This window comes from Taurulus bubalis, assembly GCF_910589615.1.
Source record: "Taurulus bubalis genome assembly, chromosome: 15".
In the NCBI taxonomy this organism is placed as follows: Eukaryota; Metazoa; Chordata; class Actinopteri; order Perciformes; family Cottidae; genus Taurulus; species Taurulus bubalis.
Window position 1 is genome coordinate 16,451,340 of NC_136603.1, and position 71,061 is coordinate 16,522,400.

General features: G+C 41.7%; 4 protein-coding genes across 4 annotated transcripts; 2 read left to right on the forward strand and 2 right to left on the reverse strand.

The window, feature by feature from the left end:
* The first annotated feature begins 10,458 nt into the window (after nt 1–10,458).
* On the forward strand, nt 10,459–25,134 carry dcbld2 (discoidin, CUB and LCCL domain containing 2). The gene is made up of 15 exons (XM_079230697.1): nt 10,459–10,587; nt 13,072–13,296; nt 14,160–14,297; nt 17,459–17,510; nt 17,596–17,668; nt 20,057–20,190; nt 20,394–20,434; nt 20,629–20,844; nt 21,189–21,313; nt 22,120–22,270; nt 22,368–22,514; nt 22,609–22,702; nt 22,788–22,837; nt 22,932–23,066; nt 23,565–25,134. The coding sequence occupies exons 1-15, from the start codon at nt 10,485–10,487 to the stop codon at nt 23,981–23,983; spliced, it is 2,103 nt and encodes a 700-aa protein (XP_079086823.1). The 5' UTR covers nt 10,459–10,484; the 3' UTR covers nt 23,984–25,134.
* Nucleotides 25,135–25,555: 421 nt separating this feature from the next.
* On the reverse strand, nt 25,556–28,669 carry tmem30c (transmembrane protein 30C; the record flags this gene model as incomplete). The annotated part of the gene is made up of 7 exons (XM_079230694.1): nt 25,556–26,434; nt 26,640–26,852; nt 26,930–27,076; nt 27,199–27,289; nt 27,746–27,853; nt 28,107–28,223; nt 28,472–28,669. 7 exons carry the CDS (start codon nt 28,667–28,669, stop codon nt 26,247–26,249), a joined length of 1,062 nt encoding a protein of 353 aa, XP_079086820.1. The 3' UTR covers nt 25,556–26,246.
* A 562-nt stretch (nt 28,670–29,231) lies between these two features.
* On the reverse strand, nt 29,232–57,775 carry cmss1 (cms1 ribosomal small subunit homolog). Its single transcript, XM_079230649.1, has 10 exons — nt 57,719–57,775; nt 31,554–31,696; nt 31,123–31,194; nt 30,893–31,025; nt 30,746–30,805; nt 30,557–30,659; nt 30,405–30,465; nt 30,224–30,311; nt 30,050–30,138; nt 29,232–29,528 (listed from the first exon to the last, which is right to left on the reverse strand). Exons 1-10 carry the CDS (start codon nt 57,765–57,767, stop codon nt 29,445–29,447), a joined length of 882 nt encoding a protein of 293 aa, XP_079086775.1. The 5' UTR covers nt 57,768–57,775; the 3' UTR covers nt 29,232–29,444.
* LOC306747584 (filamin A-interacting protein 1-like) lies at nt 50,056–54,238 on the forward strand. The gene is made up of 2 exons (XM_079230648.1): nt 50,056–50,140; nt 51,331–54,238. The coding sequence occupies exon 2, from the start codon at nt 51,635–51,637 to the stop codon at nt 53,879–53,881; it is 2,247 nt and encodes a 748-aa protein (XP_079086774.1). The 5' UTR covers nt 50,056–50,140; nt 51,331–51,634; the 3' UTR covers nt 53,882–54,238.
* Nucleotides 57,776–71,061: the final 13,286 nt, after the last annotated feature.

The window sequence follows — 71,061 nt, forward strand, 5'->3', positions numbered from 1 at the left end:
ACCTACATGAGAAACACTGCCGCTGCAAAGTAAGTAGTGCCTAAACTATCAAATTATGTTATTATTTTACAATTACAACATATGCCTCGAATTTAGTGGAAGAGAATAATAAAGTAGCATACAATGGAAATACTCAAGTAAAGTACAAGTACCTAAAAATGTTGCTTGAGAGCAGCGCTTGAGTAGATGTAGTTAGTTACTTCCCACCACTACTTGCCATCCTCCGCAAAGTCAGATGCTATTGGTTGGTTTGATTGCACTAGATCTAAAACAGGATGGCAACGGTAAAACTATTTACAAATACATTACTCAGATGTGTAAGCTGTTCAGCAAAATGAATGTGCACAAAAAACAAACCAAGCCCAATTGTGCCAACGTCGATGCCAAAATCCCTCTCCAGTTCTCAGGTCCTGTAAACAGTTGTAAGCGTCCTCTTCTCAGCTGAGTGCAGTCTCACCACCGAAACCAAACTATCTGAGTCTGTCTGACTCTGCTTCTCATGTGGAAGTATTAACAGATACACCACTGCATTCATACCACAATACTCCCCAGGTTACAGACACATGATGTCAAGCTTGTTACCACAGAAAATTATCATGAGGCCGGATTTATTTTCTGTAGACTTTTAAGCTTTGAGAAACCAAGATGGACGGGATGCACACGTCTGGATATTAGCCAGACCAATTCACATACAAAAAATGTCTTTGAACATGTTCGATTAGAATCCAAAAATACAAGTATGATTCTGAAAAGGAGCAATCTGTCTCCTTTTAAAATCTCATGCAAAGGTTTTTCTGAAATTATGGAAGATGTACTATGCCTAAATAAAAGCAAATCAATCAATAATTGAAGCGGAACACAAAACAGAGAATGCTTTACTTTTGTATGTATACATTTACTGTTCATGTTAAACAGTTGTTTTTAAGTTGTTTTTGGGAGAACGTGTGGGGGACTATTTTCGTTTTTAAAATGGAAGCCCATTGTTCTTGCCAAAATAAGAACAAATGGTTTTAATTTGGGGATTTCAAGTGTTCCATATAAGACACATAGTACTACACCAGGAGCAACAGGTTACTGTCTGACTTCCCTGCACTGTTTAGATGTCTGTTTTTTCATTCCCTATTAATCACTTATGTATTCTTGGTGTTGCTACGTGGGTGACTTTACAATAAACCCTGCTTTGGAAACAATGTGTAGTGGAGGTTCAGTAAAACACATATGAAAACATTAGACCACACACTCACACATACACATGCAAGCATGTTCCATATACAGTACAAGTTTGTGTGAACAGACGGACCTCCTACAAGTTGACCTTTTGAACCTCAGAAAAGTATAGATATCACAGTCTATTTGCTCTGTCTTGGAAGATTAATCACCCATCAAAAATGCCTCTCTTCTCCCATTAAAAACTGGTACTGGAACCAATAATACCATGGTATGGCCAGCTGCCTCTGTCATTGGAAAACAGTTTATTATTTGAGTTATGAAATTAAAATTGTCCCTCAACTGATTTATTATATTCTTCTTCTGAAGCGAGTTCCCTGGGTAGAGTTAAAGGTTAAACCAGAGTATATTTTTTAAAGAGGAGGAAGAAGAATGAAGATGTCTTGGGCTGCTTGCCAGGGAGATGAAACCTTTTATTGTGTTTGAAAAATGAGTGAATTTGGCCCGGAAAGGTTTACATGGGGTGTTCGTGCAGAATGAAAAAGAAAATACACAGCACCTGGACAAGGAATGTGTCCAGAAAGCCAAGAAGTCAGGCAGCTCAGGTTCAAGTTTCTCAGCCACCAGAAAATCTCTGGGCCTTGAACCAAGACTATACATCGCAGAACAGTTAGAAAAGTAGAAAGAAATCAAACTTTTCCAGTTTTTGAAGCTTTGAACTCAACTTACTGTCCCAGATTCAAACCAGAAGCATAATTTGTGAATCCTCATACACTCAGAGAAAAGGAAACATGTGCACTTTGTAATGTAATCCATCAAAGCAACACAAACTACAGCTTCAAAGATTACTTTGAAATTAATACAACATATCTCACTGTGCTAACAACAATTACAAATTATATTTTTCACAAAGCATGTATTGTTTTGTTTGTAGTGTGTTTCTATTGTTCTGACTGTTCAGGTGTGATTTCACAACAATATAAGATCTTACTGATATACTGATCTCCACATTCTACCATCAACTCCCTCTAAAGTTAAAATCAATGTACAGGTATACAGACAGCAACACAGATACAGCAACCCATATTCATACAGTGATATTTACACATTAATAGTTTGTGGCTGTGGGACATATACACAGTACAAATTAGGACTGAAACTAACAATGTTTTTCATTATTGATCAATCTCATTATTAGTTTGATTAATGTATGAATTGTTTGGTCTATAAAATGCATTAAATATTTAAAAATATCTGTCACAGTTTCAAATTGTGAATTGAAGTAGCAACTCCTCAAATTTGACAAGCATGAATTATAGAAAGATTGATAATTGACTGAAATGTTTAATGAAATGCCAAAACTGTTGCTGATTACTTACAAACGACTGATCGATTAACTAAAGCTGCATGCTTGTGTGTGTGTGTGTGTGTGTGTGTGTGTGTGTGTGTGTGTGTGTGTGTGTGTGTGTGTGTGTGTGTGTGTGTGTGTGTGTGTGTGTGTACAGCGGTGTGTGTGTATGACATGTGGTACTGCTAATGCAGAAAGAGAAGCATGCACAACAGAAACACATTCCTCTTCAATCAGAGTAAACGGAGCGAGACAAGAGGCCAGGTCACGTTGGACCAACACATCCCTACCATGATCTACAATTCAACTAATTATACTAACTGCTCCTTCAGAAACCTCCTGTGTGTCTGTGTTTTTACCTGCTAGAGGTGTTTCAAGATTCATTTTCTCACTCTAAAAAGTTTTCAGAAATCTATTCCCAGTGACATTTTTACCATGTGTGCTATGGTTGGAGCAAATGATTTGTGTGTTTGTGTTTTGAATGGCGGATGTACATTCTTTGGTATTTCTTAGCTGAGAAGGTACAAGTGTGTATAACCCTGATGAACAAACACAATTCCTCTCAGCTCACAATAGATGCTAGATTTCAGAAAAAAACATTTGAAGAATGAGAGAGGAGAAAAGTGTTAAACTCTTTATGTAATGCAAACAGTGCAGCAGGAGACCACTAAACCCATTATATGTCAACTTTAAACATTTTCTCACCAGCTTTTTTTTTTTACTGTCATCATTCTGTATCGTCTTCTTTGTGTTTTTGCATGAGCTTGTGTGTGCACATAATGTAGAATGAGCTCCTTTTCCAGGTGTTTATTGGTGTGTAATCCCAGTGAAGATGAATCCCAGTTGAGGCAAAATGTCATCAGTCATTTACAGTTACCTCTATTTTAGAGGGTCTACTTCCGATTATTTAGTCTTCAGATAAAAAGAGCTTGTTCCCAAAGCTCCCATTGAAAACTACTGCAAATGGCCCAGGTTAAAAGACAACCATCTGTGCGCCCGGTCTGATTAATGCTGCATGTCTTGCATAAACTGTCTATTTGTGTGAGGAGGTATGTAGGAAACTGAGTGTTTGATGTATGTACATACGTCGACTGTCCCACTGGAGGGTGCTGTGGTGTGGACAGACACTGTGGTTTATGGTTATAAGGGGTTGGACCACCAGCCACGCTCTCCCATAAGGCCATGGGAAGGATAATGAGACTGACTTATCAAGTCATAGGTGTTTATTTAATGGAATAAAACAAATGGAACAAACCGGTAGCTAGAAAACCTTGTTTCCTTCCACATGGCTTAAACCACAGAGCCATAGATACTTAAACTGTGCTGTTGCTCTGCCTAACTTCTGTGATGATGGATGGAGGATGACACATAACTCACATGCTCTTGTGTATATGCCCAGACACATGCACACAAACAAAGTTACATGGATGGAAAACACTTGCTGATTTAGTCACTGACCGAAACACACACACACACACACACACACACACACACACACACACACACACACACACACACACACACACACACACATACAAACTTCTACTGTCAGCATACGCAAAGCTACATTGCTTATGTTAAACATGTCTGAGGTTAAAAAAATAATCAATGGAACACATTTTAGCTACTTTATAAACCGTAGTTCGTAAAAATGCCACATTTTTTATGAGTTCATATATCATATAGTATGTTGTGTGTTTTATATGTAACATGTTCAGCTGCAGTAAGTCACACAATCATTGGGTAAATGTAATGGAGTAAGAAGTTTATCTGAAAAAAAAATAGATATAGTAAACCTAACCCTAACCTAATTCTAACATTACCCTAACCCAAGTCGTCACCCTAACATGTAATTATTTATTTATTAATGAGGACGTGCACTTTGTCCCCAAAAGGAAGGTGAGTCCCCACAATGTGTGTGATCAGATGTATGTCCCCATAAGACAGGTAAAACGTGATCACAAACACACATGCATATCCATGTCAAATCCATTTACCTTAAAAATGTATTCCATGATAAATCTTATACCCACAGCTACAATCCCCCAAAATACAGGGAGAAGGAAAGCAGTGATTTATAGGTGAGTGATTTGCACTTATGTGTGCCCTATACTGACCCCCAGTGGAGATGGTAGTTAGTGCACACATTTTACTCCCAGAAACAAAATGATCTTTAAAAATACATACAAGACAGCAATAACTGCCATAGCAACACATTCAATACAATGTATTCCTAGTCACTGATTGTGTCACTGCTGTATGTTAAGATCATCTGCTCTTGAGGTTACTTATTGGGATTAAACCAGTGAGAGTCCTGCATTCAGAGCACCCTCCGGTTGAAGTCACCATGGAAACTCTTGACCCTTTGGTCACTGTCACAACCTTGGCTGAATTCTTTAAAGTCCAATCCTCTCTTTACAACTGAGTGCATTGGAATACCAATCAGGTTTCTCCTGCATCTGTTGACCTTCTCAAGCTGACCGGTCAAGAACAGCTACATGCTGAGACTTGAAACATTTGCTGGGAATCCCATTAATTTCACTCAACAACAGATAAATAATCTTTTATAACCTTGTGTCATATAGTCCTTGGTTTGTGTGGTGTGATTTATTCTTACAGCATTCATAATTTGACTCAAATACAATGCCTGTTTTCAAGTGTTATCTAATCCCATCAGTGAGCAAAGATCTTTTGATTAAATGGTATGGACACAATCAAAGAGAAACAGATATTTACAGCAACAGAGATGTCCTCAAAAATGTCAAAGAAGTTTAAAATTAGAGAGGAAAATAAGTAAAGTGTGAGCACTCTTCTATTTTGAGGCCTTGTAGTTGTTGTGGGCTGATCAATATCTAACGTATCAATACAACTTAGACTTGTTTCGAGTATCCATACCAGTGTGAACTTAATTAATCAAAAAATCTAGATCTGTTTGATCATATTGCCGGCACGTGAAGTCCTCTTAATGCATGCATCATCTGCTACTCTGCTGTTTTGCAATCAGATCATTTATGCAATTGAATGTTTAAAACCTTCCTGTGTTTTAAAATGAGATGGGCTTTAGTTGAGCAACATTGAGGAAAGGTGAAAGAGCAGACTCTATTTCATGAGGAAGCCCAGATCCTTTGAAGTGTGCTGGAAGATGTTGCAAAGCTTTTAACAGTCTGCTGTGGTAAGTGAAGGAGGTGATCTTCTTTTGTGCTTCAGACCCTCTCTTATACATAATGTATATGCATAATGTCAATTTTTAATATACAGTGTGCTACATTATGATAATCATGTTATTGTATGTTAAATGAACAGTGGATTTCGTTTAACATTAAATGAGGGTTGTGCATGTTTCTATACAGCTTTTAGCAATATTGCCTTGCACTAATGTTTGCTGTACTACAGTAAATAACTGTTATTGTACGCTGTATAATCAGTACCAGTTATAGTCTTTAGTCTCCATTCTCAGTTTCTTTTATTATATTGGAATTTAATATTTCTTTTATTCTATTTTAGTTTGGACCTTTTATACTTCTTCCTTTTGTGATTTATGTGAAGTAGCTGCTCTAACACTTCACTATTCCCCTTTGCTATAATTACATGCTTAAGGTTGTGTGATGCCCCACCTTTGCAGTGCAGGTATATTTGGTTGTGCCTATTGTTTCCTGTTTTTGGATCAGCAGGTACAGACATGACCATGGCATTTGATGACTAAGCTCTCGCTAACTGACTTTTTTCTCCCAAAAGGTCGTGCCAAGCCTTTATCAAATCATCTGACATGGGAAATAACATAAAATACTTGTTCAACCTCAACAACCGTCACTCTAAAATCCACTTACAGTTTGTTAGACATGCTAATCATTGCAATAGGACACAAAGGCATGTAAAATGTGTAGTGTAACATAATGAGGGAGGGATAGTTGCCAACTTGTTATAATACTGTGTGACCACTGAGGGGCACAATCTAGTTTCTGCAGTCTTTTCTCACAGGGGGCAAAGCTTTCCAGCAGAGGTCCTCACTGTAGCAGTCTTTATAATGACAACTGGTTATTATTCTGTAGCCAGTATCATGAAATTAACCAGTTCAAAAATCCTCAGAGTAGCCCCAAAACAAAGAAATGTCTTTGTCTTGGCAAAAGTGTGTTAGACAATGTTAAATGTGAAAAAGACGTAGAACAACTGAAGTAATGGTACAATTTTTGACCCATCGGATCCATTTATCTGTTAATTCACAATCTAATGCAATGTATTATTGTAACCCTTACAACTATTACTTTTTATAAACATCAAAGTGTATAATGTTGGATATTTCTTGAAAAAAAAACAGCTCTATTTTATTGAATCCACTACACCACATTAACTAAAACCAAATAACCTCATGATCCTATCTACAGTTGTACCAACACCTATCCCTAATAGTCTACCTCGAATACTCACTTTAGCAGCTCAAGAAAACACACTTTGATTTATCAGCATGGATGCTTTAGTGAATTGCTTATAAACCAGATTATTTTTAACTGATGACATGTTTTAGTGAAAAAAATGTCAGCTGGTTAAATACAAGGGATCTTCACTCGCCCACTGGCCTCTTTGTTAGGTGCAACTAAATAAAACTGTTGTGTCATTAAATTTACTTATATAATGTCTATAAGGTTCAGTTTTTTTTTACAGTGACACCGAGGTTTTAACTCAATGATATGTTTGAACATTGAGATCATGTACGTGTTGGAGAGGAGTTTCTAATATTCTGCCTCCCTCATGTATGGGAATGGGGAGAACACCTTTAACTTTGACCTCATATCATTTGATTTACACATTCCTGCCAATGTCCACAAAAAGTGTACATTGAATGGCATCAGGAGTCGACTGAGTGGATTTTTTTCATGCATTGTCCATATAAACATAAATTATTTCCCTGTTTGGTGTAATAATGCATTACGGACATTTCTGTATTTTTCCTGGGTTTTAATAAAGTAACAAGCAAAAAACAAACAAAAACATTTGATTAGGAAAATAAAGGTCGACAGTTTTGTTTACTACCTCAATCTCAATCAATGAGGATGTAAAGCAAATGTCAACGAAAGACAAATGTTATAAAAAACATCTTTGGAAATCTACAATTAGATGCAGGGGTATTCCACTGGATTCCATCAGATTGAATAATGGTATAGATAATAGTATGTTATCTATATAGGATGTTTATGAGAATTTGGAAGAATGCCCCTCAGGGAGGCTTCTTGCTTGATATGCGCTGTGAATATATTGGAGTTCCCCTTGAGCCCTTGCGCAAATGTGTCATAGAAATACAGAACGGGAATGCAAAAGCAGGCGACGGGTGTGTATTGGAGAGAATGTAGAAGTGGACAATTTCAGCATGAGTGACTATTTGGCTGCTTCTCTGAAAACTTTCTTACACCCTTGTGGACATCTGCCTACAGTCTGCACACAGAGATGTAGAAACACAGTCACATACACACACACACACACACACAAAACTTTGGATCATCCGACATATTACTCACAGGCTTCAGGCTAAAACTGTGTTTGTTGCTATGTGTTACTATTGGTTACTCTTGGCATTTGCATCACATTCAAGCTCTTTGCCAAGCGAGGGTGTATTGAAGAACAATAATAAGTGTCTTCACATAAATGTACTGCTTGGCTCTTCCGAAATGTGCAGCTCAAGCATGGACATATGGTGTGCCATGCAGTCATCGATCAGACAGAATCAACTTATTTCTGTCGAGTCTCACTTAAACAAACTACGCATTAGATTGACTTTTAACAGCCCGGTATTAGTAGATTTGGGTGCGGAGGAAGAAGCTCACAGCTGAAGGGACAACACATTAATGAAATAATAAAGGGCGGATGGGATAATATATGTATTAGCTCATACAGACCGTTAAAAAACAGCCAAATTCCAGGAACACACTGGAGTCATTACATAAGTCCCAGTAAATGACCAACAACACAATGGTTCAGTTGATTTTACTGCTATGACATTCACCAATCCAGCAATGCATATTTACTGAAGTACTGTTCTAAAAAGTTTGATTTTATAAGACATAATACTTTTACATAACATCTTTGTATTAATTGTACTCCTTTTCACTCATCCGATGCTTGGAGTAGTACTTTGCAGATTTTATACTGCATTGTTTAATTGAAACAAGCTCACAGTACACATTGATAAGATAAGATAGGATTGAATCAATCTTGTAGGAAAGGATTGTTGTTAAGATGACAAATTATACATGAAGACAATGAAATATACTATGTATCATAACAATATACCATATATGTATATACTACATACGTATGATGTGTAATATCATTGTTTTAGAACAAAGGACTGCCAGTAAAATTGTGCTTATTGAACAAATAATGGTACATTTTCCAAAATGTTGATTAGAGTGCATTGTCCCGGAGGAAAACAGAGTATCCATACATACATACATACGTACTAAGTCGGGCTGCGCAATTATTCAATTTATTTTCAAAATCACAATATGGCATATACTGCAATTTTCAAAACTTTAAGGAGGTGTAATATTTGCTCAAAGTGAATTGTCTCTAGAAATATGATTTTGAATTAAATATTGCATACTACATAATCATTTTAATGTTTTTTTTTCAATTAAAATTGTAATAATGATTTTCCTTCTAATATTGCAGATAATATCTTGATATCGATATCAGTTAAAATAAATAATTACTAGCAATTAATAAACTGCAGAAAGGTGACAATGCGTCACTATGTTATGTAACGTAGTTTAAGGTTGAATTATTTGTTTCATCTTATAAAATACAAGACACAGATACACAGACATATGTGGACAGCAATTAAAAAGGTATAATTAAGTAATAGCGCACAATGATTGTTATCCAATATACTATGATAAAATGCTTTAGTTTTAATAACCAAGAAAGCAATAAAATGCAGAAGACAATACATAATACAATGTACACCTGTTGCTTTTCTTACTGTGACGTGTCAAAATGTCTTCTGTCCTCACTGTGAGTCTTTTTGAGAAAAAGAACATTATTGGGTCAAAATAAATCACAGCAATACATCATCCTTCATTAGTGGAAAGTAGCTAAGTAGCTTTACTGTACTGAAGTACAACTTTGAGGTACTTGGACTTTACTTGAGTGTTTACATTTCCTGCTACTTCACTACAGTTCAGAGGGAAATATTGTACTTTTTCCTCCACTACATATATTTCATACCTTCCCTTACTTTGCAAATTCTGATGAATAATACAAATTACAATCAACACATATGATGCATTATTATTGTGGATACATATATGACTTCAATGATTCGTTCTCAAGCTACCTGCAATATAATTTTCACATCAATATTTATAGTTCAATCATATAATTAAATCATTCATGCAATGGACCATTCTGCATAATGACTACTTTAAGTAGTAGGTGATAAGTAAGTAGTAGTAGTAGTAGTAGTAGTAGTAGTAGTAGTAGTAGTAGTAGTAGTAGTAGGCTACATGTTGTTTTTTCACTAAAGTCACATTTACAAAGTCAGTACTTTTACTTGTACTAGAGTATTTCCACGCGGTATTGCTACTTTAGCTCCAAATCAAAGCTCTGAAGGCTGGAAAAGAGCGACCTTACGGAGTGTCGGTGGATCCGGGATCATTCAGACCACTTGGGGGACTCGGGTCTCCCGGTCCCAGATCAGGGGGTGGAGCCTCGGTGGAGGAAGTAGCTCGCACAGCTTGGACGTGTGTGTATCTGTATGTGTGTGTGAGGAGCAGTTACCTCCACAGTGAGTGTCGCTAACCACTGGAGTGTAAAAAAACGACCACGCAAAAGACAACATCGGGACGAAAACCACGCGCGGAGTCGCTCTCGAGCGTTAGTATTTTGACGCGTGTCCCCTCCAACACCGCGGTGCAGGTTGAAGCGGTGCAGCTGGTCCAGAAGCGAGCACTACCATGCATTCGGACTGCAGGCTGCTATGGGCAGAGCGGTAATGGTGGGCAGGGAGCCGACAGGGGCCGGGGGTCTCGTCCTGTCGATCCTCATCATCCTCACCGCGGAGGGCTGTGCCGCGCAGAAAGGTTGGTGCCCCGCAGCTGCGGTGACAACTGGAGGAGCGTGACGACCGCGGCGACGCGCGGCCATGCTGGTTGTAAAAATGAAAAAATAAAAAGTGTGAACGCGGAGCTTTTTTTGGGCTGTTTCGAGGTGTGTTCGAGGCAACGGCACATCGTTATTGTCCTCCCAAACTTTAGAAAAACAGCCCCGTACCTTACATGGCCGCTGGCTTTACGCCGCCCGTTGCGGTGAAAGACGGCTGTAGCGAAACCAGGCGAACTGGTTCTGGAGAGAAACAAGAAAACGCGTTTGTAATGTAATAAAGACTGCTTGCTGTGCTAGTTGCTTACCGAATCAACGTGTAGTTTATAATGCTTTGTTAAACGTTTAAAGTCACTTTTTGGGCTTTCCCCGATAAGCTAGCTACCTTTTTTGTTGTTGTTTAATTGCTTGTTTTTTAAACGGAGTCCGGGTGTAAGGTCTCTGTGTACGAAGACAACAGCACATTTAGGAGCTTGTGGCCTTGTTTCTCGTGCCAGGTAGCTCACTTTATACCCGGTACACCGTGAACTTTAATCCTGCACTCACAGCCAGCCCAGCGTGTTGTGACTGCGGTCGGTTTACTCGACACTGTTGGACCCAAAGAAGAATATTTAGTAGGTTTTCCTTTGAGAGCCCACAGCCAACCTCAGGTGGCCAGAGATTGGGGGTGGGGTGTCGTTAGCAGTGGGGGTATCTCTCTGGAAGCACGTGGACACGGTTTGTCACGACTCTGGATTTCACATGAACTTTAAAAACGCGAGTTGTTCTACGTGTGATGACCTTAATCTTCTGAGTAGGTCTGATGGTGAAACAGTGGGGTGGTATTTAAGTTGTATTCTGATCTCTGAGCATGAGGGGTGACTTCAGGAAGGTCATCTGAACTCCTGCTGAATGCAATGCAGCAGTTCAGTATTTGTGAGAGTCAAGAGTTGAGGGAAGCAGCTTTTGTTTTTGTCCCGTTCATCTGGATAGTGTTCACTGAGAGGCTCTTGCGTAACTCCGGGCTCACAGAACATCCACTTAGCACCACGAGGCGTGACTGAGTGTTATCACAAGAGTCCACGCTCACGTTTCTGACAGCTCCGAGGACACGAAAACAAACCTATCCTTAAAAAGTCTGAGGCCATTTTTGTGGACTTGAATTTGAGATGCGTTAAATCGTCTTGGGTTTAAAGTGTGTGGGGTTTTTAACTGACAAAAATAAAATTGATCATCGCTATATCTTAAGTTGAATGATTCCCTCAGTTTGTCTTCTCTGCAGCACAGCCAGATGTTTTGGATATGTTACCTCAATGTTGACATTTATACTGTACTGTAATACCTGTGTGAAGAAACACAAACAAATCCCCAAATGTACAAAGCTGTGTGAGAGAAACAATACAGATATGTTTGTCTTTATTGCACTGCCTAATCTCTTTCTGTGTGCTGAAGGGAACTAGTGCTGCTGATTTATAGATGTACAAAAACATGCATATGTGCTCTGAAGTAGAGCCCTCTCAACCTATTGTAGTCTCCGTGGGAAAATACAATAAAAGAGAGATACTTTAGATAAAGGTGGGTATATTTTTCTTATTACCAAATCTAATGAAACCCGATACATTTGCATTGAGTTGGTCTGTTTGGGGAATTCAGTTTAGAAGACATGAATAGTTTAACATGTGTTACAACCGTAGGTTTACTCTAACAAAGGAAGGCCTAGTAATTTCCTTAACAGCTGTGCGCTGTAGTTTATCAAAAGCAGCAAACCGAAGGAGCATTTGTTGGTGATCAGCCTATCAATAATACAGTTGATTAAAAATGTGAAAAAGCCTCATCTGCTTTAAACCAGTCCTCTTAGGCTGTGTAAATAACTCATCAACAAAATTGCACTTTGACGATGGCCTCAGAAAGGCTAAATAACAACAACGTATGGCTTCTGTCTCAAACACGATTTAAATCAGAGCACTCCCGTAAGAGAACACGCTATATGTCAAATATATTAACAATTCTCCATCAAAATCAGAAGGGGGAGGAGTGTAGAAACGTCTGTTTGCAGCTTGCAGCGCTCTCGATGACGCTCTCTTGTCTTTCTCTCTTGTTGACTGTCGTTCCCCATCGGTCTGTAGACCGCTGCAACGAGGGAAATAGAACGATGGCTCAAAGTTCCATTTACAATCCCGAAAAGAAAGCAGGATAACCACGTTCTGCCCGTCTATGGGTCTCCGCTCTCGTTAAGTACTACGGACAGCGCCCCACCTACACACGACAGACGGCGCTGCCTTGAAACAACAGCTGGTCACATTTGTCTCAGCCAATTATTTGGTTGGTTTTACATTTTTCTAGAGATGCATAAAGCCCAAACAAAGAGAAATCTATGAGCAAACAAAACAAAACGTGATTCAACAATCAGTCGATAGAAGGCCAGACTTGAACCAGTCAGTTTTGTGTCCTTTCCCCCCTGAAACTATGTGTTTGTTGTCCTGCAGGTGATGGCTGTGGCCCGAGTGTACTTGGCCCCAGCAGTGGGACTCTGTCCTCTCTGGGTTACCCGGGGACATATCCCAACAACACGGTGTGCGAGTGGGAGATCAGCGTGCCCCGTGGCAACAGGGTCCACTTTCTCTTCGCCGAACTGGACTTCGAAAACAGCAACTGCCAGGTCAACTACCTCCGCCTCTACAACGGCATTGGATCTGAGAGGAGTGAGATTGGTGAGAGTGACACGCGGATGCTGGACTGATTCAAGCAATAGTTCCTTCACACTTTAAACACACCGTCTAGTCACAAGTTAAGGCGCCAGCGCACAGCATCAGAAGCTTGTGGGCTGGTCAAATGAAGAAAGGAGCCAAGCTAGCCCAAAGCCCTCTCCCAATCTGTATGCGTCTCATTAGCTTCTTCTCTGTCTATGTTTGCATGCACAGTTGAAATGAGGCTCTGTCAGAAAACCAACTTTTCTATGAACCCAGCAATGATTTAAAAAAAGAGGGGGAAAAAAGAGAAATTACTGCAGCCTGAAGAGATACTTAACATATAGTTAAATTGTCAGCATTAGTCAGACTGTGCAGTTATAAGCCCATTACCGTACTCGCAAAACTTTTTGATCCCTTGGAGCAGGATGATTATTTATTTTTTGCAGTGAAAATATTGGATACAAAGCCCAAGCTAAGCTTTGCACTGTGATCCTGCCAGTATCAAAGTATTTGTTTGCACAATTATCAAGAAATCAAGCTGCCGACAATACCAGGTTACTGAAGTGCATGTAATCGCAGTGAACGACGTCGGCCACGTGATTAAGCCGACAGTAACAATTGTTCTCACGCCAGAGGACTGCAGGGCTTGCTTCCAATGAGAGTTGCTGGTAATGAAAATGAAGCTAAATAGTAGATCAATAGGTTTTGTATGTTTTCTCTCGCCCAGCTAGTTACATCCAATAAACATAGATTCCTTCAGCACTAATGTGTATTGTATTGGCTTTTGTTTCCTTAGATTTGCGGTTTAATTTGTTAAACTAAACCAGCTTGTTTGACCAACACAAATCTCTTCTCTGTCCTGGTCCTCCTGTGTTGTTTTACAGTGAAGTACTGCGGCTTAAGTATGAAGGTCAAAGAGCTGATTGAGTCCACTGGAAACCAGGTCACTGTCCAGTTCATGAGTGGGACCCATCACACCGGACGTGGCTTCTACCTGTCCTACTCTACTACCGAACACACAGGTAAAGCTTTATCGGCACTCGCGCTTGTCACCGTAGCCTGAGCTCCGAGCATGTGCAGAGGCGTTCATACTCAACGCACTGTTTGATGCGTTATTCTCAAACGCCGGAGGGCGTGCAAACAAAATGAAAAAAAAGACAACGAGCGAAACCCATAGACTGTAGGTGAAACCGGTCAAAATCTCAACCTCCACAATGCCGAGGAATAAAATCATTAGAAAGAAACAAAGGTTGAATAACCTGTAAACAATTTGATTTGGCTGGCAAAGTATTTAATCAAGTTTAGCTAAAACAGAGCAGGTATTGTTAACTATCTTTATTTAACTTGTTAGTGGGCTAATGTGTTCACAGCTGAGGTTGAAGTCTTGCACAAAGTAATATTTTGATTCCTGCTGGTGGCAATAGAGAAAAAGTTCATCATCACCAAAGTACTCATCTGGGGACCATGAATGTCTGTACAGACTGCAGTACCAATGCATCCATTAGTGGGGGAGATAATTCAGGCTGGAAGAACAGTGGGGAGCCGTGCTGCTTTTGGCTGTGGCTGACAAAATGTGTTTTTTAAGTTGACATGGAGAGCGTTAACTGTAAACTTCTCTGTTCGTGTTGGCCGCATTAGTGTTCAGGTCTGATTTATTTTTGGGTAAATTTGTGTCTGCCCGGTTCCATTGGATTAGGGGTCCTTTTGAAAATTAGGTTTTATGCGTGTTGGGTTGCAGTTATTTTTTGGATCGGACCCTTGAGGATCTCTAAACCACATTTCAGGAAATGCAACATGTGTCTTTTATTGAAAAAATGCTGTTTTCTATTTAGTGAATGTGTTGTGTCCAGTGGCGCTGCTATTGCATGTCGGGGCAAACCTATATTACTGAAGCAAAGAAAAATGATGAACATTTCCAATTATCCCGTTGGCAAACAGTGTGTGCAGCTCATAAATAGAAGAAGAAGAAAAAAAGAAGAGGGTAACAGTCAAAGATGACTTGAGTTGAATGGGGAACTGTGTCTGCAGCTCTGCGACAACAGTGCTGGAGGCTAAATGAGAAGAACATTTACGACGTGGCGTTTGCTCACCATTTGAAGAGTTTATTTAAACGCAGAGATAAAGAGCGGATCCGCTGCGAGTCGTTTAGTCTGATCGGCCACATCTCTGGAAGTCCAGCTGCTGTGTGCAGGGGTCATCATGCCAGTGGGCATCGTCTCAAATGAACGTGTGTTTTCCCCTTTAGTGTGAGAACAGACGAGTGGCACCAGCAGATGTGTTTCTATCGGCTCAACCGTCTGAGTCTGCTCACATTGCAGTTTTACAGCCCTCCATGTCCAAGTGTGTTTTATCAGTTCTGTATTTGTGGTTTTTAGTTGTGACGGAGTGTGGCTGGTAGAAGATGGCTAGCAGGGATAGGAGAATGTGGACAGCATGACATTTAAGAAAACAGGAACAGGGGCAAGAGGAAGTGAGTGATTGAGAGAAATGGAAAGCAATAATAGCTTGTGGTTTTATATTAAGACTCCCCGTCTGTTAGAAGCTGTTTAACCTTTCTCTAATGTGATGTCATTACAGAGGAAGTGTGTTAACAAGCCCCTTTTAGACATGCCCCCCCTTTCAGTTGATCTGATGGCAATGTAACATGCTGGTCTCATGGCTGTCAAGTCACTTTGAAGTAGAAGTGCCGATGGCAACGTTACCAGGTCGAACCTAGTAACGTTTCTGTATCGCTTTCAACACTGTTTCACAGGTCTGACCTGATGCTGTCAGAGTTACACCGTGTTCTGCCGTCTATGATCACTGTAATGCATTTACCATCTCAACTTATCATCCCTTATTCAGAAATAAAATACTAAATGAGACCATTTTAAGTTCCAAAGGCGGAACTGCTCATATTAGATCAGTCGTATTATTAAAAACAATAATAAAGCAGCACCAACAGTAAATTGATATTCAGCAAGGCTTTACATACAGCATTAGTTAACAGAGATTAAGTGAGAGTTCCAATTTAACGTCCCGTTATTTGATGTTTGTACACTGTAGAATATTACAAAACAGGCAGCAGAAATAATCACGTATATCAAAGTTGTTTCTGTCGATCCACAAATAGTTTTAGAACCATTAGCATCAATATAATTCTACGATTTTCCACAGATCTCTCTGCTGCATGTGAGCTTTAGCACTAAAAACAAAGTAGTTAATGATAACTGGTGTTATACATATAATCCATCTGATGAAAGAATACTGTAGCAACTCCAAACCAATTCTGAACAGCATTTTCTCTTCAATCCCAATGTTGCTGTGACTGTACTTGAGAGTTTAGCCGGCCGTGCCTTGTCATGTGGAAACTCTTCAGATAAACTGATAATTGAAGCCATAAGAGGAGGGCAGTGACGTGTGTGTGCAGGAGAGTAATGGTTCTGTCGGAGTGGTCGCCCCGGTACAACCGAATCACACTGAAAGGCAAACAAGGCCGTCAAACGGACCCCAAACTAGACTTCCCCTTTAAAGAACTGAAGTGTGTGTTTCGTGTCGATGCGGACTGGCGTGGGAGGACAGTTTGCACAGCTAAGTAAATCAGTCATCATGGCGACTTGCGGTGGTTGGAGAGGAATGGTCAGTCTGAGTCACTGGTTGGTTTCCCAGATAACATTTTTTTTTTATATATTATCTGTTGGAGACTCACTGAGACTGACCACCACAGGGGGGGGGTTTACGCGCCGGCGTTCCCAGCGGCTCGCAGCATCCGGTTGGGCATACGCGGTGGGCCTCGTGGCTAAAAGGCGCTGGTCGAACACACAAACCTTTTTTGTGCTGTATCACTTCGTTGGGTTGAACTGAGAAAACCAACAAAATATCCACAGCCGCCCTGTAGAGCTCAGTCACGTTGCACATGGGGGAAATTTGCCAGAAATCTCCATGAGTTTAGGAAATCATTAGGCTTGGGGTTTTAGGGTCATGTCTTTTGGTTAAAATAAACCGTTTCTACCATGAAAAAGCCCTGAAGGATGTCATTGAGTTTTTCTGATCCGTTTGCCTGTGTGAATGTGTCACTTGTTTGCTCTTTGGAAATTGTTCCCCCCCCCCCCCGAGAGAAACGGGAAGAGAAAAAGGGGGTGATGGGTTAGCAGGAGAGCGTGCAGAGGAACCAGTGATGACACTGTTTGTTTGCCTTTTGCAGATCTAATCACCTGCCTGGACAAAGGGACTAATTTCCCAGAGGCAGAGTTCAGGTAAACAACATTTTCTTTGTGTGGATATTTGTACCGTGACCACGCTGTTCAATATTCATTGCGTGTGTCTCTTTCTTCTTCTTAGTAAATACTGTCCGGCTGGCTGCTTGACATCCAACGAGGAGATTTCTGGAACTATACCTAATGGATACAGAGAGGTGAGGACTTTTTGTGTGTTTTTTGTGGCGTCCTAGGCGTCACATTTCCAGGTGAGTCATGGTGCCCTGTGGTCTTGTGCTGTTTGATCACCGTTGCCCCACAGGATCCACCAGACTTACTTATGGACCCGTGGCTCTGCCCCATTGTTTTTTTGTTTTCTTGTCTCTTTGCCGCCAGCCATTACTGTTACTGCGAGTCTGCACATCGTTCCGTTTGATTCCTCTTTTTCTTCCTTGTGTAAGCGGGCCTCTGCTCCATGGTATGCGAGTCCTGGACTGATGACCTCACAGCACCCCCCCGCAGCGTGTGAGGTCATGGGCGCCGAGTCTCTGGTTGATGACTTCATGCTCGGAACTCGGGGGTTTAGTTGAAAGAGGGAGGGAGGGAGGGGTGTTGCCGGCTTAATGGGAGGACAGGGAGGAGCGTGGAGGAGGGGAGGAGGGGGTGCTTCAGGGAGTGAGGTGCCCCACAGGAACAGAGGAGGGGCAGGGTCAGCGGGTGAAAGGGAGGTGAGATAATAGTTTGGCTGAAAATAATAAGCCTCTAATCCAGTCCAGCTGCAAGAGGGCGCTGAGCTCGGCCGTGTGCTGAGTGTGTGAGACAAAAAGCTGGAGAGTGAGTCAGTGTGTGTGTGTGTGTGTGTGTGTGTGTGTGTGTGTGTGTGTGTGTGTGTAATATGATAGTGACTGTGGAGGCATACTTCATTCTGCCCCACCCAGACCCTGTAGCTCATTTTCTCTATTTTTTTTTCTTCGTATTTTAATCTGGAGTTTCTTACTGTGATCCATGTACTGGTTTTTATATTTCCACATCCCACATATCATATGTCTGTGTGTGTGTTAGTGTGGTTTCCTCTGTTGGCGGCAGGGTGCTGCGCTTCAGAGCAAAGCTTTGTGTTAGTGGTTTGGTACGGCGCTCTTTAGGATGTGCCGCATGCTTTTGGGAAGTTTAGGAGTCACAGGGCAGGTGTTGATTGCTGGTGGCAGCATTTTGACTGCTGTTCATTTGCGTGTGTGTGATTATGTGCTGAGTGGGTGACAAGTGTTTTCCCACAATCTTGTCAGCTGTGAATTCCAGAGTGGGTCTGTTCCAGTAATAAAATTCCACCTCACTCGGCCAGTTGTTCACGGTAAAGAAGGAGCTCACGGCCAGAGTGGAATCTGTGCTTTTGTCCATTTCCCAGTGATGTGGCAGCAGGTTCGGACAGGAATGCAGCCAGCAGTGAATCATTACCGGCGGTGACCCTGGGTATCCTCTCTACAGAGAAGTGACATCATGCTGACTCATCAGCCTTTTATCTGCAACGGTCTGAAGGTTAAGAGCCTGTTCTCTGTGCTCGCACTGTGAGGCAGTACTGTCTGTTGCCGTTGACAGACAATGCTCAGAGTTTCTTTTTAAGGACCTTTGGCTGCATTTCCATGACAGACACTCACCACCATTTTTGATTCCTTCCACAAAAAAAAATCTTTTTGCCAAATTTGTTAAGGATATGTGATACTTTTTTTGGGAAACTCAATTTAAAAGTCGTACACATTTTTAGGCCGACACTGATTTATACTGATCATTATCTATTAGCAAATAACTGTCTTAAAAACATGAAGACGTGAGCAACAGGCAACCAATTCTTCATCAAACGGCAAAATGTGCACCCCAAAATATACACTTGAATATTTGTTGCAGGAGTGATATTTAAATATTACCGTCACAAGCAGACCCAGACGCTGCTGCGTGTGCGTTGGTGGGCGTGATCGCCCGAACAGAGGCGTCTGTTTCAGAGACAGTGGAGACGCTAAATTGATTGTTAATCAATTTAAGTTAATTAATTGTTATTTGACTATGGGGTGGAAAGTCTTTGGAGTCAAAGTATCCAGGCATGCTTGAGCTGAAAATGACGCCTTAATAAGTGACGCATCAAGTTCACTAGTCCGAGGTAGCACATCCTACACGACCACGAGCAGCTCAACGACATCATGGGGCGGGGACTGCAAGAGGTGGCACACCCATTGATGGGCCAAAGAACACAGACATTCACGGATATTCATTATTATACTATGCATACCTGTGCCGTATCTTTATTACTTAAAATACAATAAAAATTAGAACCATATTTTCAGTTTTTCACCACCTAAAAGCTGATGCCTGGTTAAGAGGCTGGCAACCACTTTAAAAAGTTAGGCGTTTTGCGAATACGAGTCACACTGTGTGGAACATTTCACAGGAGTGAAATCTACGTTTCAGTGCTCAAAAAAAAAAAAGGTTGCCTAACCTTTACAGTTCATCAGATGTGCTGGAAATTGGCTTTAGCTACCGGCATTGTTTAGATGGAATGGAATGGTGCAGAACCAGCGTCCCTTAATCCCGTCTCTCCTTTCCTCTCCACGCTGCAGTCCTCTCCTGTGTGTGTGGCAGCCGTCCATGCAGGTGTGGTGTCCAACGGCGTGGGAGGGAGGATCAGCGTGGTCAGCAGCAAAGGCATCCTTCACTACGAGGCTACACTGGCTAACAACGTCACTTCGACTGGGTAAGGCGCTTTGATAATAGTTGTAAAAACCAACTAGGAAAGACATAGTTGAAAATCAGATTATAAAAAAAGAAATACTCTGAGGTGGTGATTTAACTGCCTTTTGTTTATGTTAGTACTTTAAAGGAGTTTTCAGTGATTATTGGTAAGAAGTCTTAGATGTACTCAGCTATGTGTTTATAATCCTACACTTCTCTCCTCAGAGGAACTTTGTCCAACAGCCTCTTCACCTTCAGGACTAACGGTGAGTTTTCTTTTGATTCATAATTATCAGAAGGGTCTGTAATATTTTTGTCTTGAAAATGAAATTATTAAAGTCAGCATCTGTAATTTGGAATAGTCTAAATGTTGCCGTAATGTCCGTCATTTTTATTAGTTTGTCCAAAATCTGTGAGAATTACCCGCTATTATGTATTATAATTGTGTCTGTGCTTGCAGGCTGCTATCGAAGGCTTGGTTTAGAGTCCATTGGTGTTGCGGACACTCAGCTGTCGGCTTCGTCTGTGTTCGAGCACAAAACCAGCTTTGGTCAGGACAGCGTGTGGGCGCCATCGGGGGCGCGGCTTAAAAAGGCGGGGCTTCCCTGGGCATCCTATCAGCTCGACCAGCAGCAGTGGCTGCAGGTCGATCTCAAGAAGGAGAAGAGGATCACAGGTACACAACTACATGCAGTCATGTACAAACAGACACTTGCTGAAATGACTAAAACCATTCTATTTCAAATTGACTGTATGCCTTGAATGAAGCTCCCCGGTAAAACCGTCCTTCAGGTGTTGCCACACATCTGGTCAGTTTTAGTCTTGTAAACGGCACTGCGGATTGCCAAGGAATTTTGTACAGACATTCATGGTCCCCAGAGGAAAAATCCTTCTGGCTTTGGTGATCACCTGACTTTTTCTCTAGGGAAAAAGTTCTCTAATCGCCACAATCTGGTCAAATTGATCATTTGTCGCAATACAAAACACAAATCGTCTTGTTCTCACTGTCCTCTCATTCAGGTATCACAACCACCGGCTCCACCGAAAGAGAATACCAGTACTACGTTTCAGCATACCGGGTCCTGTACAGTAACAACGGCCAGCAGTGGTCCATTTACAGGGAAGCAAATTCTTCACAAGACAAGGTAATACAATCATCAAAATCAATAAACCCTACACTATTACATCATGGGCTTTTAGTTTTCCTTCTTCTTCAAATTAGTGCAAATGGACAAAAATGTCACTTTAGAAGGCTGCAGGAGCAGATACTTGGACCGTTTCCATAGCAACTGGTATTGACTAAGAGATGTTTATGGCAGGAAATGATCGCAGTCAGTGGTTTGAGTTAAGTGCTGTGATAGACAAGGCAGGACACTTGGGCATTAATATTGAATGGATATGGATTTAGTGGCCGGGCTGGTGGGATGGAGCTGCTGGGATTCTCACATGTTGACATGCACACGTATATTCCACTATTGTTCAGGAGAGAACAATATTGTGAGTTGGATATGGGTCGTATAAACGGCACATTCTGCATGGATATTCCAAATGTAGGCCTCCACAGGTTGCATTTTCTGATTCAGGCCCAAAAGGAAAGTCCCTATTTCTGCACCCACACTAACATTATAAAAGATAACAGGTTTGTGGATATGCAGCCGTAGGACGTACATCATGGGGGCATTAACATGCATGTAAATGGTAATATTAGTGGGATTACAATTTTTGCGTAATAAAGGTAACCCTGGAATATTCCCTGCATGTATTCAAAGTCTTTGTGTAGAGGAAAGTTGTTGGCTTGCCAAGTTGGAAAATAATCAGCTTATAGTTCATTTGTTCATTCTGGCACAATAGTTGCTCTGCTGGAATTTTTCCCCCTAACAATACTAATATTGGGCTATAGTTTGGTTCAAATCTCTGGCTTAAATAATAGTTCGTTCTCATTGTCTGGTAGATTTTCCAAGGCAACATCAACTACCTGCATGAGGTGAGGAATAACTTCATTCCCCCAATTGAGGCCCGGTTCGTGAGGATAAATCCAACTTTATGGCACCAAAGAATCGCACTCAAGTTGGAGCTGGTTGGCTGCCAAATTACAGATACAGGTTGGTAAAAAATAAAATAAAATTGTACCGATACAAATGTCCTGTGAAAAGAGATTCATAAGTTCCTGCTCAATTCAAAATGCTGTGTTTTTGACAGTGAGGCGGCAGTCAGAGCAGAGGCCAAGGATGTCACCCCCCTTTCGTCATACTCCACCTGCCGGCACAAAACGACCCCCTCACCTTGGTGGAACCACACACACCCCCGACATTCGAAACACCACTATGCCTCCTCACACTGGCAAAGGTGCGTCCGATTTAGTTTATTTAAATAAAAATAAAAAAGACAGACGCAGGTTTGATCCTCATTCTGATGTTTATTGTGGTATTTTGGCTCCTAGATGTGGCACTGGCAGCAATTCTGGTTCCTGTGTTGGTCATGGTTCTGACTGCCCTCATCTTGATAGTGGTTTGTGCTTGGCACTGGAGGAACAGGTGTGTGCTCTCATTGTCATGCAAAGAAGAAGAAAAAAATCCCCCTTGAAAGCTTTAGTTTGACTTTATTTTTCTCTCTTGGTAGGAAAAAGAGCTCTGAAGGGACATACGACCTCCCTCACTGGGACCGCACAGGTACGTGATCTGTCTGCGGCGCAGGCTGATGCGTCTGTATGTGTTTCGTGATTGTGCAACTCACTGTGGCTCTCTCACTGTGCTTATGCTGCAGACTGGTGGAAAAACATGAAGCAGCTGCTGCCCTCCAAGATGGTGGAGACCGAGGATTCAGTTCGGTACAGCAGCAGTGAGGTGGGCCGGCTTTCGGGGAGAGGCGCTGTACCCAGACTCCACGCCGAACCTGCAGGTAAATACTGTTCAACATGGGGACGGCCCCAAGTAACCAGGTGTTCTGACTGATTCACGGCACGCAGACAAGTTGTCTTCAGAGATGTAGAGCGGTTTCAGCGGCGTATAAGGCGCCCTGTGGACTTAATTGTCAAAAAACAGCTTAATTTAAAACCAGTGTTTATCACAGAAATACAAGTATCCTTATGGTGCAACAAAAATGTTGAGTTGAGTTGCAGTTCCCACCTTGCAATTTTTGAGTGTTGCGCAATGAGCTTTTTAAAATGAGCTTTAGGTATTATTATTCTTTTTAATAGGACATTACAGCCACCTACGTTCATATACAGAATGGGGGGGGAAATCCAGGCATGTTGTACCCCACTGTTTTTGCATTGGCTCCGTTGTGTCACTAAATCTCCACAGAGAACCTTTAGACATGCAGGCTAGTAGCTGGTGACTGAGAAGTTTCCAGCAGAATTCTCTAGAACTAGGTAGCTTTGACGTGCTGTATTTTCAGAATATGCTCAGCCCCTGGTGAGCGGTGTCACAACGTTAGGCGCCCGGTCAACCTTTAAACCAGACGAGGGCCCCGACCCAGGATACTCCGATCCCGACCTGTACGACGCTCCCATCTCGCCGGACGTGTACCACGCCTACGCGGAGCCCTTGCCAGCCACGGGGTCGGAATACGCCACGCCCATTGTTGTTGACATGGGCTGCCACCCATCAGGGGGTTCCTCTCTGAGCCAGCCCGCCACAGTGTGTAGCTTCATGGGTGCCGGGCCAGCCTCCCTGCTCCCACGGACAGACAGCAGCCAATCGGGGCAGTCGGCTTATGACACACCTAAAAATGCCACTGGACAGGTCACGCCCACTGAGGATCTGACCTATCAGGTACCTCAGAGTAGCACTCAGAAGCCAACGGGAAAGGGCTGAGGAGTCTGGATGCACATAATCTGCACCCTCACTGCCAACCCAGCAGACAAAGATGGAGGGTTGTTAGAGGTGGAGGTGTGAACCTGTGAGCCCGGGCTTGAGTCTTGAATGAACACTACCTTAGCTTTAGATTCATCCGGAGATGTCTGTATTGCCTAAATGTTTCTGCATGGCCACAACCTGCTTGTGTAGTGCCATTACAGTCCTATCACTGAAACCACAAAGATGAATGTGTTTGTGCCAGGTGTGAGAGGCGTAGACGGGGGAGAGGATGGAAAAAGGAGAACGCCGACTACTGTTTGATAAAGACTTTGTCCCTGTTCTGTGATCTTAGTAGTTCTTGTATTTTGTGAAACTGTGATTTCCATTATTCTTCTGTTACATGGTGAACCAACTGAAATGTACCTTGATGAGTAGCATTCATCAAATCTAAAGGGTTCTCCTCGTGAATGAACTGCATGTTGCATTAAGTACCCCACATCCACGGTGAAAGACTTTTCCATGGTACGTCTCTGTCTTACTTTGTTTAAAAAGCATGACTTGAAATTGTGTACAGTTCTAGTAATCCCATTTACTGCAAACCTGTTCAAACTCTCAGATGATTTACTGATATTTATTTTTTATTTTACATCCTGCTGATGAGGAGAAACTCTTGTTAAAAAAGAAATAGCCCACCACCGCAATCACTGATTAGTCCAAGAGTTGTTTGCACTGTTGTGGACACCTTCCGGACAATGAGTAGGTTTAAAATAAATAAAAAAATTATCCTTGTCAGAGACAGTGTTTTAACTTGAAAAGGCTAATCGGGGAGATCGATCCAAATGAGATTTACAAAGTGAAGATACTGTCATAAAAGACCAAATGTTGCCTTTTTCTATGTATATGCAATATTGATTCTCAACAAAACCACCTTTCACAATTGTGCCAACAGCGCAAGTTTAGCCAAACAAACAGTAAACAGTCTTAATGTGTGAAAAAAGTTTTTAAAAACCTAGTTAGTTGATGTCCTAGTTAAAAAAAAAAAAGGTACAGAGAAAAGAGTTAGATGGGTTGATCTGTTACAGCTGATAGTTTTAACGTTTCCTGTTTGTCCTGAACTTTTATAGATTTTATTCGTGCCTCATGGTGATTGTCTCGTGTTGAAATGGGTGTTTGATTTGTCCTTTTTAATTTGAGTGTTCTTTCCTCGTATCTGTATGTGTGGTGAGCTGTTTCGATGTTTCAGACCTGTGTTTAGTCGAGTTCCTTTATTGCCTTTTGATGCGGCTGATTGTATCGGAGGATGTGTTCGGTCTTTGTCTGGAGCACCAGTTGGACTGCATTCCTCTCCACCTGTGGTACTAATCTGACCAAACACTCAGAGGCAGATGAGTGCAGATGGAGAAAAACGGAACAAGCTGCTTTATAACTTTACAGAATAGCAACCTGGAGGTGTTATTCACACAGCTGTGCCACCAATCCAGCTCTGATTATGCTCAATAACCAAGGCCATCTACATGAGGAGTTGTGGTGCTCCCTGGTCACAGAGGGATTGTGTTTATGTGGCTCTCACTGATTGTACATAGAGAAATAAAGAGTTTTAAAAGAAAATGTTTTATTGCAATCTTCAGCTGTTAGGCCATAATGGATTGTACACATGGTTGTCAGCAGATGTTATTATGCTAAGATGCTAAACATACCTAATAAACAGAATGTTGGCGTGCAGACATACCTTAATGCAAGGCCTGATTATTGTTTTTGCATTTGCACTGGTTAACCATTGTGCTGTAATTATAAAAACCTTAAACTAAATTACAATTACAACGAGCATGACCAGGTTTCGCTGACGGTTGGTGTTCTGTATTGTACGTTATTAAAGTGTAGTTCTTTTTCACATTGAATTGAAGACAAATACAGCTTTAACACCTCAGTGAATAGATTTTGTAAATTCTTAATGTAATATTTAGAATAAATATATTATGTTAATAAATATTAACAGTACATGACAAATGGTGTGTATTTGAAAAATGCAAATGTTCAAGTAAAATCAACATGTAAAGAAGTCCATCAGTTGGTCAGAGAAACGTCACAATAAAAGCCCTGATATGTGGTTCATTTAGCTGGCAAAGCAATTTTCCAAATGTCAAAACATTCTCAACCAACAATCACCCGCTTGCATCAAAGTCCTTGTCATTTCAGATTTGTTGTCTCTAAAAAGAAGCACGGCAATTGTCACTTCCCCCTCACACCCCACCACTCAGGGTCCCAGTCCACGCGTTACCCTTCATTCCTCCATGTTCCTCCCATTCTTTCCGAACTTGCACCACGCCACCGTGAGGGCGACGGCTACGAGTAGGATCAGGCAGCTGGTTACGAGGTAAGCGACCGGCAGGAAGTGGTTCTGACCTCCAAACCAGGTCAGCGTGGTCAGCACCACTTCCTTTCTGCCTCGGAAGTACTGCACAGGGAAGTCTGGGAAGCAAAGGTCAAGGCTGAAAACAGGTGATCACAAAGGGAAGCTCAATGGGAAAATGACCCGTCCTGTGGTCCTAAAATACCCCCCGTCCATGTGCTGGTGTCTAACAAGATAAGACAAAAAGGAAGCTATCAGACACATACATGAACCCACGCTAAACCTCCCATCAGAGAGACCCCTCTGATGGCAGTGAAAGGATACTGTAGGAGATGTCCACGCTGTAATTCCCTGCAGGCAGACCCTTAGTAAAGGATGTCTCGGTTCGGTATAAAACCCCATAGAGCTTCTTGAAGTTGGGGAAGGCCGCCTCTCTCATCCAGACAATCAGGTCGTCGTTGATGAAGCCGTTGTTGGTTGGGTCCAGGGGGTCGAGGTCATACGCAGGCTTCTGCCAGTACAGAGGCCGCGCCGTACCTGGGTCGTAAAATCACAAAATCAGACGCGATGAAGGATACCGATTCCAACGCGTTCCGCTTTTCGTCCCCGTTTACCTTCGAACACCTGAGCGAGTGTCATGTTGCCGTCCTTCGGGTTGCCGTACTTGATGTTTTTGTCCGTATACCAGGTGATGCCTTGCCGTAACAGAGGGACCGAAACCGCTCGACCTCTGGAGTCGTGGTAGGTCAGAGAGAAGGAGTCTAGGGCAACAGATGGGGGTTCAGTGAGGACAGAAAGTGGAGGATGGATATGAAGATAATGAAGATAATAATAATAATAATAATAATAATAATAAGTGGTGTGTGTTATGAGCTGGGATTACCGTTGAAGATGCTGTTGGCCACAGCACCACAGGGGGCAATGGGGAGTCCATTTTGGTCTTTTGCGAACGGTTGGCAGTATGTACTTGGGTTCTAGTCGGGAAACAATATTAACGGGGACAATAAGTACCACAGCAGTCAAGGACTACATATATTTAACCAAATAATGTAATTTGGGGATTTTATTATACTTATGTATAATTACATACAACTTGTTACTACTTTCTAAACATTACTTTCCAGATTCAGGTTTTACATGCAACATATTTAACCAGTTTACAAAATAAGATGTTTTTATACAATATATCCATTAGTACATCAAGTTGTTAAAAGTAGTGTCACCTCCACTAAGTACACTCTACCGTTATTACATATACATGAGGAATATTTTAAATGCAGGACTTACCTGTCAAAGAGTGTTAATACATTGTCTCTAACTAAAGTAAAACACCTGATCCTTCAAGCCATCTGCACATTCACTCGGTCTTTGGAAAGAAAGTGTCCTCGCAATGTTATTGTGTTAAATTAACACAAACTAATGCAGAGTACCTTTAGTTTCGTCTTCCTTCCAACCATCTGTCCATCATCTCTGGAGTCCATGTATCTGCGGAGGTTCTGATGGAAGTTTTGGAGGCCGTAGTAGAAAAAGACGTCTCCCTGGAACAGCAGCGTGTGTGTGCTTAAGATGAATTCTGTCTTTGACTTTCAGATTAACAGCATTGCAAAAGAAATGAAGGCACCGGGGGATATAATAGTTCGACAAAACAATCTTAACTACAGTTCTCTTCCAAGCTTCTTTATGGAGCACTCAACCACACTTGAATAACTTGGGTGTCTAGAAAAAGCTTGTAAGTGGACCCAAAGTTAAGACTGCTTTGTCACGCTGTCGTCAAACTTTAGAGATTGTTACCTTGAACGCTTTCTTAATGTGAAACTCCACCTTGCAATTGCAGGTTAGCGCTGCTTTGCTCACATTTTTACGCATTTCAAAACATTCAGCACATGTCCCGGCCTCTGTGTAGTCCAGCTGAAAGGACAAGGGAGAGTAAATGGAAAAAGTAGGATAGCAAATAAACTGTTCCTGTTTATGAAACTCAAAACATAACCTTGGATCTTTCCTCTTTGTCACACCTTTTTTTGTTTATTACCCACGAGGGTATTCAGTCCATTTGTATCTCTCACATGCATATACTTCATGCATTTTACAAACAAAAAATTTCTACATGTTAAAGAACTACTAAATGAGAGAGGGAGAATATTGAGAAACAGACTCACTTTTATTTCCTGTGTGCTCTGCACGGTGAGCAGCAGCCATACTCCCAGCAGCATGCACAACAAAGCCATAAAGTAGAAGAAGGGCAGCACCGTGTTGGCCGTTAGCATGGGGGACCAGGCAGGTAGCCGCTGCTGCTTGAAGGCAGAGTTGTCTGGCCTCCGAGCCAAAGGCCCCAACCTGCCCTTTGTTTCGCCCATGAGCGGGACCTTCGCCTTGGACAGAAGAGGAACTGGAGACAGCTGGAGATCCACAAAGTGTGTCAGAGATGGCGCTGCTCTATCTTCTCTTCCTGTTCTTTATTTCAGCGTTATCTTCCTGCACACAGACACACTGACTCTGCTTGCCAAGAATATTTCCCAGCAGGCCTTGCAGGGCGGGGGTTACTGCCTGTTACTTATTAACCACAATCCTTTACTTAACTACCCTTTTTTTCTTACTTCCATTTTTCTTTGTGATGCAATGTTTTGTGCTTCGTTCTTCAGAGAGAAAAAAACACAGGTTCCTGTTTGTTCACATCAAAATGCCACAGACGTGTATTTATTGTGCAATTTATCTTTATTCTAATTTGCCGTCAGAGATAATCTGTTGGTTCTGCCCCCCCCTTCGCGCTGCTTTAAAATGCTTTATCAAAGGATGTTATGATAAATGGGACTTCCTCGTGAGCAAGTAAACTGATGACCTCACACTCGCAGTGGGGGGGACTTCCCAAGGTCAAACTAAACAAACACAAGGATGCTGGTTTCATTCTAAATCCGTTTATTCAATCCGTCACACTGTGACGTCGCGCTGGACAACAACAGCGAACAAACAACACCACACGTTTGATATGGGCTCTGAGAATAGTAAAAGCACAGCGCAGACTTCACACTGACACAAAAGGGAGAACAAACAGGATGAGGCCCCTCAGCATGGAGGGAGGAACATCAATTTGTAGCTTTAAACATCAAGGCGTCCTTTGGCTCATCAACAATGTTAAAATAGTCCAATTTTGACTTTTTCTTCTTTGCAACTAGTCAGGATGCCATTCTCCAGCAGCTTCAAGAAGTCCAGTTTGACCTGAAATAGACACACACGTACAATGTATAACACAGAATTGTATAGAAAAAAGATACTCTGCTTTGACTAATGATTTGTCTAATAAGGCGAAAAAAAAAGAAGTTAAATAACATTTTTATTAAAAATGACACTCCCTCATTAATTTGTATGTCACATTAATGTTTCAGCAGTATACTGCTAGCTGACTTAACCTATAATAATACATCAGAATCTATTAGTTTATTTCAAGTATTAGTATTGACAATCTGAATCTGCAGGGTAATTAGTAAGTTGATCAGTCAAATAAACGTAGTGAAGTAAAAAGTACAATATTTGCCTTATAGAAGTATAAAGTAGCATATAATGTAAAATCAGTAAAGCACAAGTTCCTCAAAATTGTACTGAAGTGATTGCGTAAATGTATTCAGTTATATTCCACCACAGAGAAAAGGTTAAACACAGAAACAAAACGTTCTCCTCTCAGCAAATGAATAGAGCAGCAGCCTTCTAGTGTCTCCGTCCAGCAGGGGGCAGTAGCTCACCTCAGGAACGTCCACCATCCGTCTCTGCTTCTGGTCCCTCCAGTTCCAGTCCAGAACCACGTATCTCAACGCCTTCAAGCTCAAACCCTCTGGACAAAAACAAGAGTTCACACAGATCAGCTTCAAAGCACTAGAGGTCTTCTGAATGGGGAGCACCGGTTTGACCACGCCTACCTTTCTCAACAAGAGCGCTGATCCTGCCGGGTGTCCCGACTCCTATGTGGGTGATGCCCTTTTGCAGCAGCTTCACCTGCTCCTCAATCTGTACACAAATAAAACTGTTCATTTTGTTTCCGACAAAACTCGCAATTGTACACAAGTCGCATGCATCGTAACGACGTGTCGTCTCTACTACCTTGATGTGTTTTGCAAAAAGTTTTACAGCTTTGACTTCACCCTTGAAGGCGGTCATCTGCCTGGGAAGAAGGCAGAACAAAGTCGTGAGAGTAAAAAGGAAAGAGGTCATGAAAGAAGAAGTTGAAGGAACACCTCCGGCGCATCACTTACTTGATGAGCTCGATGGTTCGGAGGGCAGAGCTGCAGACGACGAGCAGAACCACGGAGCTCTTTTCTGTGTGCTGCTTTTGGATCTTCGACCACTTGGGACAAACTAGCATGAAAAAGAGAGGAAATAAAAGTGAGTGTTCAAAAGTCAACGGCTAATAGGAGACTTTTAAAGTTTAGAACGCCACTCACCCTGCTTCAGATACGAGGAGAGGGTGTGCGTCAGGTCATTACTGGACAGGAAGCCGGAGTCTGAAGATGCAGACGTGACCTCAGTGAATCAATAGATCAGCAGATATTGACCGAACTTCACAGTTAAAAGGGGGGCTTTAAACTCACCCAGCAATTTGAGCTCCTCCTGCTCGATCACAGAGAGCTTGTCCGAGAAGTAATGCGTCACCAGGGCCTGCAGGTCTGCCGGAGAGCCGGGTTTGGGCTCCGAAGAGGACAAGACATCTGTGATTGTCTTCTTCTGGGAAACGAAACACAGCCATGTAAAGTAATATTCACAAAGCCCAGTGACTGTTGTCCCTCATAAAAAATAAAAAAGCAGGCGTCACCAGACTCACCTTCCTCTTTCTTTTGGGCTTTGTTGACTTTTCGTCCTCCGTGTCTTTCTTCTGAGAAATAATACACTCTTTCTGTGAAAACAATACACACAGAACACAGATGAGGATAATCTTGCATAAACCTCAGGTCAAAATCGAAATATGTTCAATCATCCATCCAACCAAGAGTCCAAACTATTATTCTATTCACTTATTTATTGCCCAATTGTTTCAGCTCTAAAAAACACCAATCCATCACAATGTTCACAATGACGCACAACATTGCAAGTTTTGTGCTATTAATTTGACACATGACCTGATATCTATTCAATCTCACAGAATTACTTGCTGATAATTTCACGTTGTGGTTTTACTAACTAGGCGTGCTGGAAAAATAAAAGACTTTACTTTTACACAGGAAGGGCATTATATTTGTAATATTATTATTATACCGGTTCAGTCTTCTTCTTCTTCTTCTTCTTGGGCTTAACCGTTTCCTCCGTTACACTCTTCCTCTTCTCTGGTTTTGTCTTTTTGTTTGTCTTATCGGTTGGCCGTTTCTCTTGTTGCGTCTCCTCCTCCGCCTCAGACGCACCTGGAAGAAAAAGAGGGAGACGTTTCCTCGTTACACTTTCTGGATATATGGATTAACTTGTAACTGCAGCGCAAGATGAATTAACTCATAGGATCGCAATCAAAATCTGCTTTATCGGCAAAGTATGTGAACCCAATCAAGGACTTTGACTATCTGTTGCTCTCAATGTACAAACAGAGATAGACAGACTGTAAGGCCAGCCGCTAAAAACAAAAGCTGAGACTAAAAGCTGAACCAGGTTTATATTCGACAGACATCTACATGTTTTTAAGACGAGGCAACAGAGAGCTGAGAACCCATTACATGTTTTGTTATTAGACATAACCCACAGAGTTACAGGACCAGAGATCTGTCATTTGCACATCGTGTTTTAAACAGTTCCGGTTGCTCCTCAGGTGAAAGCGTTCTCCGAGCAGCACATTTCATTCTCTACAGAAAACAACCCCCGAGATAACAATCATGCTCAGACCTCAATCGAAGCATGTGGTTATATTTAGCTTCTCCATCGCTACCACTTCTCTGTGTATACCTCTCGTCTCATGCCATGAGGCCACGCTCAGACCCTCTGGCGCGCATATATATATATATATATATATATATATATATATATATATATATATATACATATATATATACATATATATATGTATACATATATATATGTATACATACACATATACATATACATATATATATATATATATATATATATATATATATATATATATGCAGGTTTTGTTCAAAGTACCTTAGAAAAAACAGACGTCAGAGCCAAACTTTGCAATAAACACGTGGATTCAATGCAGTGCCCTTCCTGAGTGTATTTCTAAAATTCCCACTTTTTATTTGTAGTTCCCCGCCACTCTACAACGCCTCCATCTTCTTTAAGTGGACACGCGTCAAATATGTCCGGGGTATCTGCAAGAGCCACGGTTTGACTTGTGGTGGTGATGTCGGACTACTAGGTATCTGCTTATGTGTGTCTGCAACGGGTTGATGGTTCAAGCATGTACATAGTACTGCTCGTCAAAACCTAATCAGAAGCACCAAAACAGGTATTTTATCATCAACCGCTGATGGGAAACACCTGCTGGGACTCACTGATGGGGGCGTGGCCAGTAACCCGTTCAGAAAAATTCCAACAACAGTTTTCTACCTTCAATGATTTAGTATTGAATTGTCCCTTCATGATTTGACACAACCTCAATAATCCTAAATCTTAAAGAGGACAGTCTAAAAGTATGGGTTGCAAAGAAAAGGACACACGTGGCTGTATTCTTTTAGCCATTTACAAAAGACGAACAATATATATAATATCGGTAGATAAACCTTTTCGATGCCTATATAGTGTAAAGATGATACAGGTTACGTGTGTTCCAAAACAGGCAGTTAAGAGGAAATTAATACATTTGTACCTAATATTACCATTACGTGTACAAAACAGCATTTTAATGAATTGACTCAAACTTCCTTTTATAATTTGCACTACAGAGCTGAAGTGAGACCTCTACTGAGCCATCAAGAGGCAGAAAAGCTTGTCCACGCTTTTGTTCCTAGTCGTTTTGACTCCTGTAACGCTTTGTTTACTCGCCTACCAAAAGCAGCCATTGTGAAACTAGACAATTCAGTTTTAAGAAAACCTAAACAGAGTTAATATAGCATATAACTCCTGTTTGACTTTAACTACACATTCCCTCCTTTATATTTTAGAATGAATGTAAAAGTCCTTAGTTTTCAAAAAAAGGCACTAAATGGATCCTAAGAACCGTAAGATCCTTACCAGCTGCTCCTAACTGTGCACAAGACCCACACATGTGTGGGTCTTGTAAAGTCTTGCAAAGTGTTCCATATGCATATGGAACACCTACAATACTGCCTAGAACTAGCAGTTGTCTATCAGTCTCATCTTTTATGATTTTACTTAATTGTTTATCTTTGCCAGGAGAATTGTGCGGTCCGTGAGTGAGTGTGCGTCTCTTGTCCGTCCATGGCTAATCTAGCATTCTGCTGCAACAAACTGCATGATATTTTGGGTTTGCCGTTGCATTGCTCAAGGACCTTTCATGGTTGTGGTGACTCAAGTTTCATCAAAACACCTTTTATTGCATGTTTTATACTGCCAATCCTTCACTACTACTGTGAGCTACCAGTACACACACACTGCTGAGTTTATTGCCGCCCCTCAGCCGCTTAGTGTACGAGACTTCTTACACGACAAATTGGAGCCGATTGCCTAAATACATCTTTTTTTTGTAAGTAAGTGTTTTGCGACGCCTTACAGCCCATTAGTGTCTCGATGGAGGGGTTAGCCAATTGTGGGTAGCATTCATTCAATCACACAATACAGCATTGCTCTGAATGTAGTTTGATAATAGAAATACAAACATCTGGCTTCCTTCTTGTGTATGCGTATAGTTTTTAAACTTCTGCTTTTTATGTTTTTGTTGCTCAATTGTAAAGCCCTTGCTGCTACATTTCTGTGCATGAAAGGTGCTGTACAAAGAAAGTTCATTCATTGATCGCTGGTGACGTGATTTGCTACCACCAAAAGTTGATTCTGTTTCAAGTGTTTTTTATCGCCATCCCTGCGGCCCCCATCGCCGCAACCCAAACACACTCGGCTCTGTTCATACGAATCTGGGGGACCGGTATGTTTTGCTGCCATGCCTGATTTGGTGTGAATGGAGCCCAACACCTGACGCCAGATGTTCTGTCTTCTGTCCTCTAATTTCCCATCACACAATCGATTGATCCAATCTTCATCCTTACACCCCTTTATTGTTGGTGTTGTTGTTTTTTTCACTACAACTCTTCCTTGGGGGCATTATAGTTGAGGACCATAAAAAAGAAAGGACAATGTGAAGGATGGCTCAGGGATCTTAGTCCACTCTTACTAGCAGTTCTTTTTTATTCTATTGTTCAATAACCACACCCCTTCTCCACATCATCCCTCACGCCAAGACCTTCGTCTTTATTTGTTCGTCATCTGTCCAGCCACACACTCCTTCTGCTGAAAGACCACTCCCACTATTGATGGGTCAAAGCAATCTATTTCCACTCTTACTGTGCTAGAATTCATCCCTTCCTCTCTCACGCTGAAGGAAAGTGAGGATACACAGGTGCCAAAGACCAGGAAACAGGAGGACAAACAGAAGAAGGAAGACTAATCACAGGGGAGGACTTCAAGATATTGGAGATAAATGGATTACAATCAAAGCAAAATCCAGGCCTATGACCAGTAAGAGGTCCAGGTCCACCTGTCCCGCAGCAGGCAAGTGTATATTTCTCTGCTGATGCTTGTATTTACGGGTAGGATTGGGCTTTGGTTTAAGCGTGTGGTTGCAGCTGTGAGTTTGAAAGGTATAAAAAGATTGTAACCAATTAGCAAATATTTTAAAGAACGCACCAAGGCAGCCAGGTAAAAATGTCAACGTAAAAAGTTCACCTTTCTAATATGATTGGCATCCTCGACATGCACAATTAATGTCACCTGACATGGCTGTTTTGTATTAAATGAGCTGTGAAATACACATCAATACAATAAGCCTGTGGGTTCAGAAGTGAACCAAAACCCTTGGATGAGTGAAAGCTGATGTGGACACTGATGTTAAGCCTAACGCACACTTTTAATCTCACCATTAGCACGAGAACAAACCTAACACACTGATCAAGGAGCCATTCAGCAACACTCTAGGAGGTGATGAGCTGTTTCAACACGTATTTAAATGTGATGTTATGTCGGGAATGACTCGGAATAATTCAGCAATTATAGGCTGCTAATACTCATTTAGCGCAACAGACATAACGCACATATTAGTACAGATATGGGTCAACAATATAACATCACAGAGGTTTATGAAGGCGTCAAGAGGGCTATTGTTTTCACCCTGTGAGACAGTACTGAAATAGCTCTAATGCCCACTAACAATGTTGTCTGAAACAAATATTTCCTGCTCACCTTTTTAATCCCAAACTACTAAATGAGTTCCCCTGCGTCACAAAGTGTGACATCTGTACTTAACCATTTCTGACAATTTCCATTTGGTGCATAAGTATCCGATTAGATATTTCAGTTTGACCAACATTTCCTGTACTATAGTATGGAAGATGAGAGAACATTACATGTCAATAAGAAGTTAGGGGTTATAGAAAAATAGCTTTGGGTTCTTCTATCTTTGCACATGCTCTCAAACAACATTTATCCGGAAAATTCTTAATTTATGAGGGCCCAATCTATTTAAAGTCATCATCCAATCTGTCTTCAATTAGCACTTGACATATTAAAGCCTTAAAAATGACTGGTGAGAGATACATATTACTGATTAATCACACGCAAAGTACACCTTTTAATAGCAACTAAACTGGCCTGAGGATGATGCGCATACCTGATCGATAATAAGGGTTTGAAGTGAGACACACAGGGAATGAGGCTCTACTGTGGTTCTATTCACCACTGCTAAAACAGCCCAACATACGACATACAATGTGTAACAAATTAAAAGGGAAACAAAATAAAAAGTAAGGGGATGGGCTGAACAGCTTCAGTTCTCTTGGTATAGTAAGGATGAACATCATTTATATATTTCTACATTTAATATTGACAGTGGCACTGGCACAGCACTGTGTAGACATTTCTCAGACTTATATTTACTGGGTTAAGATCTGGTGCTTGTGAAGAACTCTACTGATCCTTGTTTTAAAGGAGGGCTGTCCTCGACCAAAGAAATTCTCCGTCGACTAACACTCAAATCTTTTTTTAAATAATCAATTACAGGATTTAATCAACAGATCTGTAAATCTGGGTTTCTTCGCAAAGAATCACACAGAAGCACCACTTTAAATATTGGGTTTGCCAGAGATGTGCTCATAAGTTTCTTGGAAATAAGTCATTCAGCATTAACTTTTAGAAGAATCTGGAGGATATTATGTTTTTAAACTCATTCATTCAGGTATTTTCTTTACTTTGTCACACCTCTTTATATTGCATAATGGTTTGTAGCAGAAAGGTGAGAGGGAAGAGAAAAGACTTCTTCTGTACTTTGTAATCCTTACTGCATCATTTTGCATTCAGACTGATGCTAATGCAATACCTAGGGCAATATCAAATTCAATAGACTCCATTTAAACTGCAATACAAAATGATGATTAAAGGGCTTAAAGAATCCTTACACAGAGGAAGGATGAAAAGAACCAACAAATGAATATATTATCCAAGAATAAAAGGATGGTGAATGAATGGAGTCTAACTAAATGCATACCAGATAAATAAAACAGTGGAGAGGAACCGGGCTACTTCTTAAGTGTCTCAAAAAGAGAAAAAACAACAACTAGAGAACACTGATTGCACTTATGTCTTTGTCCATTTGGACTCTGATGAAGACACAGTACGAACAGACTAATGTGTCGACTCCACTATTAAAAGCTGCAAATCAATCAGAGTGCTCCAGTCCCTATTTTTCCTTGGAAGTGTGCTGTCCTCGAAGTAAAAAGCAAATGATTCAGCAGAATGCTGTGCGGAGAAGGCCGTTTAAAATGTTGCCTGCGGAGCAATAGATAATCTATGAGAAGGTCAATATCTCCAATGTGCCGTAAGCCTTGCCTCCGATATCCTCCATGCCACACTCACTCCAGATGGTGGACCCAGTAGGAGGAAACGAGTATGCTTTCAGTCGCATCAAAGGCAATGAGCTTGCAGCTCAGCTAACCATAAATCAATGAAAGTCAATGGCAGTAGAGAGGGCTCAGATGTAGGGAAATGGGGCAGCTCGGTCATCTTTAATGGTTGATCAATAGAGGTCACTGGTTTTAATGGGTGGTCAACGTCGCTGACTAGATGTAAAGGGGATCAAATCGACTGGTGCCAGGAAACGGTTTCAGTTTCAGATAAATGGCACTCCGATTTGGTTATTAGGTTTTAAGGGCGATGGCGATTGTCCGTGTAAACTGGCACTGTGCCTACACAACTGATTAAAACTGTGTCGGCCATGACCTCAGAAAAACTTTTAAATCATCAAAACAGTTTACTCTATTAGTCTGATTAAAGATACCACTTTGGGTTGCGGGAGGATAAAGGGTCACTTATCCCCCTATACAGGCCAAACGCAAAAAAAATGATGCAATATTTGTGTTGTGTGCTTCTAAAAAAACAATATGATACTTTCCATGAAATCAATTCGGCGCTTGTTTAAAACAATCAATAACTCATCTCAAGACATGTAGTATTGACTGACTTTGGGAGTGGTGCATGTGGTTGTACCAGTTGTTGGTTTTGGAGGCCTGCAGTTTCCTCTCTAAAGCCACAGTTTGAGCATGTGTTATTGTTAAATCAATGGGGACGTTAGGCTGCATTCACAAATTTAACAAGCAGGCCAAAGCGGCATGGCAGCGAGGCAGAGAGGAATACCATTCTGGTTACAAATGCATTGGCTTCCAACACGATCCTGTACAGCCCATTCAGTCCATTGTCATTTTGACTTTGTATCCAATTATTTAGTTCCCTGTAGATTGCCATGTCGCTAATCCAGGGATTTGTTTTTACACTGGCTAACTGAAGTGGAAATAAAGATGAGGTTGAATCCACGGAGGATTCACACGGTCTTGCCAAATTTAAAAGCTTGCCCAATGAGGGATGTAAATAATTGTTATTTGGTTATCCTTGTTCGGCTTTGTCAGGACACTTAACCAGAGCTTGGACATGATACAGTGCAGGAAGGTAGTGTCACCAGCAGGAGGAGTATTGGATGCACAGTAAACAGTGCAGCAACAGTGATTAACTATTTAAGATTCTTGCGACCATATTTTGGAGCTACAAAGCGGGACATTCTGTACAACTCGTGTGACAGACATTGTGTGCTACACACATTCTATCTCACACACAGACTCAAATCGTATCAAATTTAATCTGGATCAAATTATTTTCAATTTCCCCATTCATTGTTTTACATGAATATAAAGTATACAATAAAGTAAGACCTTGAATTTAAGCATATCAATTCAATGTCTTGGTGTGTGGACATATGCGAGTATTGTCACCTATCAACTGGTCCTTTTTTTCTTTTACAGTTAAAGCAAACGTCTATGATCTGACCTCTGATGTCTGCCTCTCAGGAATTTTATCTCAGAAGAGTGGTAACTCAGAAAAAGTGAAGCTAGACTTGTTTCAGTGTCAGCCTTCATGTCCAATGCATAATTCATTTTCTTAGATGGTGAAGTCGCCCTAACATAAATTGGGTCAGTGACATTCAGTCAAGCCAATCCTAGATGGCAGCATGTGATAGGAGCTCCTGATGATGTCGCACAGGAGGTGCTAATCAGAGACATGAGGTTATGTAAATAACCCAAAGCTCTTAAGCTTTCACAAGATCCGAATGTGGAAACCCTTTTCTCCCCTTGCCAGCATATTGCAACTTAGGTAATGGGGGATACTGTTCTTACCTTTTCCTCATTGTTGCATCCATTCCTCCCTTGTTCTTTTCTAAATTCCCCCAACAACAGGTATCGTACGGATGGCGTCTTTCATTCCCTATCCAAGGCAACAAGAGACTGTGATGCAATAAATGTGGAATCTAACATCCGATCTACGCGGTTAATTGTGTTTGTGTGTTAAGTGCACGTCTGTCCCAAAGCACGGAAACCAGCGCAGACAAAATCAACGATCAATAAATGGTAGGAATTTCACATCTTTGTTCTTCAACGAGCTTCTGCCAAGAAGTCCTCGTTCCACATAAATGTATAAAAAACTTCCAGTGGACAAACATTACATCATTACAAAACACTGTTGATCAGATTTCCCGACAACACTGATGTAAAAACGGCTGTTCTGCTTTCCATTTGATTTATTGGCATTAGTCACTATAATGTAGAAGAGACCACATACAAGGACACAAGTCCTTCAAAACATATGATCAAATGCGTCCATTTGGAAAGAAGACCACAAGAAAAACTACATTTATTGAGATGGTAGGTCTAATTTCAACTGTCTAGTTACTATAAATACAACTTAAATATTATACATTTCAGAAAAGTGCCAAGTTTATGGCAGCACAGTACTGCATTACCTTATACTGTTAAAACTGTTTTTTTTCCCCTCAACCTCACTTTTATTTTAGTTCAACAACCAACACCACTATTATCTAGACTTCAAAGATCACTTGAATACTGACAGGAGGAAAATATTGATTCCAATTGCAGCGCTGGGTTCAGATCATAAGAATCTGTATCATAACAAAATGTTTGTATTCTTTCATCAACCCCACACTCAACATTTAGTAGTTGTGTAAACCATGAGCACTTTAAAACAGCGCAGACAGCAGGAGCACTGCCACATCTGGCACTTAAAACTTATCGATGTCAATAAAAGGGGAGTTGGAGCCATACTCAAATATTTAACATTTTCTGTCATGCACATCAAACAAAACACACCCAAATAATGAAAGGGAATGCTGTTTAAGGCAGAAAATAACTATGTTTATCAATCATCTTTGCACTTTGTAAGACATGCACAGTTGCTGCAAAAAGTCAACATATTTACAAGAGCATTCTTTAGCTTCTTAATACTTCTCTGGTAGCATTAATGAGCGCATGTTGACAGTCAAGACAAAGTCAAAAATAGCTGGCTGAAAACTATGGTAACATGAACATAATTCAATAGTGTGACACTTTAAACAGAGGGACAAAACAGTTGCAGTAACTGGTGGTTGATCGTCATCTAATGCTCTCTGTCTTTCTGCTAAAGTCATCAGCGTATGAAGCATTTCCCAATATGTGCAGCCTCACCACACTCATAATCATAAAGTACAACAGCAGCTTTCTTGCTGACAAAATTAATTCAGGGGCTGTTCAACATCTCCAGCTCTCTCTCTCGCCAGTTAGCTGCATCATTTCTCTGTTACAACACTCTTACCAGCCATGCCCGCAGTGCTGTGCTCGCGCCAAAGCATACATCAGCCATACAGAGTGCGTATTGCAAAGTGCCGAGCCAACTTGACCCTGGAAACTGGAAGCCAAAGAGGACTCCAGGGCATAGACTGAGCCAGCGTCCCATGACAGGTGGACATAAAGTGGAAATGAGCTGCTCATGGAGAAGGAATTGAGCAGTTGTTTCAAACCTAAACTACCTGGGGGCCATGGGCCAGGTTGTTTGCTCATGTTGCTCACTTATTCTGTGAAGATACCAACTGTGTGCATGTGTAGACCAGGTTTGGATTGTTGGAGAGTTATGGGAGTTTTCTTTTGGTGATTGTTAATGTTTTATTCTGAGGTCAGCCGGTGCCCTTTTGAGCTAGACAGGGGCAGGCAGGAGGGACGCAGGCATGCTGCCCTGGGTCCTGTTCGGATAAATAAACAGAGGTGGCCAGCCACATGTCCGACTGCCAACCTGCCGGCCAGCCGACGGTCCTCAGTGGAGGCGACCCTTGCATTATTACGGCAGACTCTGGGCCTGAGCCAGAACTTAGATTTAGAGGTATTTTCACATGCCTGGCATCACGTGGGAGTGTGTGTGTGTGTGTGTGCACGTGCTTGTCTAGACACTGAGCACGCTAAAGACGAACACAGTCTGACCAATGCCATCTGTGGGTGTGGGTGTGTGTGAGAGAGAGAAAGAGTGAGCATAGTGAGGTGTTCAGACACCATCACCATTAGTCAATTGAAGGCCAAGAGCAAGGACACAGAGGCATGAGTCTTGGCTTGACTGCTCACATTAACGGCACCTTCACGGGCAGAGAAAAGAAATAGAAATGGCCCCGGGCCACCAAAGAAAATACAGTACCCGCCAAAGATCACCAGCTCACATCAGCTCCACCACACGTCGTCATCTTGTTCTGTACCAAACCTGAACTAAATCTATTTAAGCTCACTGATGAAGGTTCTCTTTCATTCTAAACCTCAACTATTTTATTTATTTAAAATCTGGGCCCCCAGTGAAATTAAACCAATAAAAGATATGATAATTTTAGTTAATGTAGTCAATTGTATTAGGGAGTAGTCCTGTGCTGTAGGGTGTGGGGAATATAATTCCTGAGTACAGCAAGTTTTGATAGTTTAAAAGTGACCTCATGAAAACTCCTCAGCAATTGTGTTAAGAGCTTTCATCATCCCTTCCTGTCGCTGAAAACAAGTGGAGTAAAAGGAACGCAGGGACAGCTAAGACAGCTTCATCCGTCTCCGTGATTGATACCGAGAGGGTAAGGGGAAGGGAGGGAGGCTGAGATCGTCACTCTCCTTCCGCACAGAGGCCAAGAGAAAATACTTCCATGCAAACACAATCTATTAAGTAAGCCAACACTCTCACAGGGATTCAATAGCTGAGGGAGAGTATTGGCTACAGTTTGAACCAGCTCAAAAGGCTGGCTTTCTGTTTGGTGTTATTCTTACACAATGTGTGTCCCTTATGTACGAGTGTTGTTCGTCTTGTTTAAAAGAAACTCAAGGTTGGTCTCAAACCATGTTGACAACAAGCAGATGCCGTCTGTGCGTATGTGTGCTTTCGTAAAAGAGAGAATGACGGAGACAAATAGAGCGGGGGAGAGAAGAAAATAGTCACATTGCTTTTCCAGAATTTCTCAGAGGAGGTCTTAATCACAGTCTTAAAACAACTGCAGAGACATAACAGGCCTCCAGGCATTTTTTTAATACTTCACTTAATTGCTTTTTGCAAATGCCCAAAAAGGTGGAAAACACAAGGGCCTAACTTATCCAAACAAACCAACAACTCGGGAATCAGAGGTGTTCCCAGACACGGTGAGAGCTTGGACAAGAGAAGCAGAGCTGACCAGCAGAGAGATTACATCATCCTCCACTAATATGAACTTGCTTGCTTTCTGTCTCTAAATATGGGATGAGAACACTAAGTCAGAAAAAAAAAACTGGCTAGCTAACACTGTTAAGCTCATGTACAAAGTAATGCCAGGCGCAGGCCTATCCATTTCAGAAACACTAATAGTGATAATAAGACGCCTTCTGATTGTGGATTAACCCACAAAAGGTTTATATAATCTGCATCAGACGTTCACTTATGAAAGCCTCAAAATAACCAATTGTACTGTCAAGAAACCATGTATAATCAACTTTCTTTTTAGAGGACTTTTCATTCAAGGGATGTTATGTCAAGCACAGTGCTTATTAATGGGGAAAAACAAGGGCAGTAGAAAATACAATAAGGATACTTTGATCTAAAGCACATGTACGTTGGTGAACATGTTCAGCTGTCATCTCCAATAATGTATCCCTTTCCAGTTCCTCCTAGGTGAACTTAAAGCCATGCACCCACTTGGTAAAAGCGTCAAAATGGTTTCTTGGAATCAAGATGATCAAAAGAAACACAACTCGAAGCTTCCCTTCCACCCCGTGCAGCCCCCAAAAATCCCTTTTCGGAGGGCCAACGAGCGAGACACGAGGGAGAGGTGGGAGGACAGACACACAAGAGAAGAACTGTCCCGTGATGACTTGCTGTTTCTGCTCAGTATCCTGGAGGGAGAACTACAGGTGGGATCTTTTCGTCTCTTCCCGCACACACACTTTCATTCTGTAGCTGAATGTAGATCATGTGACACACAAAAGTCACGCAAACTGTTAGTGAGTTGCTGCAGCCGTCATGAAATACGGAAATTAAAGCCAGTTGTTCTACTGGAATGTTTGACACTCTAGGCCAGAGATGAGGTAATCGCTGTGTTGAAAACAGAGAACACTGATGCAGCTCTACCGGGGGCCCGATATGGTTTCAGCAGACCGGAGAAGGTGCTCCGTGCCCTGCAGAGAGACTCCCTACGGGCCCAGCAGGACCACCTGCAGGATGTGTACAAAAAACCCATCGCTGAGGTACCAACAGGGAGAAACCAGACACCATATGGAGCGAGTGCTCAAACTTAATGAGGGGAATGCATTACTGTCCGACATAAGAGCATCTATTACGCCTGCATCGTTGCACAATTGCACACATTTGTTACCTTGTACTACAGGTGTTACATGCGCTGGATCTACTCTTCTGCAATAATTAGAAAATCTGTAAATTTGTTCAGTTTTATTCTATAGGATGGGAGAAGAAGTTTCCAATAAAAACTTTTGGAAGTAAAGTCTTGGATTATCCAAAGTAACCTGTACATTGTTTCAATAACATTTAATTACTGCACAGGAATACTCTTATCTGAAAGCTAAAAAGCTATCTGAATGGCTACATACTCCTACCTAAGTGAAAAGAAAAAAGCATTTTAGTGTAATTTGCTTGACATCTTTAAAAATGCGCTTTACAGTGACAGGACCTTCACTTGCCAAATTGACATACTATGTACGTGGGGAAGATGTTGGTGTACCTTAGTAAAGGTACACCAACATCTTCCTCTGCACATCTCTGCGTTGTTTCCCCCCTAAGCTCAACAACTTTGTGGAGGCCCAGAAGCGCTCCTCTGAATGGATGCAGGAGCAGCTCCTGGAGGTGTCCCGCTCTCACGCCGGAGCCCTGCACAGGCTTGAGGAGCAAGAGAGGAGCCACAGGGCTTTGATCCATAAGAGCAACTGCCTTACCACCCTACTGGAGGAGGACAGAGAGAGGTTGGTGCACCAAACCCTAGAGGTTCAGATGACCGCCGAAGCAAAGGCAAACATTGATATTCCCACTGACTTGGTAGCCTGCGTTGAAGCTACACTTGTAGAAACATCCGTGCCTTTCAGAATCCCTCCCGATGTAAAAGAGGTGAGGATTTACAGCTGGCGTAGAAGAGGCTAAGGGATTAAAGTATTTCAGCACACTGGAACAAGCCAGATCTGAGCCCTGTGATGTACACTTGTGCAGGCTTAAATTCTTTACGTCTATGTTGGTCCATAATGCTCTCCATGGTAGAGTGGGAGAGCAAAGGCTCTCTCAGCTGCTGTTGTTCTACCACCCCAAGGGTATGTGACCTCAAGACTGTACTTAGGAGTTACTCCACTAAGACACCGTCCCTTACATTCTGGACTTGGTTAGACCTTGCGGCCAGCCTGGCTCTGTTCACTCTCCCTTGTAAACACATAAACATACACTCACATGCAATTACATGTACAGTCTAAATTGGCACCCTACTGCCCAATTCAACAATACCACACAACACAGGATGAGGCCTAATTCTAAACCAAGTAAATGGGCTGATGGTTCGCTTGTGGGTAAAAAAAAACCCATTCCCTTCAGAAATAGAGAGCACATTCAGATGTGGCTATGGGTATAGCTAAGTCCAACATGAAGGAGGTCACTGGTTCTCCTATGCAATTTGAGGCCCACAACGGGGCCGCTGTGTTGAAGTCCCGGGTTGTCTCGGCTCATGTACCACCAGAGTCCACTCTGTAATCTAGCTGTGTAGAGACGGGACCCGCACTGGGATTGCAGCCTTGGGAGGAGACTAGTTGTCTGCATCTGTGTGCCAAAGTGAAAAGGTTTACTGACGCGCACACACACACACACACACACACACACACACACGTAGAGGAGTGATTTAGTTTACTAGAATTCTGTCTCTTCAAATACAATGTGGAAACCCTAAACATGCACACATAACGGCTTTGTGGTTCATCTTGTCCTAATGATGATTCATACATGAGTAGACAGCATGTCTGTGGTGCAGTGTGAACCCTGTGTGGCTCATACATTCCAGCCCGTTTGAACAAAGAGGATTTTCATCTCCTTTATCAATTCCTTTTAAGAAAATCGTCAAAAACATCACACTTGAATTTGTCACATGACCTGAAGTTGCAATGTTAGGTTGGTCTGTTTGGTAAATGTACATATTTGTGTTGGTCTCAGACCAATGTTGATGAGTAAAATCAATCAGAGGATGTCACTTTGGACTTTAGAAAATTACGATGGCCGCTTTTCACCATTTTCTGACAACATGTAGACCAAACAGTTACTTGATTTTAATTGGGAAAATAATCTGCAGCTGAATTGATGATGAAAGTAACTGAAAGTCCCTGAAAGCACAATCAATTATCTACTCCTCACTGGCAAATTCACAATCAACCCACAGCTCTTTTGTCTGTACATATTTATTTGTGTTCTAAGGCACACTTGAAAAAGAGTTTACATTCCTCTTCTGTGTTCCCAACTGCATTTCAGCTTGGCACCAAAAGATTTGAGCTGAGTCAATGCTTGCATTCATCCACAGGGTAAACAACACAAGGCACATGGCAATACAGCCAGTCCCTTTCATCTATCTATCCATCCTGTCTTTCTCAACATTTTTCTCTGCAGTAGCCTAAATATTTAACTGAAAGAATTTCCACTCCTACTCCAAATCCACTTGAACTATCTTTCAATCTCCCTCCCTGTTTCTTTTCAAAGCGTACGCTTTGAGCTAAGAGAGCCACTCAGCCTGGCTTAAAATCACCACCCCTATCTCTTTTTCATTTCCCTACAAAAGTAGTTCCACAAGGTGCCATGTGCACAGCAGATGAACTATAAGGCAAATTCCAGTCACGGCATATAATCACTTTATGCCATAGCATGATCCCTGTTGCGTGTCAAAGGATGATTACATAGTGCACATCACAATGCAGTGATCTGGTTGTTCCAACCTCAGCTATCAGAACAAGTTCTGAGTCTGTGTGCATTTTCTATGAACTGCCAATGGGCCGACAGCATCTCAGCATTAACCACACACATATGTTCAGCACACCAAAGACATCCGTGCTCTCATCGGTTCACTCCAGTTCTCAAGCCCAAACTTTTCACAGGCTCTACCCTAAAGCCACAAACTACTTTTAAACTAGTTCTTGTTTTCCCTCCCCAACTGATGTGGCCTTCTCAGCAATACATCATCACCAGTAAGTGCTACAGATGTAGAAGAGGAATGTGTAAGAAATATGATTTAAAGAGTCCACAGCCATGCTAGTGGCTCGATGAGGCTGTGCTTGAGGCACAGTAGTTCTTTGGGCTGAATGCTAAAGTCAGCATGCTAAAATTTTCAGTGACAATGCTAACATGCTGATCCATAAGGCATAATGTTTAGCTTGTTCATCTTCTTAGTTTAGTGTGTTAGCAAGCTAATGCATGATCATTTGCTCTAAACACAAAGTACAGCTTTGACTGATGAAAAACAAACGTATTTAAATTTTCATATATTTAAGTTTTGCCCTAATGATGAAAGGCCAACAAAGTTATCACAATTCATCCTGAGGGGAACATGTCTGTGCCAAATTTTCTGGCAATCCATCATAGTTGAATTACAAATGCCGACCTCATGGTGTGGCTAGAGAACCGCCAACATCATTCAAATGTCGTCCTCAGTGGACCATGAAAGAATAAATAGTCTACATAATTTCATGTCAATTGATACAATAATGGTTGTGACTAAAATGTCAACCTGCTGGTGGTGCTAGAGGGCCGACGCGGAGGGCCGACGTAGACAGGCGGACAGACCAGCATTGTGACCCCTACAGTCCCGCCACTAACATGGCTAACAAGCAATCGATCAAAAAATAAAAGCTCTCTGGTTTTCTTTAACATTAAACGTGGTGGAGGAAACAGTTTAGAAAAATTGCTCAAAAGGAAAAGGACAAAGTAAACTTGGCAGCGTCGTAGCGGAAACCGGCAGCTGTTCTGAATCTGTCCATCCCTTACACTCGACACACATCCACCATCTGCCGGGCCAGCCAATAATATGTCAGAAGAAGGGCTTAAATCACCATGAAAGTCTGGCACAGCATCACTTCAGCGCAGAGCTGATCACGAGCCGTTGGGCCTCTTTATTAGCGATACAAAGAATATGAGGTCAGTTTTGTCATGGCTTAAATTGTATTAAATGTGCTGTTAAATGAAGAGAAGAAATCTGGGGCAGACTGCCTGAGCCGCTGTTTTTTTCCTTTAATATGCCTTTTCTGTGACCTTATACAGCATTAAGCTTAGTACATCTGGAGGATTTGTCAAAGGCAGCAGCTACAAAAATGCAATATTGCCAAATTACACCCCTGGATGAAAATAGGAGCTATGACAACGGATCAGAGAGTGCTCCTCTCATATAAGGGCCGATGTTTGAGGGTTTTCTTGGAAATGCTTTTGAGGGATCGGATCATACTTGTAATTGAGGAAAAGCGCTGTCGATTGCCAACCCCTCCTCTAAGCAAAAACAGGACCTCGTGAACTCTGGTTTGGGAGTTGCTCTGTGCGGATTGGAATTGTAAGGAATGAGGAGGATTTCTCCCTCACATTCCACAACCAGAGAACTATCTCATCTCACTGAGACCTTTCCTTACGAAAGAGTATTAATCGAGCAGGGTGATTTAATAAACATACCGTCATCTAATCTGCAGCTACACCAAGCTGATAATCAATTTGCAAGTGCAAAAGTAGGGTATTTCCTAATTATTCAACAAAACATTATAACATTCCCCAACGATTGCCGTGCTATGAACCACAACTAGGTCCATTCACCATTGAGTTATCGCTGTTGCAAACAAACAAGTCACGATGAAAGGTTATCAACCTCAGTGATCTGACTTTGAAACAGGCAGCCACAGTTGTAATCAATCAATTAAGAGATTAACAAGAACGCCAAGGAGCAGAATACAGGCTGTACATCATTAATTTATACAACTGGCGTGGTCAGTAACTGTCAAAGCTGCACAGCAATAAGAACTCATGTTCGACTACAACACAGTTGGTTTGGGACACATGCTGCAGACCTACTGTCTGCATTGCACAATACTGTTGGCTTAACAAACCATGAAGGGCTTTGCGCTAAAAAACAAATGTGTGAAAGTGAAACGCGATCAAGCGATGCAGTAAGAGATGACATCATGTGTCAAATATTTAGAAACTATTGTCCTAGAAAATGTGTTGTGTTAACGCAGCTGCTGGATCTGGAGCCCACAAAAACCTTCAATAACCGTGAAGACATTGTTTGCTCATTCATAAACTATGATCAGACTTTTCTGGAGGCACAAACGTTGGTCCCCGTTGTTTAACCTCTCATGGTATTCCTTGAACATATGAGCAATCGAGAGTTTCACGCCTGTTGTGAAATAGCTTGAAAACAAAAGTGTCTAAAAACTGAAGTTTGAGTGAGTCTTTCAGGCTGTTTTGTAAATTCTTGTGCGGTGACAACATGACAGAGGTAATAGCTCTCCTTTAATTGGACACTCGATGGGTTTGCTTGACAGAAAGAAATACGCCAGACGTATATTTCCAGTGAAAGCTGGAACTGGGAGCCATAGTGCAAGTATGTGCTCCCGGAGGGGAACCTGCGCAACATTCAGATGTTTATTTTCTCCTGCAGTGCTGGTGGCAGTATCTCATCTAGTGAGATCAAATATCATTTATTTTCCCATGATGACTTTTAGTATTCATGTTGTGATAGACGAGACTAGCGGTGAGAATAATCAGAGTAGAATCTGTCATTCCTCCCTCCACTGGGTTCATGCATTTGACTTGACTAATACCATGAGAGTGGGATGCATTCAAAATTGCAGTTATAATTCATAACTAAAAGCAGGACGGTAAAGTGGAGAAGAAAATGAGAGAGTGAGCAAGAGACAGATGATTATTATCATCTGAATTTGTATTGTGATGCTTTGGCAATATGCTGTAGAAACGTTCATGCCAATAAAGCCCTTTTGAATTGAAAAAGAGAGCGAGAGTGTAAAAAAGACAGATTTTATTAATTGCACATTGTTCTTTTTCTTTATAATCTCATTAACTTGATGCTTTGGCAATATTGTTTTTGTTACATTCATGCCAATGAAGCATAACAAAAATTGAATTGAGAGAGTGAGTGTGAGAGAGAGACATATGGATGTAATTGAGGGCCGATGAACTGATGATGTCATCTCACAGTCAGGTTATCAGGCCCCAGGCAAAGCAAAACTCACAAAACATGTTTTTCTTCTTAAAACACATGGGGGAAAAAAGAATAAAAAAAACACACACACAATACTGTATGTATGAGCTACAGTTCCTCGGCCAAGTTAGGCCTAGCAGCACTTATGCCGCATAGTTAACATGTTTGCTCAGGCTAATCCTGCAGAGTGTTAGCCGTTCCAGTTTGAATTGTGATTAAAGCTTTAGTTTTCTCCGCACACTGACACACATATACACAAATACATTCTGTCCTTCCCATTAGCCTCTTTGGCATCGCTACACAATGACCTCATCTGGAATGGGCTGAACTCCAGCGCGCGCACGCACACACACACACACACACACACACACACACACACACACACACACACACACACACACACACACACACACACACACACACACACACACACACACACACAGTCCCATATAAGGACTTGCTGATGATGTAATGGGCGCCAAGGACTGCGAGTGAGACTCAGTGTGCAGCGCACTTCTCATAATGTTTGGTTTTCCGGATGGAATGTCCACATCACTGAGATCTCCGGGAAAGGGAGAAGTGAAAGAGTAGAGCCGATTTATTCTCTCAGGATTTTTAAAGGACAGAAGCCAACGTCACAGCACAGGTAGGAACAGACCAAAGACGTGTGACCAGCAGAAAAGTTATAATGTGTATTTAAAAAACGGATTAACCGTCAAACGAATTAATTGCTAGATGAGTTACGGGCAAATTAAGTTCTTGCCAGTCCAGCAGAGTTTTGATAGAACATCTTTCAATGTCATTGAAAGTGTAGTTTTTAAGTTTACAATTCTGTTTACAATTCTTTACTATTTAAAGAAGCATTATTGACAAGGCAACTAAAAGTGAGACAATTATCTAACCTATTAATATATGTATTAGAGCAATACACCATCAACTTTCAATCACCCACACACATTAAACACATTGTAGGTGATATGAATCTTAATAGCAAAAGTACAGATGCTGAAATGTAAAATGTATAAATCCTTAAACACTAATTTGACACATTCCATTAGACCATCAATGCTAGCAGACCCATCAGCACTCTAGATACCTCCAGTCTCCTCAACACTAGCAGCAACAGTCCCCACACTTACATGACATTGATTCCAAATAGTGAACATTGACGAGTGAGAGATTACTTTGAAGTGTGCCTCTCCTGTACAGTGTGTATTAAATGTATTTGTACATTGCTGGCATGCATCTGGGGAAATGTGGGGAGTGTCAGCACTTGTAAATGTAGCCAGTCTGTAATTACTTATGGAACAGGGGGGAATTCCTGCCTCTCCTCGCTGGAAATGGGGTAGTGTTGGAGGGGCACAGAAGGAGGGTGATTGGGTGCAGTGTTGAGGGAACTCAAGGGTAGAGGAACTTCTTAATTAACAAACACTCCCTGCCAAGGGACCATCTGCTGTAATAGTCTAAACATCCTACAGAATGCATGCTGCCTGGAGAGAAGTGCAAAACGACATGAACGTATCTCCATGTTTTAGGGTTTACAAGTAGGAACAAACACACAGATGCATGTACGAAAAGAGAAAAGAAAGTATCACTAGCTTCTGTAGAAGCTTGAGTAAGGAGATAATTGTTTTCCAAATTTTTCTGAAAATTATAAATAAATGTTTATGTTGAAAATACACAATTGAGGACATTATTTGTGTTCAAAAGTTGTGGCCAAGAGGTTAAGTATAAACACTACAAAGCGTCCTTGGAGGCTGGAATAAGAAACAATTACACAATAAAACCATGCCAAAACAATCAGTTTGACATCAGCTTGTGTGTTCCTCTCTGCAGACTCAAGCTCCTGACTGTAAAGGAGAAAGAATACCAGGAGATTTGGGAGAAGAAAAGTGAAAAAGAAGTGTCAACTCTAAAGGATGAGCTCACCAAGCTGAAGGCCTTTGCACTGCTGGTTGTAAGGGAGCAACAGTGTCTGAGCGAGCTGCTGGAGGAGCAGAGGCTCCGCGTCCAAGAACTGACCGCCATCACTGACCACATCAAGCAGGAGGTCAGTGCCGTTTACCCCAGCGCAAAGAAGGAAGAGCTCAAATCCCTGCACCATAATCAAGTTTCCATCTTCTACCAAAGCCAGAACACCATGACAACCCCAAGCCTGCTGTCAGAGGTTGAGTTACTGAGGAGAAGGGTCGTGGAAATGGAGGGAAAGGACGAGGAGATGATACGCATGTGGGACCAGTGTCGAGACCTGGACCGCAGCCTGTCGAGGGAGACCAGCCACTGCCGTAGCTTGAAAGTTGAGGTGGATAAACTCAATGGCAGAATCAGCGAATTGGACAGGATAGAGGAGGCTTTAGGTAAGAGCAAACAGGACTGTAGTATTCTGAAGGGCAGCTTGGAGCGAGAGAGAGAGGTCAGCAAGGTGCAGTCTGGCGAGCTTGACACTCTGAAAGTCAGGGTGAGAGAGCTAGAGGCCGTTGAAGGCCAACTGGGAAAGAGTGAGGCGGTGATTAGACAGGACCTGGCCAAGCTCAGGTCACTGACTGTAGCTTTGGTGGAGGACAGAAAGAACACGGCCGAGAGGCTCCGACAGGCTGAGGAAAAACTCAACAGGAAGGAGGGCAAAAGAAATGAGCAAAGCAATTTGGCAACAATGACAGAGGGACTGAGAGAGGAGAGGCAGCAGGCACTGAGGTCGAAGGCAGATTTAGAGGAGAGGATTAAGGGCATAGCAAAGGAAAAATATGAGCTCCAAGATAGACTAAAGACCGAAGGGGAGAGGAATGGAGAGCTACAGAGTAGAATCACTACAATGAAGAAAAAATTACAGATCTTGGAAAACAGGAAAGAGAGAGAGAAGTACACACACAGCTCTATTCCAAACAATGCTGGCCACCACTGCCACTCGGAGGACAACAAAGTCAAGGAACTGACCCTGGAACTAGAAAGGTTGCAACAGAGACTAGAGGACAAGGAGGTGCTGGAGGAAGAACTGATTAAGGTGGAACATGACTTTGAGTCCCTGCAAAAGAGGTTCAAGGATGAACAGAAGAAGTCCCAGGCTCTGACAGAGGAGCTGGAGGTGGCAAAGAGGGAGTTATCCAGGTATGAGCAGGCAGAGAAGCAGGAGGTCAACCAGGAACACCTTCTCCTTTGCCGTCTTCAGAAGGAGCAGGTCAAGTCCAGACTATTGGGCAGAGAGGTCGACACCCTGAAGCAGAAACTCCAGAAGCTGATGGGAACCGAGGAGTCCATCTGCAGGGTTCAGACGGATCACTCCACGCTGCAGAGGAAGCTGACCCAGCAGGAAGCCAGTAACAGAGAGCTGGCCAGAGAAATGAAGGAACTGTGTAGTGAGCTAGACAGGCACGGACAAATCAAGAATCGTACAACTGGTGCCAACCAACAACGCTACGCAGACCTTCATCAGACCACCAAAGAGGTTCAGACTGAGCCAGCAGATAGCCTGCTGCCTGTCTTCAGCGAGCCCAGTGAGGCCCTAGATGAAGAAAACGAGGATGAGGAACCAAACCACAATGCACAAGTCATAAACAGACGAAGATCTCTCGTCAGCAACCTGAACAGCTTGAACAGTACAAACAACAACATGAGCCAATACAGCAGCCGTTCAGCCAATGGCATGGATATGCACCAAGCGGCTAACGGAGAGGTGATGATGTTAACGCACACACCAGGGCAGCCCTTGCAGATCAAAGTAACACCCCATCATATACTCAACACGGCCACACTCGAGATAAGTAGCCCCAATGGAGACGCAGCCACATCCTTCACCAGCACAGCCCTCATTCCAACAAGCGGAGCCTCACCTAAACAGAGAATTACGATCATCCAAAACTCAGCTCTGTCTGCAGTCAATGCTAAAACCCCACCTTCAAGCCCCGACCGTACCGTCTCCCCATTTGACGGTAACCCCATCTCTCGGGTGTTGAATCCAAATTCATCACACTCTGCGACACCCGACCACAGCAACTCGCCCATTCAGATTGTAACCGTGAGGACCTGTTCTCCAGAGCCAACCGATGCTGCAAATACGGCGGTCTACTGCAAAACACCGGAGCGGCAGAACAGCTGGCAACCTCAAAGGTCCAGCAGTATCGACACAAGTCCCAGTATCATCGCCACGGAGGACAACCAGATCCATATCCACCTGGGGAGCCCATATAGCCAGTCTCTGAATGGTATGACTCACAGCATCCCACAGCCTGTTGGGCCATACTACCTCCGACATGAGCAAAGGACTCAAGTGCTCGCCAATGGCTGTCATGTCAAAGGCGTTGGCACGATTACAAGTAGCATCACTATATCTCCCGCTGCTTCTTCAGCTTCACATTCCTCAAACATTACAGTAAGTAGCCTTTTTGATTAGGTGAACATTTATATATTCTCTACATACAGTATTATGTTTTCAGTTACATTCCCAGACAAGCCAACGAAAACAATTAACTTTCTCTAATGACAACCAAGAGTTTCTTTGTATTTTGTAACATTCATGAAATAAATTCTTTGTGGTGTTTGTCAAATAAGAGCCTTTGTATATCCTATTTGGTCTAGCTATTGTGTCCTTAGACTGACTTTAACAACCCTTTATTGACTGTGTGACATGTGTGTCTAGTATCCGTATGAGAGCTAAGAGATGCAACATTGCTACCAAATGTGTGATGTGCTTTTTTTTAAATGTTCTGTTTCATCAATGTTCATTTTCTGTTTATTAAAAAAAATGTTGTGTTGATTTGATTCATTCACCTTGAATACTTTTGAGAGTGGGTTGGCATCAACACAGCTAATAAGTTGCCAGCCAATTTAAAAGCAAAACAGTTGGAATCAGAAAAGACCAAAACCTGGTTTGATGTTTTTCCTCCAGGGTCAACTAAACACTACAAAGCACAACACATCAAGCGCATACCCGTTTACTTGACACATTTTAAGTTAATTGAGTGAACTAAGAATTACTGAAGAACAGGAAGGGTTAAACCTACTCCCAAATAGGTCGAAGCTTCATTCATTATGTACTGTAGATATTGTCTAAATTGTGGGTTTTTGTACAGTTGCAGGTAAAGATTAGGCCACTAATAATAATATAGAATATACAATTTGTAGAATACAATTTCAATGGAGGCTGCGTAGGATTGTTTGAGATCCAAACATCTCCAATATCTCCTGAGCATTGTAAATTCTAAAAATCTAAATTCATTTGGAAAAAGATAGATGTAATAAATTCACAATATTTTTTATCTAACATAATATTCTGCTACAATTCCAATTTATTGGCTTTTGGCCTTTCGCATTTTTTTTTACTGCGAAACCAGTTTGCTCTCAATTGCCTGAACACACCTGAATTAGAAACACTTTTTTTTTTTTAGGGTGATAACATCATTTTTTTTAATAACCTTTTTTCTAAAAACTCAATATAAGCTTTGAATGTAAAAAGTGCATTCTCTACAGCTCTGTTTGTGTTTGCCATGTTTGAGTCAACAGTTGAGTCACCAGCTATTTCAACCACAGAAAATTCCTCACAAGTGTGTGCAAGTGTAAAGCTCCTTTAAATGTGCACTGGAAAACTCCGCTCATGTTTTTTTGAAACAATTAAACTTGGAACACCTAGTGGTGGTCGGTCTGTTAACATTTTATGGTGGATGGACTATTAAAAGCCCTTTTCCATTTGTAACAAACATGATAAAAGTAAATGTATAATTACCATCATCTTAACACATTTAAAACGGACAAAAACATACATTTAAATACCAAACTTTTGCGGAACCCTTTAAAACATTTTCTCAGGTTTTCATCATTTACTATCAAACAATTGGGTTCACAGTGTGAGCAAAGTGCAACCATTAGCATGCCAATGCTGGTCTTATTTTGTTAGACACGCATGTTGCCACAGCAAGCAAAGCATTCTGTACAGTCATCTCCTGCCAGCTAAACCTCCCATTGCAGACAGTTTATTTCATGGTTGTGTTGATTTGCTTACATTATAAATATTTCCTGGGTCCTTTATCATATTTTCCTGTTTGGTACTTTCATGTTTCACAGGCCTTTTACAGAGGCAACACTCGTCTGTGGTCGGAGTGTCACATGTGTGTGTCAAATGATAATCCAATACAAATACACACTAGACGTCAACCAATTTTACAACTTTGCTAAAAGAAGTCCGTTTACGCTTCAATTGCTCAAACTGCACACGAAGGCACGCAGGGGAAGGAGACCTATCCAGAATATTAAACGGTAAGATGGATTTGGCAAAAATATGTAGCACATTAATGAGGAGCAGCATTCATAATCTATTTTTGAGAAATACATTAATCACAGTATCCAACTTCCAGAATACCTCATACCCTAAAATCTAAGTACAATATTCATGGTTTTTAGTCGCCAACAGGTCAACTTTTGAAAAGGTCAAACCACAAAATATACGGATACATGTGGTTTCATAGAGTGGCAGAAATAAATGGCCTGTTATTTAGTTTGAATAAAAGCTGTGATGAGCTGTGTCATCTAAATAAGAAACCAGCTGACAGTTGGGGCACAATAGGGCTTACTGTGGTTAGGAGAGGCTGGCAGAGCAGGTATATGATGACAAACATGGAGGAACATTAACCACACTGACATCACCGGTTGACGACGTAGTAGCCAGATGAGGCATTTGATGAGAGTTTAGGGCAGACTGGAGCGTGACAGAAGCCTTATGAGAAACTTTGTCATTGCTGTGGGCAGAGAGTCATCACCATAAAAGTCAGACTGCTTCTTACGAATCTCTTCCTCACTCTTATAACTTCAAAGTCAGTGCCACAAACTAATAAACTTCAACTCTCCTTGTCAGTCAGCCTCACAGCCCTTACTGTTAAGCAGCTATGAGACAAACGTAAGCACTGATGGGATGCCAACCTAGAAAAAACAAGAGCTGTAGACATCTCTCAATAAAGACCATATATGTATATGGTAATGATGGATATAAATGGGGTTAATAATAACTTTCATAATAAAAATGTGCAGAGTAAATCCAAGAATTATGATTGGAACACCAGGGAGTCTCAGGAGGATATTGAAACAAAAACAAGCACTAATAATTGATAAATTGAATATTATAAACATATAAGATTTATTTAGTTTCTTAGTCATTGTTTTAGGCTGAAAGACTTTCAGATAACAGCGCTAACAGTACTATATACACACTCTGATTCCCTGTAATAGTTAAGCTGGAACATATTATATTAATACGATTGTATTTCCCAGAACACTTTCCTCCTCTGAATAAATGTAAATAAAAAAAGCAATATGCTTGGAGAGTATTGTCTGTGCATGTGTTTGTATCAGTGCAGTGATGGAAATATCTAATTGTTTTTCTGAAGTAAAAAGAGCCATTAATATACATTACTATTTGGTAGGTCAAACCTTAATAATATATCATTTTAGAAACTCATGTCAAGTAAATTGAGTGTAGCCAGAAACACAACACTTCCCTGTGAAATGAAGTGGGGTAAACGCTTAATTTTACTTAGTTTAAAATGGAAATACTCAAGTAAAGTTAAAGTATATCAAGATTGTCCTCAAGTATTGGACTCAACTCGGTTCCATTCTGCTCGGCGACGCAGCAACACGTTGCCGTCCTTAGCAATCAGGCCAATCGTCCAGGGCACATAGCAGGACTGCCCTCTATTGGTATGCAGAGTGCATGAAGCTGTGCAATGAGCAGCCGCAGGGGACTGCCTCTGTTAGTGTGTGGAGATGAGGATGTACATAGCAGATAGCAGAATAAATAGAAGAAAGTTACGTTTAGAGAGCGAAGTGTAAGATAAACGCCCGGACATGACAGACCACGTGAGGGCATCCTTCACGTCACCATCATTATTTGTTATCATGGCTCACACGTGTTTGCACATCTTCTGCTGGTAGCAACTCCTGCTGCCAACCTTAACTCCCCCTGTCCTAACAAACCACAGGTAAACTACACCAACAACACACTTGCTGCTACTTTGCGTGTTACGCCAGTCGCTACGATAACCGACGTTAACTTTACCCAGAATGCAGTGACTGTGAACACACACTGCTGGCTAGCTCACGTTAGCTTACAGTTAGCAACCCGGCTTTACTCGCGACCGCTACAAGTTAATATTGTCAACAGTTCGCTTTAAACCAACAGCTTCCGGACCACGCGTATTTCAGAAATACTACAACATAAATATACTAAAGTAACGCAAGGTACCTGAGTTGCCCTCGTGTGCCCACCATTCGTCACCCAGGTCGTCTCCCATTTTCCTCAAAGCTAGTAAGTAACGCGAGTCTGTCCAATCCGAATCTACCGCTGAGCGAGAGAGAGCGCACGTGAGGGGTGCGTTCAAAAGCAGCACGTTGAAACGTGGGAGTGTGTTGCTTAAAAACGTAAACGGGACACCATGGAAATTAAACCAAGTTCTCCCACAACATATTTACATTAGTGATGATAGTATGATGGATTCATGTTGGGTTTAACAGAGATACTTTATTGGAATATACTCTAATTTTCCATTTCAAAATTCAATAGAGTCTCAGGAGTACTATTTTCCTCTCCTTTTAACTTGTCTGTTTTCTTTTTTCTTTTTTTATTGTTAGAACTTTTTCCCAAATAACATTCAAGGCATAAAGCTAATATGCACTTTATTAACATTTTGACCAAAAACAACTGTTCAAATAAAACCAGAACATGGCTCTGATTAACACATTTTTAAACGCTTCTATACTGCAAGTCTTTTTTTCTTCTTTTTTTTTTTTACTTCATCAAGAGATGAGCAAGCAAAATAAACCCAAATTGGGCTTCTAACATATTGTTGAAGCTGTTTAATCTTTGCTTAGGAAAACCAGTCAACTCTGTACACTTTAATAGAGAAGAGAAAGCAGGGTCTTTGCATTTCTTTCTAAATTTGCTATGACAGAACATGTAGATTTTGCAAAAAATAGACAATGTCTACTGTTGTCTGGTTAATAAAGATAAGATCTATTTGGGGTACAGACACATGATTGATGACACCAATGACTATATTTTCCAACCTCAAAAACAGGGAGGATTTCCCAACCAAAGTGGTAAGTCTGGAGGAAGGCCTACCCTGCAACAGCATTTTTATGTGAAATTGTTTTAATTTGACTTGTAATACTCAACTGTTGTGATCGCGGACAAAGCGTTCCTGAGCAGCCTGGGGCGGCCTTCTGGTAATGTTCTCAATGAGAGTGAAGCGTTTTGCGTGCTGCTTTTGCCTTGCCGAATGTCTCACATTATTCTGCTGGCCGAGATGGCCGAGCCACTCTCAACCCATCTGAAGTCAACAACTACAGACCTGTCTCTCTCCTTTCCTTTCTTTCCAAAACTCTGGAGCGAGCTATCTTTAATCAAGTCTCCTCCTTTCTCCAACAGAACAACCTTCTGGACCCTCACCAGTCTGGATTCAAGTCACTCAACAGAGACTGCCCTCCTCGCTGTTTCTGAGCAGCTTCACACTGCTAGAGCAGCCCCTCTCTCCTCTCTCCTTATCCTTATAGACCTTTCTGCTGCCTTTGACACAGTGAACCACCAGCTCCTTATCTCCTCCCTCCAGGACCTTGGTATCACAGGCACTGCGCTCTCCCTCTTCTCATCCTATTTCAACGACCGCACCTACCAGGTAACTTGGAGAGGATCAGTGTCTGAACCTTGTCCTCGCACTACTCGGGTCCCTCAAAGCTCTGTCCTGGGTCCTCTCCTCTTCTCTCTGTACACCAACTCTCTTGGCTCTGTCATCCGCTCGCATGGCTTTTCCTACCATAGCTATGCCGATGACACCCAACTGATCCTCTCGTTTCCCCAATCGGAAACACAAGTAGCAGCACGAATCTCTGCCTGTCTGACTGACATCTCTCAGTGGATGTCCGCACACCACCTGAAAATTAACCCTGACAAAACTGAACTACTTTTCCTTCCAGTATAAGGCTCTCCCACCCACAACCTCACTATTACCTTCAACAACTCAGTGTTGGCACCGGCCCCGACTGCCAGGAATCTCGGTGTGACGCTCGACAGTCAACTCTCCCTGACTGCCAACATCACCGCAACAACACGTTCCTGTAGGAACATGCTGTACAACATGAGGAGAATGCGTCCCCTTCTCACCCAGAAGGCGGCACAGGTTCTCGCCCAGGCTCTGATCATCTCGCGCCTTGACTACTGTAACTCTCTCCTGGCAGGTCTACCTGCTGGTGCCATCCGACCTCTGCAGCTCATCCAGAATGCAGCAGCTTGACTGGTCTTTAACCTCCCGAAATTCACCCACACTACTCCGCTCCTACGCGACCTTCACTGGTTACTGGTGGTCACCCGTATCCGCTTCAAAACATTGGTACTTGCGTACCGTGCTATGAACAGATCGGGTCCAATCTACGTCCAGGACATGGTAAAACCGTACACCCCAGCTCGTTCACTCCACTCCAATCGGCTTGTAGCTCCGTCACTGCGAGCTAAACACTCAACAAAGTCACGACTGTTTGCTGTCCTGGCTCCTCAATGATGGAATGAGCTCCCCATTGACATCAGGGCCGCAGAAAGTCTCTACATTTTCCGTCGCAAACTAAAAACACTTCTTTTTCGACTACACCTTGAATAGGGAAGGTAGCGCCGTAGTAGCACTTTAGTAGCACTTAAATGGCACTTACTGATAGCACTTTGTGGTTTAACTTTGTTGAAGAAACTGTACTTTCTGGATTCTTGTTGTTCTGAGTTTGTACTCATGGTTGAATTGCACTTATTGTAAGTCGCTTTGGATAAAAGCGTCAGCTAAATGAAATGTAATGTAATGTCATAATCGTGATTGTTAAGTCCAGGTCATCATTTTGTTGTTTGCATGTATGTATCGCCCCCTCTCCACCACATAGTACCATACCATAAAACATTGTCTGCAAATGAAAGAGGATCAAAGGCAGACCTTCTTGTTTCAGTTGCATTTGTTGTCTCTGACGCTTAATTAGATTTCCAATATAGGATCTCTATAATTATATTTAGCCTATAAAACTCAAATGTTAACCTTTTCAAAAATTACATATGCAATTATAGGATAAATCCTCATTATTCATCATAAGGGGATGTTTCCAGAGAGAAGAGAATCGACCTACTGTTCTACTGAGTGTTTCTCCATAGAGGACATTACAATACACGTCTCTACATCTTCTGCCATTATGGTTTGGCCAGGGTGGTCTTATTTTGCAACACACAGCAGAAAGGAAAGACAAGAGAAAGGAGGAGGAGGAGGAGGACGTGGACGTGTTTGGAATAGTGCCCTCTTCTCTGCAGCTGTAGCGGAGAGGAGGGACAGGTCCTCTGGGAATAATTGCATGCTTTTTTGTGTTTCTGTCGGAATAACACATTTCTGGCTTGTGGAGGCTGTGAGATGTTTGATTAAAGCTTTGCCACAAAAAAAAGAACAGACTGATTACTGGGGAAATTATAACGGGTTCAGAATGGGTATGTTGTATGACCCTCAAAATGGGGGGAGAAAACAAATCAAGAAAGAGAGAAAAAGGAAGGAAGTAGTCAACACATTGTGCTGAGGTCTGCCAACATCCAGGGAGGACAATGGATTCTAAATGGCAGCTTTGTATGTAATTAAGCATCGTTCCTGTAAAACACAGGCCTCTTCCTCATTTGCCATTCTCTTTGTTCATCGTTTGGCTCCATTTTCACTCGGAACGATATGCTGTACAAAAGCACATTCCTTCTCTATAGACCCCAGGGGAACTTGTGAAACTTTAAAATCAGCATACCCTGCGTTAATCAGCCAACCTGCATTTGAAAGAGAAAGAGCACTTTAAAAAGGGTAAACTGCACAAGGAGGTTCACTATCTTAAAATACCCTTAAAATAATCTCAGAGTATATTTGGTAAAACGCTAAGACCAGATGGAAATTACCCTCATTCTTTGGATAAGATACTTTATATTCATCCAAAGGGAAATTGCTGTTGGAGCAGAAGAGGTTGAGGAAAGATTGTGATGGTGAGCATTTGCTCATGGGAAGATATTCATGTTTTAAAATTTGGTTTTACATTTAAGGAAACACAAATTGAGTTTCTTGCTAAAAGTTAGATGAGAAGATCCATACCACTCTTTGATTGAAATATTCCCCCTGAAAACCACCATCACTTTTTTGACATATTAAACAGGGATTCTGAACCTTTTCTCTGAAATCTTTTATTGGCCTACGTATGTTTGCTTAATTTAATACAATCAGAAGCCCACCGATATCTTAAAAAAAAAACATGACTTGAAAAAGAGGTGAAAAAATATACTGGGTTTTAAATAAATGTTATTCCTCTGTTAACTGCAATAATCAGAATACATATTCTGTTAACCCTCACCCATCATTGTCTGAAACCAAATGTAGTGTATTCAGGGTCACAATTTCTCACCACATGCTGTGGAGCTTTTACTGGCACAGGGTTGTCTCCCTTGTTTCTTTTTTTGTTTCAAAAACCCATTCCACTGTGTCACTGCATCTGAGGGAACGTCAGTTTGTCTCTCTCTGATGATGTGTCGAGATACCACAGACTAACTGGTCACTGAGATTATGCTTTGTTTGAAATAGTATTTTAATTTTAATGTTTTTAAAGTTTGGACAAAGACGGAGGCTAGTTATTTTCCCCGTTTCCAGTTGTTATGCTAAGCTCAGCTAACCAGCTGATATCTGTAGCTTCAAATGCAACAGACAGCTTTTGAGAGCGGTATTGATCTTCACAGTTTGAGTCCTGTAGCAACACAGGATAAAAAAAAATCAAGAGGCAACGACATCTAAACTGAGACAAAGAAGAAAGTTGTGAGAATGCAGAAAAAGAGTGAAAGAGAAGATGAGCATCGGTGTAATTACAGGCGGACAGCTGTCTCCTCTGGCCTCTGTGATTGCACACTGTGGAGCATTGGTGTTAATGTGTTTGTTTTGTTGTAAGCAGCTGTTCTTCCACTTTCTTTTTTATTTTAATGATCACAAGAAGATATTTATTTTTGGTTTCCATTCTCCTTTTATTGTGCTTTCTTGTTCTGCTGAATGAGGAGGAAGAGAGGGAGGGTAAAGGAAGTGAGAACGGACCCAGTTTAATTATGGCTTTGAAAAGTTCAGTGCTGATTACCACACATCCATAAAGGCTTCTGTTTCCTACCTATTCTCATGCCATGGATTTCCATTGGTATAACCTTCTCTTCTTGATCAGAGATCTGTGACTCTTTTGATTCCATCTCCTTTGTTTTACTCATTGAGGAACATATAATTCAACAATGCAACGTGATATTGTTGATCGTAGTCTATTAAGGCTAAATGATGAGTTGGATGACAATAGATTATTTTATTACCTGCCTAATTGTGGTACAACCTTGTCTAACTGGCAAACAGTGATCCAAGGAGAACAAAGTATACTGTGTTTGCTAAAATAGCCCTCTCAATTCTAATGAGGGTTGAAAAACAAAAAATGATGATTCAAATGAATATCGAATGAAATACAGCAACTGCCATGTTGATATGCCACAGCTAGCGCGGAGGTCAGCAAGGTAGTCAGCGGCCTGACAGCAGGTATGCGACCAGGTGCAAATAAACAGGAAGTGACCTTGAGCTTTCTAAAACTTCCCCACACATATAAGCTTCCCATGCAGGTCTCCAACTTACAACTGTATTCATGAGCATCTGGCCGAGCCTGACCTGCATGGAGATGCGCTGCATTCTAAATACCAACATATATTTGTTGTCGTTTTGGTGGTCGTCTTGTTTTAAAGGCTATAAGCCGCATTTTGACACACATTTGATATGCTGAATATATTGGAACATACATTATATGCATCAGTATGATTGTATTTCTATGCAGCATCAGTTTGTCGTCACGTGTACACTGCAGGCAAAATGTGCCTGCCCTCAGATGAGATCAACATGCCTTCCTGTAGACGTGTCAGGGGGGTTAGAGGTAAGACAGACGGTATCTCGGCGCAGGCGTCGTTATGGCGAAGGTCCCAATTCCTGTCAACCTCACCAACTGTCTAACCACATGGGTCGGGCCGCACCTGATGGAAGTTTTAAGGCCACGCAGCAAGTGTGCTGGAGGAGAAACGACAGCTCAGAAGTTACATCATGACATGTTGTCCGGTCGAATCTTCTGTCTACGTGCAACAGGGTCAGTCGTATTTGAGTTCTACTCCTTTTCAAACATATAAAGCCGCCACTGATGTTGCCTCGTGTTTCGGTAGCTGAGGTGTTGCTGATGTGACCTATAGTGCAAGCAGAGCTATAGCCACGCCACGAGGTCATGTTTTATTGCCCAGGGACGTAGAGCGAAACCTGCTACAGAGCATCTCTTCTCCTCTTTTGATGATAGGAACATAGTGTGTAGGCTTTAAGGGGATTTATTGGCAGAAATATAATATAATATTTATAACTATGTTTTCATTAGTGTGTAATCCCCTAAGGATAAGAGTTGTTGTGTTTTTGTTACCTGAGAATGAGACCTGAACCTCTGATCGAATTGTCAGCGGCATTGTTTGAAATCTAGGCGGCAAGAAAAAATAATCCATGTAATAAAATGAATAGACTTTTTTTTTTTTAACGGCCCATGTCGAGAAAGTGGAGAACTCTTTTAATTTACCTGACAAATACATGTCATTCAATTTAACTCCATAGAAGAACCCCTTTGAAGAAATTTTGACAAGCCACCATAAGTTTACGTTTTTTTCTTCAGTTTTTGAAAAAAATCTAATATTTTTGCATTTATTTATCAATTGAACAGCTGATTGAACAGCTGATTTTCTGTAGCTGGTATCTTCTCGAATTGTGTTGTAAAGTAGTTTCAAACCCTTCTCTGATCTGTCATGTATGCATTGCAAAACATTATTAGTCAGCCTTAGAAGGCCCAACATGTGCGAGCTGATACGATAGCAAAGGGCCAAATTGTAATCCCGAACTTTGGTTCAAAGCTTTTCTGAGAATGAATAACAATGCTGCTAAAGTCCAGCACAATTGTTGCCATTTAAATGACTTAGTTCTCAAGAGATCGCACAGAAGCCGCACAGAAGCCGCACAGAAGCCACATTTGTGTTCTTACTCATATACCTTTTGTTTCCCGCAGATGGAACAGAATAAAAGTTTGTTTGCGAGACCTTTGAAAGTATGGACACAGCTTGTTGATGCTGCGGACAGCAGAGACTCCACATTGTGGGCCGAGTGACATGACATCTTTCCCCCTCTCTAATTATGGTAAGTGATGAGAGTGATTGTTGTTAGCTGCAGAAGTGACAGCGTTAAAGGGCGGAGGGCCACACACACAGCTGGGAGCTCAGCGACACATACATATTTTGCCTCAACACGCACGTCACCCGAAAAGACATAGTGGCACAAAACAAGGTGAGAGGGGATTTCTGGGTAATGCACCTGTCAGATAGGACCTTGCTGCCTATGTGCTGTTATGTGACCCAGCAGAGCAAGGCCAGGACAGTTGGAAAATGAAAAAAAATACCTGTGTTGTCGGCTAAATGAGATGTGACTTCTAGTATGAGAAAAAAAGTTACCGTAGTGTAATGTTATTTAGATCTCATTTTATGACATAACATGTATACTCTCTCACCCTCATATCCGAAAACACAATACTATTTGGACCTTGTGAGTCTTTGCTCAATATAATGAATACAGATTCAAATGAATTGAACATCAATCACAATTCATTATAACTTTAAGAAGTAGGAGGTTTTGTGTTATTAAATTGTTAAATTGTGTCAAAAGTTAGGAAACTTAATACACACACAATCTCCTCCAAATTCAAATCATGCCCTGTATAAAAACTGAAAATGTCCCGGTCACTTCATGCACTTCAGAAGCAGCAAAGCTACAGAACATCATGTGCAAGCTCATTGTCAGGCTATCACTAGTCATCAGTACCAATTGCTCAGGAACTCAGTGTGAAGATTATTTAATTTAATGTCAAATGTCTGCATTTATTGATTGTTAGTCTACGATGGAGAGTTGACTTTTACACAAATCTGATTCACTCCATGTTACAGTCTACCTTTGAATTCATGTTCTCTGTTGTGAAACTACTCAGAATTGTAGCAGGATAGATAGGATTGTATGTGTTAATGGCAGGTAGATGCTATTGCAACAGAGTAAATTAACTCCTTCATGATCACAATCGTGTCCTGTCAGCGTTGACTTATTTTTCCGTAGTTTTGTTTGTAACTTACGTAGCCTACTTAATGTAACCTAACAATAAATACACTTATTTGACACAACAAACATAATGTTCTTATTTTAAGCTGAACCACAATCTTTTCCTCAAAAAGAGATTGAAAGACATTGAAAAGGCTGAACGTTTTCACTTCTTTTTCTAGTCAAAAGGAACGTAGCCAAGAGATAAACAGTGGTTGTCTATGCCTACTTCATTATTGAAATAAATAATTCCCAAATCAATGAGAAACCCCCCCACAACATGACACAAAAGGAAAATAAATAAACTGGGATGTAATATGTATTTTACCAGTCAGCTGTAATGACTAGTAAATTGTGAATCCAAATTGAATGCTTTTTTACTGGCGCACGGTTGTCCCGCACATCACTTTTGTTGAAAAATACAATCAAGTTTCTTTCACTGCGTTTTTTTTACTCGTATGAATTCTTGAACCCATTTATATATGAAATAACCAGCTTCATAAATTACCACACATTCTTGTTTTTAATATGAGATTGGTGGCATTTCGATTCCCTCGCAATGGCTTTCCACCAACGGCGATAACAGCATTAACAGCGCTAACAGAGCTGACAGCGCTAACAGCATTAACAGCGCTAACAGAGCTAACAGCGCTAACAGCATTAACAGCGCTAACAGCGGCGAAAGGGCTGACTGAGCTAACAGTCGTGGGTGCTCAGCGTTGTCGGTAGGGGCAGCGTTAGCATCTGTAATCGTATTGCTGAGCGGCTGTGAGCTAACCAGTGGGGCACGCTCACATACAGGAACATGCATTGAAAGCATGCGTGTATGTCAACAAAGCGAGGAGAAGCTCGGATTAACAACACACAGAGAGGGAGAGGGACTTTATTCTCTACTCAGGTAGACATGGTTCCACTATATATCTACATATCAAATGGTTGTTTACTGCTTTATTACTGCTCATTATATTGTAAATTTAACCCGAAAACATTTGGCAGTACCTCCGCGGCCCACAAGATGGCTCTTAAACTGATAGCATGGTGCACAGCGGTAAAGCTGTTGTTGTTCAAAGTGATTTCTTTCATCAGAAGCTGGATCTGGGCTGTGGTTAAAAGCCTTGTTTCACCTCAAAGTCTACACGGAGAACCGCATGATCACGTTAGGCTTTCAGTACGGCAAGATTATGACAAACAAATACTTTTCTGCTACCTGGAATGAAGAAAGCTTTTTCCCTCCAACCAAGCCATGATAATCTTAATAGAACTCAATACACTACAGATAGGTTTTTTATTATTCATATTTTTTTATCAAATAGAGAACTCGCTGAAATGCCCAAATTCATGTTTGGATAATCAGTTTGTAAAGAATTTCATGATATCACAAAACCTTTTTTAAAGCCTTCCTCTGACAAATTGAGCTTGCACAGAATACATTAAAAGGTTTTATGTTTCATTAGTAACCTTACGATATAATACAGTTTGATCTAATTGCCTTTATGTATTGTAATGCAACCCATTTACTTAAAATATATCGATATTTCATTTCTCAAAGGGACATTACTTACATAAATATATAATTACCGATACTTGTAGAGAAACATGCATGCTAATGCTCTAAGGGTTTCCTCAGTACCACACCCCCAATACTGATCTATATACTTTATGTAAATCACTCATGAATGCATGAGCTTAGTGAGATATCGCACATGGGCATGATAAGATGGGAAATGAAAGAATGAGGAGAATGCAAGAGAGGAGCAGAGCGAGTGAGAGAGAGAGAGAGAGAGAGAGACCCACACACACACACACACAGAAAGGGAGAGGGAGAGAGAGAGGGGGGAATGAGGGAGGGAGAGAGAGAGAGAGAGAGATGGAGAGAGAAGGGGATGAAGAGAGGGAGAGAGGGAGAGAGAGGGAGACAGAGAGGGAGGGAGAGAGAGGGAGTGAGAAAGGGATGAAGAGAGAGAGAGGGAGAGAGAGAGAGAGGATGGAGTTTGAGTTTAACTCTGAGCAAAGCAGTAAGAGGGTAAGTCAGGATGTCCCGCAGGTCATGAATAAAAGACGAAAAGAATAATTTGGACGATTCTCAGCCTGGTACAGAACGTCACAGTGTGGATATCAAAGAGATTAGTAACATTGAATCATATCTCTCTCCCTTTGTTCTCCTTTTTCTTATTATTTTCATTTCTCGCTCTCCTTTCTTTCTGTCCCTGAAAGCAACATACATACTGTACATTTTCCCATGACACCACAGACGCGCGCTGAACGTTAATATGGTTATCTTGTAGGTGCAGTCACACGGGGAATTTGCATGGTGCAAATTAGGTTGGATCTCATCCTTAGAGAAGCTATTAGCCCCTCATACCGCCCTCTGTAACTGTGTGTGTGTGTGTGTGTGTGTGTGTGTGTGTGTGTGTGTGTGTGTGTGTGTGTGTGTGTGAGATGTTATCAAGGAAATCTCTGCTCCACCAGTACATCATGTTCTCTTCATCAAAAAGAAAATGACTGACTCTCATGTGCTCCCAAATTAACTAACTTTCCTAACAAAAACTAAATGCTGGCATGAATAATGTTATTAGAGCTTGTTGTGTCATTGCTCTGATAAAGAAGCCCAGTGTGTTGCTGAAGGACTGTTGGACAAAGGAGGGAATCCTTTATACGTACAGCGGCAATTCATTTTCTGATGGAGGTGAAGATAGTGACTGTGAGGGACCATGCTGGGGTTTCTAAAAAGATGTTCCTAAGAGGAAGATTTGTCTTGTCACTGTTCTCTGCAGGCCCTCGCTGCTTATTACCATTTTACACTCAGTTCTCCAGCAGCTGTTTCCATTGATAACAAATTGATGTATTTGTCTGTAATAGTAGGATGATGGGAGGACCTTAACTCATGCAGACATGCAAAGACTCATAGCCGCTGTATGCTGATTCAGAGAGACAGTTATCTAGCCCGCACTTTACCTGTGGATATATTCCGTGAATGTTATCTGAAACCCCTGCATGGAAACTGTGAGGGTCCTGTAATATATATTATACTGAAAACTTAATCTCAGGAAATGTCCCACAAGTTCGTGCTGTTGGGAGGAGCATGTTACAAGTAGCTACACAATAGATGTTATTATTTTTTGCTGCTCTGCTGTCGACTGTGATAAGAATAGAAAAGCACACTGCCAATAGAAGCTACTAGAATAATACTACATCTACATTATTTTGTCAAAACAATAGAAATACCAGCTTCAAGCCTCCCCCAGTGACTGTAACATTGTTTTGTCTGATGTGCATTTACAGCATGAATCTCTGACAAGTTAATCATCTCTACATATGTCCTCAGACAGCATTTAAAGATCTCTTTTAATAAGTTAAAGACTACCACCATCGGGAAAACATGCATTGTGGCATCAAGCGAATTATGTCAATTTGTCATGTTTGGAAACATTCCGAAATGACCTAAAAAGGCAGATGTGACTGAATTCATCCCACTGGGATTTTTACTTATTTATGATTGCATGTTTATGTATATAAAAGGGGCTCTGCACCAATATCATTTCTGTTTACTTTGTCACAGAGAGTACTACTGTGACTCCCATATGCCAGTGTACTTACCTGCCCAACACCACACTGCAGACTGGGGACTAACTGGTGAACATAGTGGAGCATTTAGCAGCTTAAGAGTCAGATATTTCCTTCATGAGATGATGGAAACCAAACAAAGAGCTAAAAGAGAGTGAATATTGAACTTACATTCACCAGGTAGCCAGAATGACCCGTTTGCAAAGGAAGGCATCAAGTAATGCAACTTGGTCAGTGCTCCTCGGCATCAAAAACCCACACACACAGTGTGTGTGTGCGACGCACCACTACGGGTACATGACGTGGTTTAAAGAGCAACATAGGCCACACTGGGAGAGGAGGCAGGTGCGTCAAACAAAACAGGGCTTCAGTCAACAGCTGTCTAACTGTTCGTTTACTGTGTGAAACTAAAAGTAAACCTTGACATTTTGTCAAGGGTATATTGACCTCCCACGACTGTGACGCTAGAAAACTGAGGGGCACGAAGTGCGCCATAGTTTGAAGCTTATTGCCACAACTTGCTTCTGCTGCCCACATATGCCCTACAAAATCAGTTATTGCAGGTTTAAGTCTTTTACTCCTTTACAGATAAAGCATGACTCATATTTGGGGGGCATTTTGTGCTGATATCAAATGTTGGATCAAATCTAATTTGAAACTATCTTCCACCTCCTTTGATATAAAAGAAGGTCTTTATGGATGATAAAAGATACCATACTGCTGCACTGGCAAAGTGCAACTAATCATGTCAGATTAGTTTCTTGGCTTGAAGGAGGTATAAATGGGAAGAGGGAAGCTTGGCAAAGACAGTGGGGAAAATGATTTTAGGGAACTGAGTTGGTGTTTATTTCCCCTCAGCCACAGAGGAGCAACTTATTCACGATGCCACCAGTAGATGGAGCCGAGATCCTCTCAATGCTCCAGGGGTAGTGTTGCAGCGTGTGTACATTTGTGTGTTTGCTGCATGTGTGTGGTTATGAACATTTATATTATTGAAAGGCATTTTCAAAGGGTCGATGGACATTTAGATTCCAGGATGTGTGTGTGGTCTGTATGTTTTTGTAGAGTTGCTCCAGTCCACTCCCATGAGGTCAGACTTGTCACTTGCCTGGGTGCAGAAGTTTTCCTCTTTGAGCTGTTTACTTTTTTTGAAGGTCAGAGTAGGACAGAGCCTAATGCTCACAGGCAAAACTCTTAAAGCAACGTCTCTACAGGCGCTTGTGGTCAACTGGCACTTCAGGCGCTGGGTTCGGGCGCTGAGTTAGGGGGTTAGTTCTGCACAGTGGGACCAGAGTTGGCTATTGACGCAGGGTAAGCATGCTTTTCTCCCTGCCTTTGCCTCATGTTCTATGTTCCTCTCTCGTGCTCACCCCGGCGTCTCCTCTTTCCTCTCCCCTCTCCGTGTCCCTCTTAAGTTTGCCTATCAGCCCTCTGGCCCCGAGGAGCATCTGTGCCCCTCCTCATTCCCCATATGCCCCGTGCCTTTAAGCCTGGCCCCCAACGCTGGAGCCATTCACTTATTCATCAGCAACATGAATTAACAATTGTCTATTTTCCATTTTGGTTGATTTCACTCCTGACCTGCTTCTGGTTGTACTTGTACATCACGCAAATACACAGATGGCACATGGGAAGTTGGAACTTCAACGTGTCGACATGGCAGACAGAGAAAGAAGTTTTCAACAGGCAACACAATGTGCTGGGCGGCCCAGATTGCAACATGTTACGATATTCTGAGCATTAATATTGAGTGGAGTTCCTGATTGGAGAATGAAGAGGAGCTGTGTGGAGATATGCTCAGAATTTCAAAATGAGC

Excerpts from the sequence above, each read along its gene's own strand:
- dcbld2 (XM_079230697.1), top strand. The coding sequence starts at position 10,485 with ATGGGCAGAGCGGTAATGGTGGGCAGGGAGCCGACAGGGGCCGGGGGT. Across the intron at positions 22,703-22,787 it reads GCTTGGCACTGGAGGAACAG|GAAAAAGAGCTCTGAAGGGA; the intron begins GTGTGTGCTCTC and ends CTCTCTTGGTAG. Across the intron at positions 23,067-23,564 it reads ACTCCACGCCGAACCTGCAG|AATATGCTCAGCCCCTGGTG; the intron begins GTAAATACTGTT and ends CTGTATTTTCAG.
- cmss1 (XM_079230649.1), bottom strand. The coding sequence starts at position 57,767 with ATGGGAGACGACCTGGGTGACGAATGGTGGGCACACGAGGGCAACTCA. Across the intron at positions 31,026-31,122 it reads AGCCCAAAAGAAAGAGGAAG|AAGAAGACAATCACAGATGT; the intron begins GTGAGTCTGGTG and ends TTCGTTTCCCAG. Across the intron at positions 30,466-30,556 it reads CGAACCATCGAGCTCATCAA|GCAGATGACCGCCTTCAAGG; the intron begins GTAAGTGATGCG and ends CCTTCTTCCCAG.
- LOC306747584 (XM_079230648.1), top strand. The coding sequence starts at position 51,635 with ATGACAACCCCAAGCCTGCTGTCAGAGGTTGAGTTACTGAGGAGAAGG.